The 56356-nt window shown below is 51.5% G+C and overlaps 4 protein-coding genes across 10 annotated transcripts in view; 3 read left to right on the top strand and 1 right to left on the bottom strand.

The window, feature by feature from the left end:
* Window positions 1–1191, bottom strand: part of C7H11orf68 (chromosome 7 C11orf68 homolog) — a 2964-nt gene extending 1773 nt beyond the window's left edge. Inside the window, exons 1-2 of one of the 4 annotated variants that reach the window (XM_010599027.2) lie at window positions 1051–1191; window positions 1–351 (exon numbers count right to left, since the gene is read on the bottom strand). The exon at window positions 1–351 is cut by the window's left edge and continues 1773 nt beyond it. In XM_010599027.2, the coding sequence (XP_010597329.1) occupies window positions 1–351; window positions 1051–1169 (470 nt within the window). In that variant the 5' untranslated portion in view covers window positions 1170–1191. Of the gene's footprint in view, window positions 352–646; window positions 983–1050 lie in introns of those variants that run through there. The other 3 variants (XM_003419418.3, XM_023559577.2, XM_023559578.2) reach the window with 3 other exon arrangements.
* Window positions 1192–1479: 288 nt separating this feature from the next.
* Window positions 1480–3672, top strand: DRAP1 (DR1 associated protein 1). The gene is made up of 7 exons (XM_064287766.1): window positions 1480–1631; window positions 1866–1938; window positions 2029–2122; window positions 2442–2561; window positions 2675–2768; window positions 3020–3108; window positions 3462–3672. The coding sequence occupies exons 1-7, from the start codon at window positions 1590–1592 to the stop codon at window positions 3565–3567; spliced, it is 618 nt and encodes a 205-aa protein (XP_064143836.1). The 5' UTR covers window positions 1480–1589; the 3' UTR covers window positions 3568–3672.
* A 17370-nt stretch (window positions 3673–21042) lies between these two features.
* TSGA10IP (testis specific 10 interacting protein) lies at window positions 21043–40730 on the top strand. Of its 2 annotated transcripts, none has more exons than XM_064287765.1 (8): window positions 21043–28728; window positions 30876–31012; window positions 31110–31843; window positions 31994–32141; window positions 34647–34817; window positions 38426–38524; window positions 38843–39007; window positions 39701–40730. In XM_064287765.1, exons 1-8 carry the CDS (start codon window positions 28582–28584, stop codon window positions 39900–39902), a joined length of 1803 nt encoding a protein of 600 aa, XP_064143835.1. In that variant the 5' UTR covers window positions 21043–28581; the 3' UTR covers window positions 39903–40730. The 2 variants fall into 2 exon arrangements, with proteins under 2 accessions (XP_064143835.1, XP_003419464.3); XM_003419416.4 differs by having other exon boundaries at window positions 38426–38525; window positions 38883–39007.
* A 98-nt stretch (window positions 40731–40828) lies between these two features.
* SART1 (spliceosome associated factor 1, recruiter of U4/U6.U5 tri-snRNP) lies at window positions 40829–56149 on the top strand. 3 transcript variants are annotated; one of them, XM_003419580.4, is made up of 20 exons: window positions 40829–41256; window positions 42908–42965; window positions 43557–43612; window positions 44062–44188; window positions 44313–44418; window positions 44660–44737; window positions 44842–44941; window positions 45026–45168; window positions 45293–45499; window positions 46206–46330; window positions 46411–46550; window positions 46631–46764; window positions 52435–52608; window positions 52704–52814; window positions 53120–53207; window positions 53785–53875; window positions 53983–54118; window positions 54696–54785; window positions 55868–55989; window positions 56072–56149. In XM_003419580.4, exons 1-20 carry the CDS (start codon window positions 40944–40946, stop codon window positions 56088–56090), a joined length of 2418 nt encoding a protein of 805 aa, XP_003419628.1. In that variant the 5' UTR covers window positions 40829–40943; the 3' UTR covers window positions 56091–56149. The 3 variants fall into 3 exon arrangements, with proteins under 3 accessions (XP_003419628.1, XP_023415343.1, XP_023415342.1); XM_023559574.2 differs by having other exon boundaries at window positions 41199–41256; window positions 44019–44188; XM_023559575.2 differs by lacking the exons at window positions 53983–54118; window positions 54696–54785; window positions 55868–55989; window positions 56072–56149 and having other exon boundaries at window positions 53718–53820.
* Window positions 56150–56356: the final 207 nt, after the last annotated feature.

Genomic DNA, 56356 nt, shown 5'->3' with positions numbered 1-56356 from the left:
CGCAGGGTACTGGGTGTGATGGGCCGCCCGCTAGTCTGCAGAGCCTCCCAAGCTGCCTGCAGACCCTGTACATCACCAGAATTGGGGAGGTAGCCCTGCCCATACACTGCGATCCAGCCCACAGGCTCTGAGTTGGGTGAGCCAGGGTCCCCATAGCGGGTAACTTGGGATGGTGGGTATTTGGCCAACCAGGCATCCAGCTCAGTGGCGGGCGTACTGCGGGCATCAAACACCAGCCAGGGGTCCATGTCAGCTGCCATGGCCTCTGCAGCCAAGTGCTCAGCGGTAAAACCATCCTCCCGGCCGCCTGGAGAGTCCTCTTCCTCCGGCTCCTCACCCGACTCCATCCTGCTGTGAGGGAATTGAGTCAGGGCAGGTCTGGGACAATAACTACCAATAGCTGGGCCCTAACAGGTGCCAGGCACTGGCCTAAACTGTGTGGCCTTGGGCGAGACTTAATATCACTGTGCCTCAGTTACTTCATAACGGAGTAACAACCTTCCCTGTCTCACAGAGCTGCCGTGAGAATTAAATGCCTGAGGTGCAGTAAGCGCTAAATAAGTGTTACTGCCATTGTCATTACTCTCATTGACCTAGAGACAAGAAGACTGACGTTCAGAGAGAAGGGAACTGCCCAAGGTCACACCTGTACTGAGTGGCAGAGAAAAATGTGAATCCAGGGGTGGAAGCTCCCGGCCCCATCACGCCTCCTGGCCCTATCAAAGCGCTCTTCGTCTGGTCTCAGCCCGGCAGGGATCCGGAGCTCTGGATTTAATGGAGGGAGGCACATTCACGCAGCACCCAAGGCGCGCCCTGTGGACCAGGCCTCCCGGTGGGCGTCGTCGTGCCCACTTAAAGACGAGGACACTGTGGCCCACGGAGGCAGTGACGGGACCGAGGCCGATGGGGCGGTGCCCGGACTCGAACCTTGGCTGGTTAGAGCCTGCGGGAGGGCCAGCCGCCGGCCCCGCCGCGCCCGCCGCCATTAGCACCCGCAGACCGACCAAGGCCCCCGCCCCAGCCCTACCCCTCCCGCCGCCCCGCCGTCACCTCCGGCCGTCGCTGCGTTCGGCTCCGGCCCAGCCCCGGGCGCGGTTCCGTTCCTGCCGGGGCTCCGCGCCGCCACCACCGCGCCCCGCCCCCGCCACGGCCGCCGCCGCCGCCGCCATCTTAGCGCTCGCCGCTTCAACAACAACTTTATAGACAAGCGCAGCCACGGGGCGGGGCCGCCGGGCAGCTGGGCTGGGCGGGGCCGACAGGAAGGGGCGGGGCCATCGCGGGAACCAGAGGGGGCGGGCCGGCCGGGGGGCGGAGCTAACGTTCGATCTTCAGGCCTTGGGGGCCGGAGGGAGAGGCGGGCCGGACGGCCGGAGAAGACGCGCACCGCCCCGGAGGGTGAAGGGGAGGGCCCTGTGCGCTGCGAGCTTCGTCCTGAGCGGCGGCACTAGGACCCCGTGGGCAGCGGCGGGGGGCGGAGCAGGCGGCGCCAGGACCCGGGGGAAGCGCGACGGGCGGGCGGCGAGCAGGCCCGGGGGCCGGGAGGCTGCGGGCGGCGGCGCTGGGCCCGGCGCGTCGGGAGAGGCCCCAAGATGCCGAGCAAGAAGAAGAAGTACAACGCGCGGTTCCCGCCGGTGAGCACGTGGCCAGGCTGGGGTGGAGCAGGCCCGGCTCCCTGGAGGCCCGGCCCGAGCCCCGCTGGGGAGGGCGGGCACTTCGGGCGTCCGGGGGCCCGGACGCCCCGCCCCCTTCCCTTCCCCCTTCTGTGCCCCCCCCCCCGCGCATTTCTCCCGGAATTCCCTCTCGTACCCCCAGTACCCTTTTTCATGAAGGAAGTGGTGGGGTCCGAACTCTGCCCCTCTCCCCAGGCGCGAATCAAGAAGATCATGCAGACTGACGAGGAGATTGGGAAGGTGGCGGCGGCTGTGCCTGTCATCATCTGTATCCTGCCGGGGGCTGGCCGGTTGGGGGGCGTGGGAGAGGGGGGCAGGTCGGGAATCCCCCTACCGTCTTCTCCTTAACACCGCTCAGCCCGGGCGCTGGAGCTCTTCCTGGAGTCGCTGCTGAAGAAGGCCTGCCAGGTGACCCAGTCCCGCAATGCCAAGACTATGACCACGTCCCACCTGTGAGTGGCCCGCGGGGCTGGGAGGGGTCCTGGCCGAGAAGTTCACGAGTTCTCTCTCTTAAGGGGGCTGGACTCTACCTCCTAGGCGGGGGAGCTCTAAACAAGAGGGTGGTGGGAGACGGCTTGGAGACAGTGGGATTGGACCCGTGAAGCAAGGCCTGGGTGTTCCAGGTTGGGGAAATAACCTGAGCAGAGAGCACAGGTTTGGTGGTGGAGACGGAGAGGGAGCTCTTATAGTTCCCCCTTCCCTGACATCCTGGCCACCTCGCTGGGCCCTACCCGAGTACCCTGTCTGAGTGCTGTTTTCCGTCTCTTCCAGGAAGCAGTGCATTGAACTGGAGCAGCAGTTTGACTTTCTGAAGGACCTGGTGGCCTCCGTGCCTGACATGCAGGGGGACGGGGAAGACAACCACATGGATGGAGACAAGGGTGCCCGCAGGTGGGGGGCCAGGTGTCCAGGCAGGGAAGGCCAAGGCCACAGGGGTAGGGGGTGATTGGGGGTGCTTCAGGAGAGGGGAGACCCCTGGGCACATGGACTGTACTTTCCCAAAGGGGCCGGAAGCCAGGCACCAGCAGCCGGAAGAACGGTGGCATGGGCAGCAAAGGCAAGGACAAGAAGCTGTCAGGGACGGACTCAGAGCAGGAGGTGAGGAGGCCCAGCTCTGTCTGGCCCAGCTGTGATGGAGAGGGTGGCACCTGGAAGCCTCAGCATCAGGCTGAGCTGGCTGGAGGCTGGTGCCCATCCTTATCAGAAACCATATTACACCTTAGTTTCTTTGTTTGTAAATTGGATCTGTTGGGATATGTGTCCTGTCCCACCACTCCCAGAGCTCTGGGGTCCCCAGTGATAGGTCCAGACATCCCTTTTCTTGTCACCCTGACCCATTTCCGTTACAGGATGAGTCTGAGGACACGGACACAGAGGGGGAAGAGGAGACACCACAGCCCCCACCCCAGGCCAGCCATCCCCCTCCCCACTTTCAAAGGTAAGCAGCTTAGCCGAGCCAGGAGGACCAGCCCACTTGCCAAGGCCGGCCTGTCTTTCTTGTCCTCTACGGACACTGGTTCTGTGGATTGTGGCAGATTTGGGGGGAACTGGGAGGAACTGAGTTGTGCTCTCAGAAGGCCCCTTTTCCCCCCAGGTGGGGACAGTGGACAGAGCTTTGACAGGGCTCTTTGACCTTCGTTGGGCCTTTCTCTTCTCTGGGGCATGGCTTCCTGTGGGCACAAAGGGTAATGGGCTCCTTGCCTGCCTCTGTAGAGGGTGAGGTGGGGCTCCACAGGCAGGAATGGGCCCAGAGCGTGGTCTGATCAGCCTTTCTTGCTTTCTGCCTCACAGCCCCCCGACACCCTTCATGCCCTTCACCTCGACTGTGCCTCTGCCCCTAGCACCCCCGGGCCCATCAGGACCAGATGCGGAGGATGAAGACGATTATGACTCCTAGCGCCCCCTGCCCCCCAGGCTACACCCCCTTTTAGTTGGTTTTAGTTGTTCTGGGGGGGGGAGAAAATAAAGCTGTTCTTAAATTTATTAAAAAAATAAAAGGGAACATCGGTGTTTGTTCCAGTCTCTGTCCGGGGCTCTGTGGCCACTTTCCCATTCACCTGCCTTCCCCCCACTGAGCTGGGCCCAGGGGCAGTGGTGGGCTGGGCAGTGGCTGAGTGAAGGGAAGGGAGAGGTCCACTGGAGAGGCCAGAGTCTGAGGTTCTGCCTGGGGCAGGCCTAAAGATGTTGATGAAAGGAAGGCGGGTGGAGCGGCCTGGGGGCTGAGCCAGCAGGTGTTGGGTATGCTGGGGGGCACGGGGCAGGCTCCTGCCCTTTTCTTAGCAACCTCATCTCTTGCGTGGAGCCCACTCCACCCACCTTGGGCTGCTGGGGAGGGCTAGGCGGGATAAGTAATGGGAATGGGCTTTGAAGACCCACTTGCGCCTGGTGTGATAGAGGGTGTGGGAAGGAGCAGCGGCACGGTAGGCATCATCATGAAGGGCTTCGTGCCGGTTTTCGAGCTGGGCAGTGACACAGTTGGTCATTCGACAGGCATTTCTGACCAGGGAGGCTGTGATTATATCTGGTTTTAACAAGTCGACTTCCTTGTGGAGGCATCAAGGAGCAGGGAACCCTGCAGGAGGGTATCAAGGGCCATAGCAGCCTGGGTCAGGTGGGGCAGGGGTCCGAAGGGCAGTGGACAGACAGGGCCTCTGTGAAGACCACTGTCAATGGCCGGACATGGGGCCAAGAGGGAGGGAGTTATCAAGGACAACCCCCAGGTTTCTTTCTTTAGCAACTTCAGTGGGTGTGGGGTCTTTTTCCAGCTGGGGGCCACAGGAGGAAGAGGACGATGTGGCCTCAGGATCACAAGTGTGTCTGTGATTAATTGGAGTGCTTATGTATCTTAAGAGTCTCCCGAGGAACAGAACCAGTGAGCTATGTACGTATGAATATATATGCACGTCGTTAGGTGCCATTGACTTGACTCTGACTCAGTGACCGCATGACAGTAAAACTGCCCTGTAGGGTTTTTTTGGTTATATTTTTTAAAAAACCAAATTGCCAGGTCTTTCTCCCACGGAGTCGCTGGGTGGGTTCAAACCACCAACCTTTCAGTTAGTAGCTGAGTGCTTAACCTTTTTCACCACCAGATCTTATTCTGTATATATACACGGCTTTACTTCAAGGAGTTGGTGCACAGGATTGTGGTGGACTGACAAGTACAAAATTCGTGGGTCAGGTGAAAGGCTGGAGACTAATGCAGGCTTTAATCTCAAGATCTGTAGATCAGACGACAGAGGGCAGAGTGGAGAGTGCATTCTGCCCAAATACCTAAAATACTTAGAGTCTAAAGTCATTGCTGTTGCAAAGGATCTCTTTAAAGAGTTGAAAAGCAAAGATGTTACCTTGAAGACTAAGGTGCGCCTGACCCAAGCCATGGTATTTTCAATCGCATCATCTGCGTGCAAAAGCTAGACAATGAATAAAAAAAAAAAGGAAGACCGAAAAAGAATTGACGCCTTTGAATTGTGTTGGTGAAGAATGTTGTGTATACCATAGACTGCCCAAAGTAGGAACAAACCTATCTTGGAAGAACAACCAGAATGCTCTTCAGAAGCAAGGATGGCGAGACTGCATCTTACATACTTTGGCATGTTGTCAGAAGGAATCAGTCCCTGGAGAGGGCATCATGCTTAGTAAAGTAGAGGTCCGTGGAAAAGAGGAAGACCCTCAACGAGATGGATTGACACAGTGGCTGCAACAATGGACTTAAGTATAACGATTGTGATCATGGCACAGGACCGGGCAGCGTTTCGTTGTGTTGTACATAGGGCCACTATGAGTCGGAACTGACCCAGTGGCACCTAACAACAACAACAACATAGTCTAAAGGCAGAACACACCCTGAGGAAACTCCCTTTTCAACTGATTGCATTAAACTAGATTATGGAAAATGATAACTACGTTAGATTACATTGGAGGAACAGCAGCTAGTCTAGTTTGGCCAAACCACTGGGAACCATAACCTAGCCAAGTTGACACAGAAAATTAACCATCACACCTTGAGACTGCTAAAAGAGGTGCTGTCAAGTGGGCGGTGGACGTGGGAGACAGGTGTGTGAACCATGACAAAGTAGAGAGGAGAGGGACTGGGACAGACACCAAAGGAGACTGAAAAGTGGCCAGATTCCAGGGCCACCAGGAGCCACGGGTGTTGTCACCCAGGTGTGTATGGAAGGAAGAAGAGGTCAGCTGTCAATGCCTTGGATGAGGAAGGTGGCACCTGTGAGGTGTCCTTTGGCTTTAGGGGAAGCATCGCAGGAGCTGCTTCAGTGGGTTGGTGGTGGTTGACTTGTTGATGAGACAGAAGGAGTGGGAGGTGAGAAACTCAGAGGTGAGCGGAAGCAACACTTAAAAGTGAGTTGAGAGAGCAGTGGCTTGGGGTGAAAAAGACGAAGAAGCAGTTTTTGTTTTTTTTTAAGATGGCAGAAACTCAAGCTTTTAGAGGAGGGCTGAAGGGATAGGAGGGGGGATAACTGATGGATTGAGGTGGGTGGGGGCCTGGGAAGACCCCAACCCCACCAGGGTGAGGGCAGAGAGCCTGGATTTTGGTGGGAGGCATGAGTGTTCAGTTTTTATCTGCTGGCATCTGACTTCTCTGTGAAGTAGGCAACGTCGCCCCCAGCTTCAGGGAGGCAAAGAGGGAGAAATGAGTTAAAACCGTACTGCAAGCATAGAGTGGGTGGTGGACTGGCCAGGGGTGCTGAAGACTGGGGGCGTATGTCGCTTCTGTCTGCCTCTCATCCACTCCCCCTCTGGTAATAGCACCGCTATTATGTTTTAGGGAACCATTCCTCTCTACGCCATTCCCAATCTGTGATTTGTGCAGCAGACCCCACTCCTTGGGGTTAAGGGGTGGGAACATGGCACCAGCCTGGCCAATTAGAGCACCACCAGTGCTGTGGCCACAGTGGTTGGTTCAGGAGTGGGGTCAAACCCTGGCTCCACCCCTTACTAACTTCAGCCAGGTTCATTAGCGTCTTGGTGGCTGAGTTTTCTCAGCTGTAAGATGGGACTTGTTACTACCTCCCTTAGTTGTATACATTATACTATATATATTGGAACTCTGGTGGCGCAGCGGTTAAGAGCTAGGCTGCTAACCAAAAGGTTGGCGGTTTGAATCCACCATCCGCTCCTTGGAGCCCCTATGGGGCAGTTCTACTCTGTCCTACAGGGTTGTTAGGAGTTGCATCGACTCGATGGCAACGGGGTATATATTAGTTATACCTACATTAACCAGTTATTACTGAGTCGATTCTGAGTCTTGGTGACTCCATGTGTGTCAAAGTAGAATGAGCTCCATAGGGTTTTCAGTGGCTGATTTTTCGGAAGTAGGTCATCAGGCTTTTCTTCTGAGCCACCCCTGGGTGGACTTGAACTGCCAACCTTTTGGTTAGCAGCTGAGCACATTAACCATTTGCAAAACCCAGGAACTCCATACCTACATTAGTTAGGGCAAAGCTCGCTGATGTAACAGACCCAAAATACATAGGCTCAGATGCAATGGCGGTTTATTTCTTGCTCACCTAAGGTTCATATGAGCTTATCTGATGGGAGGGCAGTGCTTTGCCAAGAGGAACCTCAGGGCCCAGGTCGCTTCCATCTTGTGGCCCCACCTGCCTCAACTTGTGACTTCCAAGGTCGTCATGGAAGGGGAAATCTCAGAGCTCACGGGAGGTCTTTATGGATCGGAACTGGAAGTGGCCAAATTGCCTCTGCTCGCCTTCCATTAGCTAGGACCTGGTCACAAGTTTCTGCACTAAGGGAGGCTGGGAAAGGGTGCCTAGTGGGAAATTGAGCTCAGGGGCCTGCCCACCCCTTCCCTACCCAGTGGAGAGTCTCCATCCGTAGCCACCTGAGAATTCATTCAGCAGATGTTTTGTGAGCACTCAACATCATTCCTCAGCAGAGAAATGAGATACCATGAGTTGCCCACCAAAATGACTGAAATTACACAGACCAACTGCTTGAACCAAGTGCTGGAGAGGAGGGGGTGCAGCTGGAACTCACACACCGCTGGTGGGACAGTAAAGCGGTACAGCCGTTCTAGAAAACTGTTTGGCAGCTTCTTATAAAGTCCCACAGATGTTTGCCCTATGATACAGCGCTTCCACTCCTAGGTATCTACTCAAGAGAAATGAGGGCTGTATGTCCACCAAATGAGTGTACAAGGATGTTCAGAGCCTCAAAGTGGAAACAGCTCAAATATCCATCAATAAAGCATGAATAAGTAATCACAGAATATCGTACAATAGAACACCAATAAAAAAAGAAAGAATCACTGCTATATGCAACCATATGGCTGAGTCTTACTGATGAGCACAAGAAATAGTACACCCTACATGACATAATTAATTTAAATAAAGTTCAGGAACAAGCAAAGCTGAACGATGGTGATGTCATTAGCTCTGTTGAGGTGGGCCTCTGACTCACGGCAACACCAAGTTCAACGGGTCAGACCGCTGTGATGCGTTAGGTTTTTACTGGCTGATTTTCAGAAGTGGATTGTCAAGCCTTCCTTCCCAGTTTAAGTCTGGAAGCTGCTCTGAAACCTGTTTGGCATCAGAGATACACGCAAGCCTCCACTGACGGGTGGGTCATGAGATACACTGGCCAAGAATCGAACCCAGGTTTCCCGCGTGGAGGGCAAGAATTCTACGACTGCCCTCACCAATGGCGATAGAAGTCAGTGCAGCGGGGTAGGCGTTGACCGGTAGCCGGCACAAGTGAGCCTTCCGGAAATGCTCTATAGCTTGAGTTGCGTGATGGTTACGTATAAAAATACATAACCTGTGTGTACTTTTATGTTATCCTGACAAAAATTTAAATATATCGTAATAGTGAATTTAAATATTCACATGTATTTATTTTATCCAATAAATTTAAGTAAATAAAAAATTTAAACATACCGGGAAATTTTAATATACACTGCCTGTCAGACACAGTTCTCGGCAGGTGGCGATTATGTGAGCAGAATGTTCTAGGCGTTTATTTCTGGTGGGGAGAGACAGACTATGAAGAAGACAAGGAGTATGTCAGATGGTGAGAAGCGCTCTAGGGAAAATAAAGCCAAACGGGCAGGGAGGGTGGCTGCGGCTCCTCTACACAGGTGCAGGGAAGGCTCTTTGCTAAGGTGAGATAGCCAGGTCTTTCTCCTGCAGAGCCGCTGGGTAGGTTTAAACTGCCAGCCTTTGAGTTAGCAGCCAAGCACTTAACCGTTCCTCTACCAGGGCTCCTTATGGGCAGCTCTAGTTTAAATATCTTCACTAACGTATAGTATTGTATTGTGTGAATACATCACAATTCTCCTCTCAGTGAACATTTGGGTTGTTTCTTGTTGGTTAACATGAACGGCAATGCCATAAATATTTTTGTCCAGGACTCCTGGTGTGCCTTGGCTGAGGGGTATCCTGTGGCAATGGCAGCCCCCCAGGTCCCTGGAAGCTGCAAGAAGGGGGAGGGGCGGAGACAGGCTCAGGAGAAGCTCCTAGCCACCCCTGCCTGGCACTGTCTGACCTGGAGGCACCAGAGGCTGGGGGAGGTGGCAGAGAGGGACGGAGAGTTGAGGGTGGGAGTGACCGCACCCCAGTATCCACTGGCCTAGAGGCCTGAGCTTTGACGTGCTGTGTGACCTTGTGTAAGTGACTTTACTTCTCTGGGCTTCACAGTCCACATCTGTCAAATGGGCTACAGATGGCTCCCTTCAAGGTGCCCAAAGGTGTTGCAGCCATTCCGCCAGCTTAGAAGAGCGGGAACCAGGTCCTGTCCATGTCCTAGAGCTGAGCACCACCACACCTGAGAAGGTACAGCTCTTGTTCAGTGTGTGTGTGTCATTTCGCCCACCTCCCCACTCTTGGAATGAGGACTGGGCAGCGTGGCACACTGGTCCACACATAGACTGTCCAAGCCCTTGTCTGCCTGCCTGCCAAGGAGCAAACTCGGGCCACTCGCCTGACTTTCAGGGCTTCAGTCTCCTCATCTGTAAAGTGGGGGTGATGAAGACACCTCCCCCAGAGGAGGGCTCAGGGGCCTGAGGAAACCCAACAGTGGACTTGGATATGAGAAGTGTAGACGATGAGCTGCTGTAACACAACGGAGCTCCATCGGGGGCCTGCTCTCTCCTCTTCCTGGGGTGGGGCCTCTGGTGAGAGTGCGTGGTAGCTCCAGGCTTTCCCCTTATGGCTGTTGCTGCTGCTATTATTAGCTGCTGTCTAGTTGATCCCCAACTCACAGCAAACCCCAAGGGGAGCAGAATGAAATGCTATCCGGTCCTGCACCATCTGCATGATTGGTTGAGGAGTGGACCATTATGGTCCATGTGGTTTTCATTTTCAGAAGTAGTTCCCCAGGCCTTTCTTCTTAGTCTGTCTTAGTCTGGAAGCTCTGCTGAAACCTGTTCAGCATTACAGCAATGTGCAAGCCTCCACTGACAGACGAACGGTGGCTGCATTGCGTGCAATGCATGAGGTGCACTGGCTGGGAATTGAACCCAGGTCTCCTGCAAGGAAGGTGAGAATCGGGGCTCCTCATAGCTGGGGAGTGAGGAGGAGGCTGTGTGATTCCCGCCTCCCATCATCAGAGTGAGCTTTCCATGAAGTTAACTTTATTCTGAAATCGTGTCCTCTTGTTTGTGTGTTCAAAATGTCATTGTAAAAAAATGAAATAAAGGCTAAGATTTCTGTACCCACCCAGTAATCAGACAGCTGCAAAGGAAAACACAAGATTTCACATGATGCCCATCAGATTGGCAATAATAGAAAGTCCGATAAAACCCACTGCTGGTGAAGATGTGGGTAAATGAAAGTCTTGGGCTCTTGGTAGGTGTGTAAACCACTGGGGATGCTTAAAAGAGCAATTTGACAGAAAGTGCCCCTACCCCCCAGCAGCTCCACTTCTGGGTCAAACCTCTTCCAAACAGAAAGATGTGTCCTAGGCATGGTCTGACGTGGCAGTGAGTTGGAGGCAGCCTAGGCATCTATCATGGATTGAGTTGTGTCCCCCCAAAATATCTGTCAACTTGGCTAGGTCATGATTCCCTCGTCTGATTGTATGATTGTCTACCGTTTTATCTTCTGATGCGATTCCCCTATGTGTTGTAAATCCTATCACTATGATGTAATAAGGCAGGTTAGCGGCAGTTATACTGATGAGGTCTAAAAGATTACATAGTGTCTTAAGCCAATCCCTTTTGAGATATAAAAGAGAGAAGTGAGCAGAGAGACATGGAGACCTCATACCATCAAGAAAGCAGCACTGGTGACAGACTGATTTGATTTGTAAACTTTCACTTAAAGCACAATAAAAATTATTAAAAAAAAGAAAGAAAGCAGCACTAGAAGCAGAGCACGTCCTTTGGACCTGAGGTTCCTGAGCTGAGATGCTCCCAGACCAAGGGAAGACTGATGACAAGGACCTTCCTCCAGGGCTGACAGACAGAGAAAGCCTTCCCCGGGAGCCAGTACGCTGAATTCAGACTTCTAGCCTACTGCACTGTGAGAGAATAAACTTCTCTTTGTTAAAGCCATCTACTTGTGGTATTTCTGTCATAGCAGCACTAGATGACTAAGACAGCATCCATCCCTGGGGAAGTGGATGGGAAAATAGCAACGTGGATAGAATTTAAAAGCATTACGTTGAACGGAAAAAAGAAACAAATGAGATCTATAGCAGAACACTGTTTATGGAAACTAGAAACACAGATGTACCCAACAATCCTATCTATTTCTGCCACTTAACTCTGTGACTTCGGCAAGTGGCTTAAGCTCAGTGCTTCAGTTTCCTCATTGGTAAAATGGGGATGGTAATAGAGCCTCCTCTGGGAGACATGATGATTAAATGAGATATGACCCATGACGTGTTTAGCAGGTGCCTAGCACACAGCAAGCACTCAATAAATGGTGCCTTTTTGTGAGTCTATCCAGTCAATTGGCCTAACATTGTTTTTACAGTTTCTGTTCTACCTCCTAGTTTGGTGAGTAGTGCCTGGGGTCTTAAAACCTTGCAAGTTGTCACCCAAATACAACAATTGGTCTCTATTCGCCTGGAATAGCAGAGGAAGAAGGAGACCCAGGAACTGGATGGCAGGTTTAATTGCCTCCAGGAACTAATATTACTATAAGACCAGAAGAACTGGATGGTGGCTAGCTACCATTACTGAACGTTTTGATCAAGGACCCAACAGCTGGATTCTGATCAAAAGGAGGAAAAGCATCACCAGGGGCCTGTAATCCATCTTCTCTTTCACCTCATCCCCAACCCCATTCCTGCTCCCCATGGACCCCCAATCTTATCTATAACACACACCCTTCCGATCTGTTTTCCAGACACTCATTTCCATACACGTCAGTAAACAAGAAGCACCATTTATTTTATTTTTTAAAATATTTTATTTATTTTGGTGGCAATTTACACAACCAAACGTACATCCATTTATAATTTCTACATGAACAGTTCAATAATATTGGTTACACATTTCACATTGTGTCACCATTCTTGCTATCTCTACCCATATTGTTTTGTCACCGTTCATTTAGGCTCTCTGCCCCTTAAAGTTCTAACCAATGCTTTGGTTTTGGCATGGAACAGAACTTCAAATTCATATGGAAACCAGAAGTACTGGATCCATTGAGACTAGGGGAACTCTTGAATCTAATGCCCAGAAATAATCTTTAAACCTTGAGCCAAAAGTATCCCACGAAGCCATCATTCAACTAAACAACAGTTTAGCCCAATAATGTTTGCCTTGAGGATTGAGCTCTTATGAATTATCTATATGAGTTTAAACTGATAACAGTTCTTCCAAAGCATAGATGAGAACTGGAGGGGGCAGAGAGCCTAAATGAATGGTGATGAGACAATATGGGTAGAGGGAGTGACAACAGTGACACAATGTGAAGTATGTAACCAACAGTATTGAACTGTTCATGTAGAAATTATGAATGGATGTACGTTTGGTTGTGTATATTGCCACCAAAAATAGATAAAATATTAAAAAATAAATAAATGGTGCCTCTTGTTACTGACATGTATGGAAGTGAGTGCCTGGAAAGCAGATTAGAAGGACGTGTGTTCTAGATAAGACTGGGGGTCTGTGAAGAGCAGGTATGGGTTGGGGATGAGCTGAAAGGGATGGTCAATTACAGGGCCCTGGTGATGCATGGGTTGCCCCAAACCAAGAAACATGAGCACTTGGTGTTAAAAACATACATGTACTGGTAAATTGTCTTCCAGAATGGACTAAACCAGTTTATCCTCCTCCTTAGTGTCCCATTTTTATTGTTACAGCTGGTGTCGAATCAACTTCAGATAAAACGCTGCCGGTTCCTGCATCATCCTCACAAGCACTGGCAAGTCTGAGTCCAGTGCTGCAGCTATTGTGCCAGTCCATCTCACTGAGGGTCTCCCACACCCTCGTTGGGCCTCACTTAATCAAATATTATGTTCTCCTTCAGGAGTCGATCCTCCTGATGACACGTCCAAAGCAAATGAGTCAGACAATTTTCTGTTGTGCTCTATAGAGTTTTCCTTGGCTCATTTTTGGAAATATATTGCCAGGCCTTTCTTCCTAGTCTGTCTTAGTCTGGAAGCTCCACTGAACCCTGTCCACCATGAGTGACCCTGCTGGCATTTGAAATACCGGTGGCATAGCTTCCAGCATCACAGTAACGTGTAAGCTACCGCAGTATGACAAACAGAGACGGGTGATGGAATGTCCCATTAGGACAGGGTAAACAGTGACTCTGAAGTGTTCATGGGGCTCATATGTGTTTTCCTCATTCATTCACTCAACAAGTATTTACTAAACACCTACTACTTGCCAGGCCCTATTCCAGGCCCTGGGCAGGAATGAACAAAAGAAAACAAAGCCCTGCTCACGAGGAGCTTCCATTATGATTGGGGGAGGGACTGATAGACTGTAAACAAATCCACAAATACATAATGTCAGGCAGTGATTAAACCAAAAAAACAAACCATTGCCCAATTGAGCAGAACTGCCCCGTAGGGCTTCCAAGACTGTAATCTTTACAGAAGCAGACCGTGCCACATCTTTCTTCAATGGAGTGTCTGGTGGGTTCAAACCGCCAACCTCTCAGTTAGCAGGCTGACACTTAACCACTGCACCACGTGTTGATAAGAGGGACGAATATGAGTGTGTCTGACTGTTCTAGGGACATCAAGGAGGCCAAGCATGAGGGTGCATGAGGCGTAAGTGTTTGAGGCACACCCCTCTTCCTTGTTCTTCCCGTGTTGGGCGGCTCCAGCCGCAAGTTCTCTCCCACCCCCTGTCCAGATACCTAGGGTTGGTTTCACTTTCCTCTTCCATTGTTCTTAGATTTTTGCTTCTGCCTTGTGGGGGTGCCCTCCCCTTGCCTTTGTCTGGAATTATATCCGGCATTGCAGGGAAAATCAGTTTTGAGGTGGGGAGGTATTGACAATGGGGGTGCTGGTCCCTCCATTCCTCCTCAGAAGGCCCCACTTCATTGTTTGTCTGATCCAATTCTCTCATGGGATCACCTCCTTATCACACCCAAGGGAGCATACCACCCTGGCTAAGAGTTTGGGCCCTGGAGTGATATTCCTTGTATTTTAAGTCTAGCACCACCTCTTATTAGCCTTGTGACTTTGAGCAGGTAACGCAATCTTTCCGTGTCTCAGTTTCCTTATCTATAAAATGGGTATCATAATTTTCCCTATCTCATAGGGTCATTGTAAGGATTAAATGGTATTTACAAAGATTTGCTGGCCATCTATTGCATGCTGGGAGTCCGTGGGTGGTACAAATGGGTTAATATGCTCAGCTGCTAACTAAAGGTTAGAGGTTTGAGTCCACTCAGAGGCACCTCAGTAGAAAGGCCTGGTGATCTGCTTCCGAAAAATCAGCCACTGAAAACCCTATGTAGCACGGTTCTACTCCAACACACATGGGGTCACCATGAGTCTGAGTTGGCTCGATGGTAACCGGTTATTGTGCACCAGGGTGTCTTCAGGCTTGAAGAAACCAAGTCCTGGGCCCCACATATCTGACCTTTTGGTGAAGGCAGGTGTCTCACCTCTGGCCATGAATTACAACCGCTGGGGGAGCTTTAAAAATGACTGACGTTTGGGACCTATCTCCAGAGATTCTGATCTAACTGACTGGGAAAGGCCTAGGCATTGGCAAGTTTTAAAAGTTCCCCTGATGGTTCTAATGTGCAGCCAGGGCTGAGAACTATTACCCTTTGCCACTGAGTCTATTCCAACTCATAGCGACCCTAGAGGACAGAGTAGAACTGCCCCACAGGGTTTCTAAGGCTGAAATCTTTACGGAAGCAGACTGCCACATCTTTCTTCCGTGGAGTGGCTGGTAGGTTAGAACCACCGACATTTTGGTAAGCAGCCGAGCACATAACCACTGTCCCACCTGGGCTCCTTGAGAACCATTAGGCTAATATAATTGATATTAAAAAAAAAAAAAAAAACAACTTGGAACAGTGCCTTGTTTCTAAACCTTCAGTAAAATTAGCTGTTCCGTCTCCAGAATTATTCGAACAGACCCCTCACTGGCCTCCCTGACTCCCGGATCTCCGTTGTGTATTCAGTGATGACTTTGTGACTGTTTCCATCCCCTTGAGTTTGAATCTTATTCGCCCTCATGATAGAAAACTCCTCATCTTCTCCCAAAGTAGTTATTTAACTGCATCTACTGCCAAACTGCAGTTACCCCTACAGTGTGATAATTAACTCTTGTACGTCACTCATGACACCCCAGTTCTGACCCAACACCTTTGGGATTTCCCTGGTTTTCATATTAAAACTCAATCCAAATACACCTCCTCCAGGAAGTCATCCTAGATGCCTGGATGAAAATGGGCTCTCTTTCCTTTGGTCTTGGATTAGTGTTTGCACGGTGTATCTTTTTTCCATCCTTCTAACTTTAACTTATCTATGTTTTTACATTTAGAGTAGATTTCTTATAAACAGAATATAGTTGGGTCTTGTTTTTTTATACAACCTGACAATCTCTTCTTTTTTAATTAAAGTGTTTAGACCAGCTATACTTAATGCAACCATTGAAAGAGTTGGAGTTAAATCTATCATCTTACTATTTTTCTACTTGTCCCATCTGTTCTTTGTCCTTTCCTGCCTTATCTTGGATTTTTTTTTTTTTTTAATGATTCTGTTTTTATCTCCACTACTGGTTTATTAACTATATCTCTTTGATTTGTATTTTAGTTGTTTCTCTAGGTTTTACAATACACATCTTTAACTTATGATAGCCTACCTTTTGCAGGTATCAAATCATATCATATAATGTATAGTATAAGAACCTTACAACTAAATACTTCCATTTCCCTTCTCTTATCTTTTCTGCTTTGTTGTCACCTATTTCGTTTCTACATATGTTATAAACCTCACAATACTTGGCTATTCTTTTTGCTTTAAATAGTCCATTATCTTTTTCTTAAATAACAGTTTTATTGAGATATAATTCACATGCCATAAAATTCACTCTTTTAAAATTCAGTTGTTTTTAGTACATTCACAGAGTTGTGCAACTGTCCCAGCACTATCTAGTTTTTATCACTCCAAAAAGAAACCCTGTATCCATTAGCAGTCACTCCTCATTCTCCCTTCCCCGCCCCAAGCCCCTGGGAACTGCTAATCTACTTTCCATCTCCAAGGAGTTGCCTATTCTGGAAATTTCATATAAATGGAATCATACAATATGGTGATCTTTTGTGTTTGGCTTCATTCACTTAGCATAATGTTTTCAAGATTCGTTCATGTTATGGCATTTATCAATGCTTCATTCCTTTTTATGTCCAGATAACATTCCATTGTACGGTTGTAGCACATTTGGTTTATCTATTCATCAGTTGATGGGCACTTGGGTTGTTTGCACATTTTCGCTATTGTGAATAGAACTGTGATGAACATTGATGTACAAGTAGATTCACTCATATTGGACTCTTTCTGGCAATCAGTTAAGTTACTTGGGGGTTAGTTTTGATTTTTTCCAGGTTTGTTTCAAGCTTTTTTGTGGTGGATCTAGAGTAGACTTTATTAAGGGCTGACTTAGGCCTATTTCTGAGGCATGGCCCTTCTAGGCTCTCTTCTGAGTTTTCCATGTAGTCAATGAAATTTCTCTAATCGGCCTGGAGAGAACTCAAAGATTTCTTGCCCTGCGTGAGCTCTGGGAATTATTTGTCTTACAGCTCTGCAGTAATTGTTCTTTTCTTGAAACTTATTCTTGTCCAGCCTTGTGGTGTCTCAGTCTATGCATGTACAGACAGTTCTCCTCCTAAAGCACGAGATGACCCCTACGCAGGGTTCTGGGTTTTTTTCTCTATGTAGGTTTCTCCTCTTAAATATTCTACCGCACAAATTCTAGCTGACTTTGCCTCCCCAAACTCTGATCACTCGTCTCTGTAACTCAGTGAGTTTGCCAGACCCTATTTGGGTTCCTCTCCCTGCAGTGCAATAGGGAAATTACCTCCAGGCAGAAAGCCTAGATGACGATCGAGTTTAGCCCACATGTTTTGTAATCCTTTTTCTCAGGGATTACAGTCCTGTGCTACCTGTTGTCTAACATCTGAAGATAGTTGTTTCCTATATTTTGTCCAGTTTTTGGCTGTTTATGACATGATATGGATTGAATTGAGTCCCCCCTAAAATATATGTTGAAAAAATTTACCCTTTTGTACCTGTAAATGAAAACACTGTGGGGCACAGTTCTACTCTGATACACGTGGGGTGGCCATGAGTCAGAATCCACTCCATAGTAACTGGTCGTTTTACCTGTAAATATGACTTTGTTTGGAAATAGGGAGTTTTCTTTTGTTATGTTAATTAGGCCATGCTGGTGTAGGGTTGATCCTAAACCTAATCACTGAGTTATAAAAAGACCAGAACAGACATAGACACATAGACGGAAGACAGACACCAGGGAATGACAAAGATCTCATGGAGCCATGACAAGGAAGGACCTCCCTCTAGAGCCATACTCTGAATTCGAACTTCTAGCCTCCCAAACCGTAAGAAAATAAATTTCTGTTCTTTAAAGCCACCCACATATGGTATTTGTGTTATGACAGCTCTAGGTAACTAAGATGTGACAGGAGGGTAACTCCAGGCTTCCTCATGGACGGGATCAGAAGTCCCTTTCTCTCCTTGGGATTCCTAAAATCTTTTGTCTGTCCCTCTTCCAGGTTCTTCCCATGCAATGGTTTGGATGATACTTGTGCTTGCATGTCTGACTTCTCCCATTGGACTGTGACTGTCTCAAGGGCCTGTCTGATTCATGCCTGTGTCCCCAGGGTGTCTCATAGGGCCAGACACATGGTAGGCATGTGTTGTGTGTTTTGGTTTGCCCTGTCCCACTTCCTTTAGGCCACCTCAAGACACAACCCCACTTTTAGGTAACTGCTCCTCACCTACTCCAACCAGGCAGGACTACCAAGGCTGCCCACGAAGGTCCCCTCCCTTCCAGGGCCCCTGTGATTGACCTAGGGATGGTCATGAGACTTGAGGCAGGACACATCAGTCTTTCCTTGGGATTTTTCTATCTGAAGAGTGTGAGAAGAACCTTTTTTTCACTCTGGTGGCAAAACTCCAAGGACAGCAACCTGCAGCCAGCATTCCCTTCTGAGAAAAAAAACACCAACAAAGAGAAATGGAATTGAGATGAGGGAGAGAGAGAAAGAGAGAAACAGAGGCAAGGGGACTCGAGTCCCTCAATTCAAGCAAAACTGAGGTTAGGCACACCCCTGCCCTTTTTATGATTTGGTAAAATAAGCCAAGAATTTTAATTTACTTTTGCGGGGGCGGGCCTTAATTTATTTCCATCAATTGCAAAGCCAAGGGATTTGACTAGAACAAGGCATCTCTGTCTATTTGCTGAATGAGTGGAGTTAATTTGCATACCTACCTCATTCCCAGTGTACCTGAAGTGACTTCCAACCAAAACAACAACAACAAATAGAAATGGAGAATCAAGAATGTGAAAACATACCTTAAAAAAAGGAAATGAAGATCAGAAAAAAGAACACAAATACGCAGCCCATAAAGGACTGTGAGATGCTCTATTAATTGAATATCAAATTTGTCTCTGAGCTACCTGGCAGCCAAAGCAAAAAGGGAGATGTAGTAACTTAGCTTCTTTTTCCCCAACTCAAAGAGGGCACAGCCTACAAGCTCCTCAGAGGAAACAATTTTTTCCCCTGGACTTTAGCTGAAAGGAAACATTTCAGATGGGACTCGGTAAGAAGGTACTAAGTGTTGCGGTAGAAGCGAAATCACTTTCCAAAAGCCAAAGCCCGTGATGAACCTCCTATGTCAGGTCCTTGGAGTACGAGCTTAGGGAACAAGTAACCAAAACCAAACGAAACCCATTGCTGTCAAGTTGATTCTGACTCATAGCGACCCTATAGGACAGAATAGAACTGTCCCATAGGGTTTCCAAAGCTGTAATCTTTATGGAAGCAGACTGCCACATCTTTATTCTGCAGAGTGGCTGGTGGGTTTGAACCACCAACCTGTCAGTTAGTAATCAAGTGCTTAACCACTCTGCCACCAGGGCTCCTAGGGAACCAGTAAGGCTGCCAGATTCAGCTGTCAACTCTCAGTTGACCTCGCCTTGACCTCACAGCAGCTCTTGTCATGACTGGTCATCCTTCCTCTTTGAAACACTTTCTTCACTTGGCTGGAAGCCCTCGCTTTCTCTGCTTTCTTCTTCCCAACTGGCCATTCTTGTCTGGCCTCCCTAACCCCTTGTAACCTCTAGACAGTAACAGGCGCAGGTCCAGACTCCAGACCTCTCCTCTTCTGAAACTATCCTCTCTGCCACCCCCAGCCCAAGTCTTCCTGTCTTGCTCCTGGACAACAGGCCATTTCTACCCTGGTCCCTCCTGCCTGATCTCCACTCAGCAGCCAGTTGTTGTTAGTTGCCGTTAAGTCTGCTCCAACGCCTTATACGTAACCCTCCCCACCCCCCAAAAAAAGAAACATTGCTGTTGAGTCGATTCCAACTCATAGCGACCCTATAGGGCAGAGTAGAACGGCCCCAATAGGGTTTCCAAGGAGCAGCTGGTGGATTCAAACTGCTGACGAACAGAGCTCTTAACCACTGTGTCACCAGGCCTCCCCCCCCGCCCCCCGCTTATACATGGGGATTGTCTAAAAGCATTCGTCAGACCACATAACTCCCAGTCCAGAGTCGTCTTCTGTGACAGCTACTTTGACCAAGCAGGATTCTTGGGGTAGAATGAAAAGATTACTTTTGTCTCCCAGTATCCCTCTAAACTTTATGAAGTGAAGGAATGTCTCTCTGCCCCCAAAGTCATGATTTTTTGTGTCATGCTTGCTCCCTCACAGTGCTATGATCACCTAATGTCACTGTCATGGATTGAATTGTGTCCGCCCAAAATGTGTGTATCAGTTTGGCTGGGCTGTGATTCCCAGTATTGTGTGATTGCCCACCATTTTGTCATCTGATGTGATTTTCCTGTGGGTTGTAAATCCTATCACCATGATGTTAAATGAGATGGATTAGCAGCAGTTATATTGATGAGACAGGCAAGATTAGATTTTGTCTTAAGCCAGTGTCTTTGAGATATAAGAGAAGCGAGCAGAGATAGGCAGATCTCATACCACCAAGAAAGAAGCACCAGGAGCAGAGTATATCCTTTGGAGCTGGGGTTCCTGCTGGGAGACACTCCTAGTCCAGGGGAAGATTGATAACAGCGGATAGAGAAGAGAAAACCTTCCCGTGGAGCTGATGCCCTGAATTTGGACTTGTAGCCTACTAGGCTGTGAGAGAATAAACTTCTCTTTGTTAAAGCCATCCACTTGTGGTATTTCTGTTACAGCAGCACTAGATGACCAAGACAGTCACTAAGCACATCTCTGCTGAAATGCCCACCTGCGAGGGGTGACTAGGTCTCACACTGGATTGGAATGAAGCATTCTCCACACCCCAGCTAGCGCAGACCCTGCTGCTGGAGCCCAGGGAGGGAGGAAGGGAAGTGGGCGCACAAAGTCTTTACTTGCCTGGTGTGGAGTAAGATGGCCTCTCACATTCTGGGTGGCAGCTGTTTAAAGCTGGCTACTCTGTGGGGCTTTTATGGGTTCCTGGAAGCCCTTCCGTAGGCCACTCCCTTGACTGAGACTCTGGGAAGCAGGCAGGGCCTCTCTTTTGGCTGGCACACACAGACACACTGTCAGGTACCCGTGCCAGGTAACAGATGCCCTCTGGGCAGGACTTCTTCCTACCTAGTTGTTAGCCACCAAAGAGTTGGCCCCCCTGACAACGGGACGAAATGCTACTCGGTGCACCATCCCCGTACCTGGTCGCGGGTCTGACCGTTGTGATCCCTAGGGTTTTCATTGGCTGATTTTTGGAAGTACGTTTTAGTCTGGAAGCTTTGTTGAAACCTGTTCAGCATCATAGCAATATGCAAGCCTCCACTGACAGACAACTGCTGACAGACAGGTGGTGGCTGCACATGAGGTGCGTCGGCCAGGAATCGTACCTGGGTCTTCTGGATGGAAAGCAAGAATTCTACCACCGAACCACCAATGCCCCCTTCTCTCTACGTTAGTGCCAGTCCCAGTTGCTGTCAAGTTGATTCCAACTCACGGCGAGTACAACTGCATTCCATGGGGTTTTCAATGGCGGATTTTTTGGAAGTGGAAATGCCTTTCTTCCGAGGTGCCTCTGGGTGGGCTCAAGCCTTCAACCCTTCAATTAGCAGCCTACCATGTTAACTATTTGCCCAACCCAGGGGATCCTTTCCTACGCTGTTACTGTTAGTTGCCTTCCAGTCAATTCTGACTCAATAGCGACCCCATGTGCTACAGAGCAGAACTGCCCCATAGGGTTTCTTAGCTGAGACCTTTATGGATGCAGATGGCCAAGTCTTTCGCCCCTGAAGTCCCGGGATGGGTTTGAACTGTCAAGCTCTCGATTAGCAGCCTAGTATGTTAACTGTTTACACCACCCAGGTACTCTTCCTACATTACCACTTGCCAGTAATTCTAGAGGTCTCATGCACTGCTAACAAGCCCTCGTGGCACAGTGGTTAAATGCTTCAGCGCTAACCGAAAGGTCGATGGTTCGAACTGACCAGCTCTGCTCTGAGGGAGAAAGGTGTGACAGTCTGTTTCCGTAAAGATTACAGCCTTAGAAACCCTGTGGGGCAGTTCTACTCTGTCCTATAGGGTGGGCAGTCTTGAGCGCTCCAGGCAGCTTCCTCGAAGCACTTCTCACTAGATTTGGGGTTAACAGGTAGACTCCCAGCCCCACCCTCTGAGGGGAGTGTTGGGACTTAGCACTACATCAGCTCTTCCCAAATGAATCACATTGCAAACCTTCCCTTTCGGAACCCACCCTCAACCTCTTTATACTCTTGAAGTAGAGAAGGGATTTCAAAAGTGGCAAATGGGTTCTGTAAAATTTTGGCATCTTGCCCAGCATCAACTCACTTTGGAATTTCCTATCTGTGTCAACTTGGCTAGGCTGTGGTGCCCCATTGTTTGGTCAAACACTAGTTTAGATGCAGCTAGGAAATATTTGCATGTGATTAACATTTAAATCAGGTGGCTATAATAAAGCAGATTTCTCTCCATAATGTGGGTGGACCTCATCCAATTAGTTGAAGGTCCTAAGACCCAGAGGTTTCCTGAGGGAGGATTCTGCCTCCAGGCTATAAATAGACATTCTGCCAGAATTCCTCTCTCCTCCACCACCTGACCTACCAATCTGGGACACAAGGCTGCTGGAATTTCCAGTCCATCACCTGACCTACACATTTTGGATTTGCCAGTCCCCACAATCACGCAAGCCAATTCCTCAAAATAAGTCAGTCTTTCTCTACAGACAGATATAGATTTGCCATTTTAACCATTTTTAAATGAATTATTTTAACCATTTTTCCATAAAATCATTGCCATCAAGTCCATTCTGACTCACAGTGACTCTGCAGAACAGACCAGAACTGCCCTATGGTGAAATGAGTTCCTTTATATAGCCTTTTGCTTTGGTTCTTTGGAAAAACAGCTTGAGAGGGTTTTCCCCAAACCCTGAGGAGTTACTTTTGCCCTAGTTTTCTACTCCAGAGGATTTGTTATGTTTGTCTAGGTTGGTTGACATTTCCTGGGCAAGCTGTGAACAACTTGATTTGATACTTTTTGTCTGGTCCTGGGCTACAGCCTGCCCTGTGATGGCTGTGTACCTTGCAGGGATTGGTCAGTAGACTACACAAACGAGAGGAGTTGTACCCCAGCCTCACGTACTATGCAAATGAAGTGTCTGTGGCCTACTGAGAAGCGATTGGTCAGTTTGTGGCTCCTGGTGGGCGTGCCATGCCTTGAAATTGACAACGAATTTGTGTATTTAAGCAGCCAGCCCTACAGAGGTAGGAGATAGAAAGAAGAGGAAGAAGAGCAGCAGGAAAAAGCAGAAGGGGGGCAAGAAATTTTCATAAAAGATTTGTAACATAGGTCAAGAGCTATAACATCAAAGACAATGAGAGGCCCAGAAGGTGCCCAGTGGCAGAGTCGGTGGTGAGAGATGGCAGGGCGGGGAGGAAGCCTGCAAGGCTAAGAGCTGAGAGAGCTTCCCTGTACCAAAGCAGGGAGAATTTGCCTACGTGCTTCCTAATCCTCATCCTGAGTGGTAGCCTGTTGATCCTGATCCTGCATTGTACCCTGTTCCTTAACCCATTGCAGTTGAGTTGATTCCAACTCACAGCCACCCTATAGGACAGAGTAGAACTGCCCACAGGGCTTCCAAGGTGGATCCAAACTGCGAACTTTTTGGTTAGCAGCTGATCTCTTAGCCACTATGCCACCAGGGCTCCCCTGTTCCTTAATAAGCTACTTAAGTGGAAGTATGGTCTCTGAGTTCTATGTGGCCATTCCAATGGATATTGAACCCAGAAGAGAAGCAAAGAGTGCTGTGGAAAGGAAAGCTGGTGTCAGAATTGTTAAAAAGGTTTGAGGGTGGAGGTATGTCTGATCTCCACCTGATGGGAATTAGCTTTGTGCCGATCCTGGTCATTATCTCCTCTGACGTTAAACAGGTTAGGACAACGTTATTATTACTATTATTTCCTAGAATTTTACAAGCCCCACAGGATTTCCAAGGCTATAGTCTTTATGGAAACAGACTGCCACTTCTCCTGTGGAGCAGCTGATGTTTTGGTTAGAAACTGAGGGCTTAACCACTGTACCACCAGGGGTCCTTTAACCATTTATATATATATATATTTTTGAACTTTAAGTTTTTGTTTTGTTTTTTAGTTGTACTTGAGGTGAAAGTTTACAGCTTAGTTAATTTCTCATACAAAAATTTATACACATATTGTTATGCGACATTAGTTCCAATCCCTATAACGTGACAACACACTCCCCCTTTCCACCCTGGGTTTCTTATGTCCATTCAACCACTTCCTGTCCCTTCCTGCCTTCTCATCTTGCCACCGGACAGGAGCCACCCATTTGATCTTGTGTATCTGCTTAAACTAAAAAGCACACTCTTCACGAGTATTGTTTTATAGTCCAGTACATTCTGGAAACTCTGGTGGCGCAGTGGTTAAGAGTTATGGCTGCTATGAGTCGGAATTGACTCAATGGCAACAGGTTTGGTTTTTTTTTCTTTTTGGTTAGTCCAGTCTAATCTTTGTCTGAAGAGCGGGCATCAAGAATGGTTTTAGTTCTGGGTTAACAGAGCGTCCAGAGGCCATAGCTTTGGGGGTTCCTCCAGTCTCAGTCAGACCATTAAGTCTGGTCTTTTTATGTGAACTTGAGTTCTGCTTCACACTTTTCTCCTGCTCCGTCAGGGATTCTCTGTTGTGTTCTCTGTCAAGGCTGTCACTGATGTCCTTTAACCATTTTTAAATGAGATTTTTTTTTTTAATTTTTATTGTGCTTGAAGTGAAAGTTTACAAATCAAGTCAGTCTCTCATACAAAATCTTATATACACTTTGCTATGTACTCCTAGTTGCTCACTCCCTAATGAGACAGCACACTCCTTCTCTCCACCCGGTGCTTCCATGTCCATTCAGCCAGCTCCTGTGCCCCTATCCGTTCTCATCTCCCCTCCAGACAGGAGCTGCCCACATAGTCTCATGTGTCTGCTTGATCCAAGAAGCTCACTCCTCACCAGTAACATTTTCTATCTTATAGTCCAGTCCAATCCCTGTCTGAAGAGTTGGCTTTGGGAATGGTTCCTGTCTTAGGCTAACAGAAAGTCTGGGGACCATGACCTCTGGGGTCCTTCTAGTCTAAACGAGCATTTTTAAGTATACATTTCAGTGACATTAATTATATTCACAATGTGTGTAGCCATCACCACTATCGATTCCCCAAACTTTTTTATCACTCACAACAGCAACTCAGTATCCATCAAACAATAACTCTCCATTCCTTTTTCCCCCAGCCCTTGGTAATCACTAATCTACTTTTTTAGGTATTTCATATGTTTTGGATTGAATTGTGTCCCCCAAAAATGTGTCAACTTGGCTAGGCCATGATTCCCACTGTTGTGTGATTGTTCACCACTTTGTCATCTGATGTGATTTTCCTGTGTTGTAGATCCTACCTCAATGATGTTAATGAAGTGAGATTAGCAGCAGTTGGATTAATGATGCAGGACTCAATCTACTAGATTAGGTTTTGTCTAAAGCCAATCTCTTTTGAGATGTAAAAGAGAGAAGTGAGCAGAAAGACACGGGGACCTCATACCATCAAGAAACAAGAGCCAGGAAAATTGTGCATCCTTTGGACCTGGGGTCCCTGTACTGAGAAGCTCCTTAAATGGGGAAGATGGGTGACAAGGACCTTTCCCCAGAGCCGTCAGAGAGGGAAAGCCTTCCCCTGGAGCTGGCACCCTGGATTCGGACTTCTAGCCTCCTGGACTATGAGAGAATAAATTTCTCTTTCTTGAATTCCTCCATTTGTGGTATTTCTGTTACAGCAGCACTAGATAACTAAGACATCATATAAGTGGGATCACACAATATTTGTCCTTTTGTGGCTGATTTATTTCGTTCAACATAATGCTTTCAAGGTTCATCCACGTTGTAGCATGAATCGGAATCTCTTTCTTTACGGCTGCATAATATTCCATTCCAACACTTGTCTGTCAGTTTGTTGTACTGTTGTGTGTTGCTGTGTTGTTGTGATGCTGAAAGGTGGTATATGTCAAATACCAGCAGGGTCACCCATGGTAAACAGGTTTCAGACTAGAAAGAACCTGGTGATCTACTTCTTAAAAAATTGGCCAATGAAAATTTTACAAATAGCTGCAGAACATTATCTGACTTAGTGCCAGAAGATGAGCCCCTCAGGTTGGAAGGCACTCAAAATACAACTGGGGAAGAGCTGCCTCCTCAAAGTGAGCTGACTATAATGACATGGATGGAATAAAGCTTTGGGGACCTTCGTTTGCTGATGTGCTACAGCTCAAAATGAGAAGAAACAGCTGAAAACATCTATTAATAATCAGAACATGGAATGTATGAAGTTTGAGTCTAGGAAAATTGGAAGTTGTCAAAAATGAAATGGAACACTTGAAGGTAGATATCCTAGGCATCAGTGAGCTGAAACGGACTAGTGTCAGCTATTTTGAATGATCATGTGGTCTATTATGCCTGGAGAGACAAATTGAAAAGGAATGGCATCACATTCATTATCAAAAAGAACATTTCAAGATCTATCCTGAAGGAAAACGCTGTCAGTGATAGGAAAATACCCATATGCCTACAAGGAAGACACATTTTGATATTTTTGTCTAATAAGGTTTCTATGATTTTGTAGCAATACTTTTTTTAAAATAATTTTTATTGTGCTTTAAACGAAAGTTTACAAATCAAGACAGTCTCTCACATATAAACTTATATACATCTTATTACATACTCCCACTTACTCTACCCCTAATGAGTCAGCCCGCTCCCTCCTTCTAGTCTCTCCTTTCGTGACACCGTTTTGCCAGTTTCTAACCCCCTCTACCCTCCCATCTCCCCTCCAGACGGGAGATGCCAACATAGTCTGAAGTGTCCACCTGATGCAAGGAGCTCCCTCCTCATCAGCATCTCTCTCCAACCCATTGTCCAGTCCCTTCCATGTCTGAAGAGTTGGCTTGGGGAATGGTTCCTGTCCTGGGCCAACAAAAGGTTTGGGGACCATGACCGCCGGGATTCTTCTAGTCTTAGTCAGACCATTAAGTCTGGTCTTTTTATGAGAATTTGGGGTCCGCATCCCACTGTTCTCCTGTTGTAGCAATACTTTTTGACTTACTCTTGTATATACATTTAAAAAAAGAACAATTGCTGCCAAGTCAAGTCCGACTCATGGCAACCCCATACTTGTCAGAGTAGAACTGTGTTCCACAGGGTTTTCAGAAGTAGATCATCAGGCCTTCCTTCTGAGACACCTCTGGGTTGACTCAAACCTCCAATCTTTCAGTTAGCAGCTTAGCGTATTAACCATTTGCATCACTCAGGGACTCCCATGAGAATCTAGGCCAGAGAAACCAGACCTACTGACTGTCAAGGAAGGGACCCAGAGGTTTGGACTGTCCGGGAAATCACCTGGGTTGGGGTCCACAAGGGGCAGCAGCTCCATCTCTGAAAACGTACTTTCTTCCTGAGTTTCCCTGGGTAGCATTCAGTAGACGAGGTGGGTGGATGGGGATGGCAGCCCACTAGAAAGAACAGTGTTTGCATATTTTGGGTGGCAAATGATGTCCCCTGGAGCATTATTTAAATGTTAAATCAGATGCACTCATTGCCAAAGTGTTACTAGGACCCAGCCTGAGAACAGAAAGGGCCCACAGGACCAAAGGGCAGAGAAAACACACATCCTAGGCATCTGCCGGGGTATACTTCCACAACCTGTCTCCAATACACCAACGATCATGAAGATGTCCTAAGACCGGGCAGTGTTTTGTTCTGTTAGACAATATGGTTGCCGTGAGTCAGAGCAGACTCGACAACAACTAACAACAACAAAAACAACAACGACCCTAGGAGGTAGACTCGATTGTAACCGGTTCATTACCCATGAGGACTCGAAGGCACAGAGAGTAAGCGACAAGGCTCTCAATGGAGCCAGTTATAAGCTGGATTTGAACCCAAGTCCTTCCTCGGTGCTCTTAATCATTATACCCTGCTGCCTCACAATAGAGATGAGTTACTGTTAGTAGTAATAATAACTAATGTTTAATGAGAACACTGCCTTCCCTATTTCACTTAATCCTCCCAATAATGATGTGGGATCATGATTCCAGTTTTGCAGAGGGGAGACGTGACCTGCCCAAAGCCACAGAACTAGTGGGAGGCCGAGCCGGGGGCCCAGCATCCCTAGGGCCTCAGCTTGGTACCACATCCTGTACTGCTGACCTTAATGGTCATCGCCAGGTGTCCCGCAGGGATTTAATGCTCCCATGGTTTTTTTGTGACATGCAGACATTTGTGATAAGATTTAAATGCTGTAATTCCCCCGAGAACCCCATCTGGGCTCTGATTCGCCTGCTGCCTCTCTCTTGGGTGAGGTGTCTAGTTTCCTGCCTTTCCTGCCCCTGTGGTCAGGGGCTAGGAGGGCAGCCATGAGACAGGCTGAGGGACAGGGCCCACTCCAGGATCAACCTGGGCATCTTCATAGGACATCAGGACCCCTATGGCCCCACTTGCAGGTAAGTGGGGAAACACAGGCAGAATGAGGGAACGGGACTCACCAGGCCTGGACCATTCCTCAGCATCCTGCTGAACTCTCCAGCCCTGGAAGGAAGTCAGCCTCACGCACCCTGGCTGACCACTTCCTGGCCTGCCTTTTGCTATAGCCCTTGAGACTGGTTAAGGATTGGTTGCCATAGAGATGGCAGGGGGTGGGGGTAGGGGCAGTTCCACTGCTGGCAGGTAAGGGTGGGGGATGGGGGAGGACACCAATATGCTAAACACCCAGGAACAGTTGGTCAAGACCACAGCAGGGAGGCCAGGGCAGGACACAGGGCCTCAAGCTCCAGGGAAGGCCATAGGGCTGCTCGAGCTTCTGTCAGGCGCCCCCTCAGCAGAGCAGGTAAGGCAGGCCCAGTGGGGAACTTCCAACCGCCTGTAGGCAGGCTGGCTATCTGGGGGTCAGGGGAGACCCATGAGCAGCCACAATGCTGGAGCTTCAGTCCAAGTGACAGTCAGGGAGGCTGGAGGAGCAGGGGCCACAGGGAGGCCTAAGGATGTGGGGTGAAGATGCGGGTTGATTCCTAGGCTTCTGTCATTTAGGGAGCACTGCAGGAGGAGCAAGGAGCCCTAGTGGCACGGTGCTTACGCGCTTGGCTGCTACTTGAGAGGTCGGCGGTTTGAACCCATCAAGCTACTCTGCAGGAGAAAGATGCAGCAATCTGCTCCCGTAAAGACTACAGCCTAGGAGACTCTATGGGGTGGTTCTACAGGTGGTCCTATAGGGTGAGTCGGAATTGACTCAAAGGCAATGGGTTTTTAAGGAGCAGGAGAAGCAGCCCTGGGGGAGGCAAGGCGTTCCTTCCTCCTTGGCTATCTCGAGCCCAGGGCCCTGCGGGGCATTCCAGAAGAGCTGTCCTGGGCAGCCTAGAGCAATGGCGACAAATACAGGCTCTGGAGGCAGATGTTGAGTTGTTACTGCCCCACTCTGACCCTCAGTTTTCTTATCTCCATAATGGGAATCGTAGTATCTACCTCAGAGGATCCCTGGGAAGGTTGAGTTAATCTTTGAAAGTCCTGAGCTCATCAGAGCTGCTCCATAAATGGTGTCTGTGGCCATTTTAGTATTAAGAATTGAGGTTAGTAACTGGTTTTAAAGGAGGCTTGGTGCTGCAGTGATTGAGCGTGAGAGAGTGATGTGGCAGTCTGCCTCCGTTACGGTTCCAAGGCTGCAATTTTGTTTGTTTGCTTTTAACAGGCATAAGTTTTTATTTCTCTAGAATAAATGCACAGGAGTACAGTTTCTGGGTCATACAGTAGTTCCGTATATACTTTTTTTTTTTTTAAGAAACTGCTAACCTATTTTTCAGAGTGGCTGTACCATTTTACACTCATGTATGAGAGATGTACTTTCTCCACATCTTATTGGATTTTGGTATTACCACTGTTTCTTTCTTTTTTTAATTTTTTATTGTGCTTTAAGTAAAAGTTTACAAACAAGTCAGTCTCTCATACAAAAATTTGTATACACCTTGCTATATACTTCTGGTTGCTTACCCCCTGAGACAGCATACTCCTTCTCTCCACCTTGTATTTCTGTGTCCATTTAACCAGCTTTGTTCCTCTCTGCCTTCTTATCTCCCCTCCAGACGGGAGCTGCCCACTTAGTCTCATATGTCTACTTGATCCAAGAAGCTCACTCCTCACCAATATCATTTTCTTGTAGTCAAGTCCAGTCCCTGTCTGAGGGTTGGCTTTGGGAATCTTTCCTGTCTTGGGCTAACGGAAGGTCTGGAGACCATGACCTGCAGGGTCCTTCTAGTCTCAGTCAGACCACTAAGTCTGGTCTTTTTATGAGAATTTGAGGTCTACATCCCACTGCTCTCCTGCCCCTTCAGGGGTTCTCTGTTGTGTTCCCTGTCAGGCCAGTGATCAGTTGTAACTGGGCATCATGTAGTTCTTCTGGTCTCAGGCTGATGTAGTCTCTGATTTATGTGGCCCTTTTTGTCTCTTGGGCTCATAATTACCTTGTGTCTTTAGTATCCAAAGCTGCAATTTTTATGGGAGCAGACTGCCACATCTTTCTCCCTCGGAGTGGCTGGTGGTTTGAACTACTGACCTTTGGGTTAGCAGCTGAATGCTAAATCACTGCACCACAGCCTAAGAAATCCTGTAGGGCAGTTCTACCCTGTCCTACGGGGTCGCTGTGGGTGGGAATCGACTCAACAGCATATAACAACAACAACAAACCAAACCCATTGCCGTCAAGTCTATCCCATTGCATAGTGACCCTGTAAGACAGAGTAGAACTGCCCCATACGGGTTCTAAGGAGCACCTGGTAGATTTGAACTGCTGACCTTTTGGTTAGCAACTGCAGCTCTTAACCACTACACCACCAGGGTTTCCAGGTAACAATAGCAATCGGTTTTAGTAGTAACCAGGACCCAGAGGGGCCCAGCCAGAGTGGGCAGGAGAAAGGCATCTCTGGGAAGGTTCGAGGTGATCCAGGGGGTGCTCAGAGCTGGGCCTCCTCTCCTGTCCTCGCCCAGGGGAGCCTCGGGAGTGGGGAGAGTGTGCTACTTCAGGGCCAGCGGCGGAGGTCTCGCAGTGCAGGACAGACGGCAAAGAAGGACCGGGCACCCTTGAGCAGGAAGAAGAAAGGACATGGCTTCGCAGAGGCTGAGGAGTAAGTGGCTTGTGGGGTGCAGCCGAGTGGGATGTGGGATGTCAGGCCCCCCTGGGGGCCAGCCCCCAGGCCCTGACCCCACTCTCTCCCTCCTCAGTCTCTTCCCCCCTCCTCCTCGGAAGCCCTCCTTCCCCTTCCAGTGGGCCTGGGAGAACTTCACCTTGGATGGCCGGGTACTGCTTCAGCCTAGCTTCCCCTTGGCCTCTGGCCACCAAGACCAGAGGGCCCGGGGCCTGCCCTTGCCTCCAGCGGTCTCCCAGTCGCAGCTCCAGCCCAAAACCAGGCGCAAGTCCACCACCAACCTCCCAGGGCCCCAAGGCTTCTGCTGGAAGACAGAGGCGCAAAACGTGGAGAGGAGACGGCTGCCAGAGGCCTGGGGTGGGAAAGGGGAGCACCAGGGGCCGGAGCAGTCCAGCGAGTGTGGCCCCTGGCTGCCCGGGGAGAGGTGGGGAACCAAATCTGAGGAGGCTGCTGGGCCTGAAAGCCCGGGCACTGAGGAGGCCAAGCAGGGTCTGAGCCCTGGGGAACTACCGAAGCTCCCCAGGAGGGAGCCAGTCTGGGAGCAGGAGGATGCAGGGGAGGCCAAGGAAGGGGAGCACAGGGCTCTCCACAGAAGGAGGGGCCAGTCTCGAAGTAAGGGGCGGAATTCTGGCGAGGAGAACTTGCACAAGGGTGAACCACAGGGCCGCAGCCAGGGGAGCAGCTCCAGCGCCAGCGACCTCCGAGGGGCACAGAGGAGAAAGCCAAGGGCCGAGGAGCTGGAGGGGCCGTGGGACCTGGAGAAGCTGCAGAGGCAGTTACAGCAGGACTTGGAGGAACAGGGCCTCTGTGGTGAGTGAGGGGCTCCCCACCCAGGTTTCCCAGGAAGCCACACAGTGGGGAGAGCAGCCAGGGAGCCAGGACTGTGTTCCAGGTGCCAGGGGGACTGCCCAGTGGCCTGGGGAAGGAGGGTGGTCTCTGACTTGGTCCTACTGTGGACAGGTCCCCAAAAGCAGCCTTGGAAGGTTTTGCGGGCTGCTGTCCAGGCCTCTGGCCGGAGTGGCAAAACTCACACCTTGGGAGATGTCGAGACTTCCCTGTCCTCCAACTTCCCTAACCGCACCTTCCACAAACGACAGGAAGCCACCAGGTAAGGTGGGAGAGGAAGGAGGGTGGGGTAGAGAAGAGCTGGTTCTCCAAGAGACACTTAGCCATTCATCCTTTCACTCATTCCTTTATCCATTTACCAATCTTCCTGACCATCCAATCATTGATTGATTCATCCATCCATTCACTCACTCACTGGCCACTCATCCTTCCATCCATCCGTCCATCCACCCACCCACCCATACTTCCTTCCTTTTGTCCATCCATTCACATACTGATAACATTCATTCAACCATTCATCCATCCATCCATGCGGCCCATCATCCATTCATCTCTCCATCTACTGATATGTCCATTCCACCATTTGTTCGGAAACCCTGGTTGCATAGTGGTTAAGAGCTACAGCTGTTAACCAAAGGTGCTCCTTGGAAACCACACAGGGCAGTTTACTTCGTCCTATAGGGTCGCTATGAGTCAGAATCAACTCAAGGACAACAGGTTTGTTTTTTTTTATTTACCATTCATTCATCCATTTTTCTGTCTGCCTGCCCATTGACACAAACCACTTTTCACTCATTACTCATCTTTTCTTCTATCCATCCATTAATCTATTAACTAAGTGACACAATATATACTATCTACTTGTGGGTCTTTACAATATAGAGATAAAAAAAGACTTGGCCCCAGCCCTGAGAAACTCAAAGCCTGGAAAGGGAGGCACATGAGCAAAACAGCAAGGATGGCAGTAGGTAGATAACTGCTACCCTTGGGGCTTAAGCAATAGGCAATGGGAGCAGAGGGGAAAGAGTGGAGGAGCCATGCTGGAAGCTGTGAGGGGCCTGTTGGCGTTGTCTAGGTAAGGGATGATAAGGGCCTCAGCCAGGTGGCCATGGGGATGGAGAGAGGGGGATCCATTTAAGAGATATTTGGAAGTTGGTTGGATGGGCTTTGATGACCCGTTAGAAGTGGTAGGTGAGGAGTGGGGAGGATACATTCAGCACTCTAATAACCCATTGCCATTGAGTCAATTCCAACTAATAGTGACCCCTTAGGACAGAGAAGAACTGCCCCATAAGAGTGTCCAAGGCTGTAGTCATTACAGAAGCAGACTGCCACATCTTTCTCCCATGGAGTGGCTGGTGGGTTTGAACTGCTGACCTTTTATTTAGCAGCCAAGTGCTTAACCATGGTGCCACCAGGGCTCCTGCAGCATTCTGACAGCACTCCTCAATTCTTACTCTGTCACCCTCTGCTTGAAATCCTTCCCTGCTTCCCAGTTCCCTTGGAACAAAGCCCAGATTCCTTGGTGGGGAGGGTTCCTGTCTCCTGCGCCAGCTGGTCAGAGTGTCTGGAATGTCCCACGCTGTCCCTCCTCTCCTGGGATTTTCATTTTCCTTCACTCACCCAGCATCTTTCAACTCCCATGCCCCCAACCCATTCCAGGAAGGTCTCCTCTGTCACAGGAAGCTTGCCTCTGTCACAGCACTTGCCACATCCCATTGCATCAGGGTGCTGACTGCCCCCTCAGGCACAGGCTGAGGACTCCCTGAGGGCAGATGCCAGATCTTATTGCTCATCCTTTCTGGTGCCCCACATACCACCCTGCATATAGTTGGTACCCAATAAATACACACCAAGTGAATGAACACATCTACACTTCTCTTTGTCTACCTGACCATGATTCAAATACGTGTGAATTCACCAAATATATGTTAGTTACTGTTATGGTGCTGGCGATAGATTGATGGTGAACAGGATACACAAGGAACCCTGATCTCATGGAGCTTACAGTCTACTTTGGAAGAAGGATCATTAATAAAAAATGAATAAAATGTAGAACTAGAGATGGAACATACCTGGGAGGCTACTTCAGATGGGATGGTCAGGTAAAGCCTCTTTAGGAAAGTAACATTTGAGCAAAGATATGATTGACAAGAAGGAACTAGCCATGAGATCTAGAGGAAGAATGTTCCAGGTCAATCTAGCTGCTGCCTCTTCAACCATCCACACCATTCAGCCATATGTTCATCTATCCATTGGTTCCTTTGCCATTTTGTTTCACTTTCCCATTCATCCATCTCTCTATTCACATGTCCATCCATCCAACTTTCTGTCCAAACAATAGGCATTAACTGAGCTCCTGCCAGATATGGAGGTCATAGAGAAGAGCAAGACTGCCCCTACTCCCTCAAGGAGAGTGCTTTGTGAGGGGAAGTTAGCAATACAAGTTGGGTCACAGGCTGTGTGTGCTGAATACCACATGGGCTCAGCAAGCCTGGGCTGAGGAAGTCCCCAGTTGGAGCTCACAGCTGGCAGGGGTGAGCAAGAGCCTTCCAGGAAGAGAAGGGAAAGGCCAAGCCCCCAGATGCAGACCTCCATCACATGAGGCTGTCATGACAAACTCTATCCCCAAGACTTTGGCTCTCTGGGCTCCCACAATTCCTCTCTGGAGGTCCCCATACTCCCCTACCCGGCCCCTGACCCTCCTTGAGACTCTCATTCCCCTGAGGACTTCTCCCATCCCTCTTTCTCCCCTTCTCCACCCAAGAAGCCTGCTGCAGTCCTGGGAGCGGCAGCAGCAGGAGGAGCAGCAGAGGGCTGAGCTGCGCCGGGCCCGGGAGCAACGGGTACAGCAGCAGGTGGCGCGCTGCCTGGCAGCCTACGCACCCAGAGGGAGCCGCGGGCCAACAGCCACCCAGCGCAAGCTGGAGGAGCTGAGGTAGGAGGCTCAGGGCTCAGAGAAGCTGGAGGGTAGCCAGCAGGGAGGCTAAGAAAGGATCCAATTGCAGGATGTAAGAGACCCAGCCCTCGCTTCCCTCAGGGCTGAGCCTCCACGGCCATCTTTCCACTTCAACCCATTTTACAGATGAAGACATTGAGGCACGGGAGAAGGGGCTGGTCCAAGGTCACCCAGTTAGTAATAACAAGCCCAACAGCTGTTGAGTACTCAAGGTTAAAATGGCCAACGTTACGCATTATCACACTCTCACATTTTGTTCTTCTGACTTCAAATGCCAGACGCGCTTAACATAACAATTTGAGCGTTGCAGGAAGAGTTCATAGAGGATTGAACAGCCCCTGACCTGTCTCCTGGAGACAATCGCTGTTCATGGCCAAGTGAATGGTTACCTGTGTTTTTCCCTCTTCTGTATTTTGACCATTTTTTAAAAACAAACTTGGAATTCAGGCAAATCTTTTTTAAAATCATAACAGGCCCACGAGGTAGGTATTATCACCACCCGTATAATTCTGTGGGGGCAGTGATGGTTCAGTGGTGGAATTCTCATCTTCCATGCGGGAGACTGGGTTTGATTCCCAACGCGTGTCATGTGCAGCCACCACCGATCTGTCATGGAGGCTTGCACGTCGCTATGATGCCGAACAGGTTTCAGCAGAGCTTCCAGACTAAGACAAACTAAGAATAAAGTCCAGGTGGTCTACTTCTTGAAATCAGCCATTGAACACCCTAGGGATCACAACAGTCTAATCTGCCACTAATCACGGGGATGGCGCGGGACCAAGCAGCGTTTCGTGCTGTTGTGCGTGGGGCCACGAGTTGGGAGGCTGATGTGACAGCAGCTAACAACAATTCTATAGATGAGGAAACCGAGGCTCAAAGGGCTGATATCATATGCCAAAGATCACAAGTAGGCAGCAAAGCTGGGATTCCAACCCAGCCAGCCCCTTGGCCACCTCACTACTCTGCCTGTGAGTGTTCAAACAGCCCATCTTTAGGTAAGGTGCCCCAGGATTGTCCCCCCAAAGCCCGACCTAATGAATCAGATGATAAAAACTAATATAGTCACCGATGGCATTGATATGGAGCACCTACTGGGTGCAGCTGGTGCCAGCGCAGCCCCTTCCGCCCCTCGCTCCTTCGGTCCTGGGACAAGTGCTGCTGAGACAGAAGCAGGTTCCTGCCCTGCCACCATTGAGGACTCCGTTGGCCTCTGAGCATCTGCTCTTTGTGGCTCAGTCTCACTGCCACTATGTTACAGATGAGGAAACCAAGGCTCCCAGAGGCCAAGTGGGTTTTAGGGGAATCCTTGGCCAGTGATTAGGGAGATGTCTCCTCCTTGCCAGGCCTCAAGTTCAGGGTTGGTTTTTTTTTTTTAATAAGGCAGGGAGCCTAAGGTTCAGAAATCCAAGGGCAGATGCCAGGAGAAGAGGGTTTCACCATGCCCCATTTATTTTCTACTCAAAAGCGGGTTAAGGCATGAGCAGATAGTTCCCACCTGGTCTCTCAGCACTGCCTGCCGGTCAACTCTGAGCAGCACCGGAGGCCCACCCTGCTGAGGAGGGACAGGCAGGAGAGAGCTTTGGCCACAGCGAGGCCCCACGGACTAGGCCTGCCGCCCTCACCCCGTGATAGGGAGGTGATGTGTCCTCCTTTCGTTCCTGACATGGGCAGGGTTGGCCTCCCCCTGGCAATGCTTGCTTTCTCATTTGGGGCTCTGAGAGGTGAGCTGCTTCTTATTCCTAATAGAAATGGCACAAAGTACCAAGCAGGAAAAATGCACATGACATCACAGGCAAGACAGAGATGGGTAGCCAGCTCATGCTCCCCACCCCGTAACTGCTATACATACTCTCTTGTATGGGAAACCCCCCCCTTTTTTTTTTTAGTGAAAGTTTACACATCGTCAGTCTCTCATACAAAACCTTCTATACTTGCTTTAGACTCCTAGTTGCTCTTCCCCTAATGAGACAGCACACTCCTTCCCTCCACCCTGTGTTTCCGTGTCCGTTCAGCCAGCTTCTGTCCCCCTCTGCCTTCTCATTTCCCCTCCGGACAGGAGCTGCCCACATAGTCTCATGCGTCTCCTGGATCCAAGAAACCCACTCCTCACCAGCATCACTTTCTGTCTTGTAGTCCAGTCCAATCCCTGTCTGAAGCAGCCCTCTGCTGCTCCTCCTGCTGCTGCCGCTCCCAGGACTGCAGCAGGCTTCTTGGGTGGAGAGGGGGAGGAAGAGGGATGGGAGAAGTCCTCAGGGGAATGAGAGTCTCAAGAAGGGTCAGGGGCTGGGTAGGGGAGTATGGGGACCTCCAGGGAGGAAATGTGGAAGCCCAGAGAGCCAAAGTCTTGGGGATAGGGTTTGTCATGACAGGGTTTGTTCCTGTCTTGGGCTAACAGAAAGTCTGGGGACCATGACCTCCAGGATCCCTCTGGTCTCGGTCAGACCATTAAGTCTGGTCTTTTCACTACAATTTGGGGTCTGCACCCCACTGCTCTCCTGCTCCTTCAGGGATTCTCTGTTGTGCTCCCTGTCATGGTAGTCATCAATTGTCACTGGGTACCACCTAGTTCTTCTGAAAACCCCATTTTTGCAGTAACTTATGTTCTTGGTTCCTGGGTGGTGCAAACGGCTCGCTCTGAACTACTCACTGAAAGATCAGCTGTTCCAACCCACCCAGAAGGCTGCAGAAGAAAGGCCTGGTGATCCGTTTCCATAAAGATTACAGCCAAGAAAACCCAAGAGAGCTCACTTCTCATTAGGAACTCTGGTGGCGCAATGGCTAAGCACTCAGCTGCTAACAAAAAGGGTGGAGGTTCAAACCCACCCAGTGGCTCTGTGGGAGAAAAGTCCTGGCAATCTGCTCCCATTAAGATTACAGCCTAGGAAGACAGGAAACCCTACGTAGCACATGGCCACCCTGTGTGTTACAGAGTAGAACTGCCCATAGGGTTTTCTAGGCTGTAATCTTTGTAGAAGCAGATTGCCAGGCTTTTTTTCTACACTGCTGCTGGGTTGCTTCAAATTGTCAACCTTTTGGTTAGCACGCAAGTACAAAGTTTGTGCCACTCAGGAACCAAACCCCACAAGAAGGAAGAAAACTGAGCCAAAAGCCCAAAGAAGGGCCGTGGCTGGGCCAAAGTCACACAGCCAACAACCACAGCTTCCTCCCTGGAGCTGCAACAGGAGAGGGTGTAGGCATGTGGGACTGCGGGATGAGAGAGGCTGAACAAACAGATGTCCAGGGGTCAGAACCCTGTCCTGACCCCTCTGCCTTGGGGGTGGATGGGAGGCCACGTGGGCCCTGGCTGTACAGCCTGCAAGTCCCCCACTTCCCAGCTGGTCAACCTTGGACAAGTCCCTCAACCCTCCTGAGCCTCAGCCTTCTCATTGGTGAAATGGGGCGAATAATTCCTGCCCTGATGACCTCACCAGGAACCCAGGGATGGGGATGAAGCGGCTTTATAAAGGTGGGGGAGGGGGAAGCAGAGCCCTTAGTGAGGACAGCAGACTCAGAAGGGGGTGGGTTGTGTCCACGGGACCACAGGGCCTGGGGGCAGATTAGCTGCCCTGAGGCTTGTCTCCGTGCAGGTGCCAGGAGCGACAGCGCTTTGCTGAGTACCAGGCAGAGCTGCGGGGCATCCAGCATAGGGTGCAGGCCCGGCCCTACCTGTTCCAGCAGGCCATGCAGGTAAGGGCCTACCTATTCCAGCAGGCCATGCAGGTGAGGGCCTACCTGTTCCAGCAGGCCATGCGGGTGAGGGCCTACCTGTTCCAGCAGGCCATGCGGGTGAGGGCCTACCTGTTCCAGTAGGCCATGCAGGTGAGGGCCTACCTGTTCCAGCAGGCCATGCAGGTGAGGCCAGCAACTGGGCAAGCAAATGACCTCCCCTGAGGACAGAGCATCTCCCAGCTGAATGAGGAGGGAAGCGAGATGGGGAGTGGGCCCTCTCAGAGCCTGGAAGCTCTGAGACCTCCTGCGATCAGAGCTCCATCGTGAGCTCGGTGGCCCCGGTGCAGGACAGGAACCCATCTTCCTTTTCTTCAGGCCAATGCCCGGCTCACTGTGACCCGGCGCTTCTCCCAGGTGCTGTCAGCACTGGGTCTGGATGAGGAACAGCTGCTGGCAGAGGTGGGAAAAGAAGACACAGAGGGCACCTCCAGGAAATCCAGGTGAGGCTGGCTGGCTGGCTAAGGAGCTGGCTCTGCCAAGTTGGGGGAGAGGGGGCCCAACAGGAGTGCTCAGAGCCCTACAGAATCCCACCCCTACGTCCAGCCCCACCTGGCCTAGGGCTGGACATCTGGCGAAAGGCTGGGGGAACCCCAAGGACAGCCATATTGATCAGCCCTGAATCTAAGCTTCAGTCCGTGCTGCCCTGTGCCATCCTTCTCAGTCTCCCTCCTGGAGGACTCAGCCTAGCCCCAGGGATCAGCAAGGCCTTCCCAGGCCTCCCGTCCTCCACATCACCTGAGGAAGGCAGGGCCTGGATTATTCTGCCCACTTCTTAATAAAGACAGGGCCTTGCCGAAGGACACAGGCAAGCAGCAGAGACAGTCTGGGGCTCCATGGCCATCTGCGGTGTAACACGCCAAGCTCCCATCACAGGGCTGGTGCCCCACCAGTGATCTCAAGTATACCATCCCTTACTCCTTACAATAACCCAGTACAGAAGGAGTCATAAGGCCCGCTTTACAATAAGGAAACTGAGGCGCAAGAAGGGAAGTCACACAGCACTCCAGTTGAGGAGCTGGGATTTGAACTCACATCGTCAGAGACAAGTCTTTCCCCTCCTAGAGCCCAGATCTCCTTGGGCATGGGAGTGGGGTGGGGATGGGGAGATGCGGCCTCTGTGTGTGGTCTTTAAGGAGTCATAGGTCAATAGGGGTGAGAATGGAGCAAACTTCTCAGAGCCTCCCAAGGACAGAACCCAGACTCACCAGAGCCATCCTGATAGACCATCCACTCCCAGCCCAGACCCAGCATCTAGTCCTTGAGATAAAAATTAAAGGATTTATGGAAAATGCAATGTGGGATTTTGGGGGGAGGGCAGCTGGGGGCTGGAAATAGGAGGTGGCAAGTGGGTAGGCAGCAAGCTTAGCCTCTCCCCATCTGGTTGTCTCTGCTTTTGGGGGTGGGGCAGCTTGAAGGGGAACAGTTCGGACTCCCCCACCCTCAGTCTCTAATGCATACTAACACATGCTGCATCCTAGGAATTCAAGGGTGAACGGGACGGACAAGGCCCTGGCCTTTGAGGACTCCCAGCCCAGTGGTGGTCATCACCGTGAAAGGGAAGCATACAACACACCATGACCTGTATGAGATGCGCCACAAGGGGAGCCACCAGAACCCAGAAGCCAGCAAGGCAACTGTTTGGATGGAAAGTGTCAGAAGGGATTGTGTGTACTAGGCCTAAATGTCCCAGCCCCTCTTCTCAAGTTAAAAAAAAATATATATATGCTTATACACACAACACACAGATATGTCAAATTTTGCGCTCAATTTCAGGGACTTTAGACACAGGCTCATTTGGAGCGCCTTAGCCGTTCACAGACTCCACTGAAAAAATCCAACTCAGGGGACGCCAGGAGGCTGCGTTTGGGGTCAATGCCGACTGTGGGAGCTGGGAGGTTGGGCTGTGGAGCTGGGGGCTCTGGAGGAGGACACGCAGCATCGCCCGACACCTGAGGGAGCACACTAGGAGGACCTCTATCAAGTGGCAATGAGCGCCCCGTGGGGTGTGCAAGTGAAGGGGGCCAAGGAAAGGTTTCCAGTTCTAGGGATGTTGGATTAGAACGCCTCTAAATCCCCGCAGCTCCGGGAGTCTACGGTTCCGGATCTCCAAACCAGGTCCGGGAACCTGGAGGGGCGCATGCGCACTCGGGCCACCGGCGCCAAGGCCACCACCCCGCCCGAAGCGGCCGCGACTGCGCAGGCAAACTTCACTTCCGGCCTTCCCATGAGCCTTTGGGGTAGCCTCCAAGGCGAACGAGGGAAACAGTCGCTCTCGGTTTCCGGCAACAGAACAGCGGCAGCCGGGCGACCCGGAAGTGTTCCCATCTTGCGTCGTCGAGACTCGGCGGTGGCCGGGCTCGGGGTGGACGTGCCACCATGGGGTCGTCAAAGAAGCACCGGGGCGAAAAGGAGGCGGCTGGGACAACAGCGGCGACCAGCACCGGGGGCGCCACGGAGCAGCCGTCTCGGCATCGGGAACACAAGAAACATAAACACCGGAGCGGTGGCGGTGGCAGCAGCGGCGGCGAACGAAGGAAGCGGAGCCGGGAACGCGGGGGCGAGCGCGGGAGCGGACGGCGCGGGGCCGAGGCTGAGGCCCGCGGGAGCGCGCATGGGCGGGAGCGCAGCCAGGCCGAGCCCTCCGAGCGGCGCGTGAAGCGGGAGAAGCGTGACGACGGATACGAGGCCGGTGAGGGGCGGGGCCTCCGGAGGGGCGGGGCCAGGGTTCTGGGGTGGGGACGGGGTCCCGGTGCGTGCAGGCCCAGCAGGCACCCTCAGACTCTCATCACTAGCGCTTGATAAAGAGCCTTCCTGCAGTTGTTAGAATTAAACCCTGTTTCTCTTTATACATCTCCACGAGACAGAGATTATCTGTTTTTTTTAGGTTCCTGTCATATCACAGACCCTTAGTGTGTTGAGTGAATGAATGAATGAAGTGGGAACAACATGTGCAGAGGCAGGAGCAAAGCTGGTATTTGGCGGATTGTGTAGCGTTCATGGTAGAGACGGGAGGCTGTAAGATAGGCACTGAGTGGTTGGAATAAGAAGTGTCCGTAGACCAAGTTAAGAAATGTGAACTCCGTCCTGAGGGCAGTTAGAAGCCACGTATATGAGATGGGGAGTGAGATGATCGGATTCACGGTTTGTAATTATCATTGTCCTGGAAGCTGGGTAGGCAGGACTCGGGGCAGTGAGGTCAGGAGTGCTGTAGACACTTGGGGGCTGATGGAGGCCTGCACCCAGGCAGCAGCAGTGGTATAGAGACATGTGAACAGAATGAAGAGGTGTTTTGAAGGAGGAATCAGCAGACCTTAGCGCTAGGATGTGGGTGGTGAAGGAGTAGTGGGTGACTCCTTGGTTTTGATTTAAGCACCTCGGTGAGTGATGCTGCCGTTTGTTGAAATGGGACAGGTCATGGGAGAAGCAGGTTTGTGGAGGAAGATCATTAATTTTGTGTTAGAGACTGTTGAGTTTGATGTCCAGGGTCTTGCCCAGAGAGGGCAGCTTGGGAATCATTAGTGTTTAAACCAAAAAAACCCAAACCCATTGCTGTTGAGTTGATTCTGACTCATAGTGACCCTATAGGACAGAGCAGAACTGCCCCATAGGGCTTCCAAGGAATGGCTGGTGGATTCGAACTGCCAGCCTTTTGGTTAGCAAGCCTAGTTCAGCCACTGTGCCACCAGGGTTTCCCATGGGTATTTAGGCGGCAGGTAAAGCCCCCTGAGAGGGAGCATGGGGTGAGAAGCCAAAATAGGAAAGAGAACCTGAGAAATGCCAATATTTTAGAAGTGGGTGAAGGACGAGGGTCCAAAAAAAGAAGGTAGAGCAGCCAAAGAGGCAAGAGGAAAACCAGAAGAGTCTTGTGTCATGGGATCTCGGAACGAGAGTGTTTTTAGAAGGGAGCAATCAACAGTGTCGCACGTGTAGCACAAGAGAACAAGCAAAACCAGAGCTGAAAAGAATCCATTGGGTTTAGCAATCAGGAGGCTGGTGACCTTGGAGAAAGCCCAGAGGGGCTGGGATCCAGGGCCCAGGTGGAGAGGGGAATCTTTGGGGTAAAAGGGGAGAAGGCAGGTTGGTGGGGTGGGGATACAGGGAGATGAGCACGTGGTAGCAGCTGGTTGGGGAGCTCCATCTGATGGTGTCTAGCTTCTCTGTGGTATCTGAGGTTTGCTGTTCGTGAGGCTGGGGTGAAGGCCCAGGTCTTTGCTGTTTCCTGGGGTCTCTGCAGGGCCAGGTGCTGGTGAGGGACCCTCTTCTCTGCCCTCAGTTGGAGCCAGGGTGCTGGCTTCCTGGCCCTTTGCTCAGCTCCTGAGCCATGCTTCTTGTTTTTCCAGCTGCCAGCTCTAAAACCAGCTCAGGAGATGCCTCGTCACTCAGCATCGAGGAGACCAAGTAAGTCTAGGAATTTCTGCTTCTTCCTTCTGAGACAAGTGGCTTCTAGGGCAGCCACTTAGGGGGGCTTTCATGTATTGAAGTGTTTTGATGAAAGCTGGACTGGCCAGATGAATCATCTTGGCAAACCATTTGGTGACAGAAGAGAAAACTGAAACCCAAGAGGAAGGGTGGCATTCCACCGGTTGGGGCAGGCCAGGCCCAGTGGCCATGCTCCCTGCTCTTGAGGCCAGCGCCTTTTCCAGTGCCCAGGCTGCCTGAGGCAGATCCTGTGTTTGGGAGACAGAGGAAAAACCAAACGGTTGCCATCGAGTCAGTTTTAACTCATAGAGTAGAACTGCCCTATATGGTTGCCAAGGCTGTAATCTTTATGGAACCAGACTGCCACATTTTTCTTCCGCAGAGCGGCTGGTGGGTTCGAGCTGCTGACGTTTTGGTTAGCAGCCAGGCACTTAACCACCGTACCACCAGGGCTCCTTCGGGAGCCTTAGGACCACTCATTCCCATCCCGTTTCCATCTTCTGTCTGTCCAGAAATGCATCTGATGCGCCATTTCCTGGCAGTCCCTAACACTGTGTTTCTTGTTCTCAGTAAACTCCGGGCAAAGTTGGGGCTGAAGCCCTTAGAAGTCAATGCGGTCAAGAAGGGTGAGTGTGGGGCTGAGGATGGGGCGGGGGAGGCTATGTGAAGGGGTCTTTGAAGAGAGGAGGATTAAAGCTTAGACTCCTCGCTGTTTGGCGGGCATGTGGTGTGCATGTGCAGGGGGGCCCCACTGGTCATTATGAACCATGGGTCAGTGCATCATCACTCTGTGGTGAAGTGGTGTGACGTGGGCTGTGAGACGCACAGTTGGCACAGACTGCTCAGGGCCAAGCAGATGTGTGTTTGTTTAAAGCCTCTTTTGAGGAGATTTGGAAGGTGTGGAGGATCCCACCATGCTGTGGGAATGACATGGCAGTAGGGAGGAGAAGGATTCTTCCCGCCCTCCTGGCCCCTTCTGGCCCCCTGAGCTGGAAGGGGGCAAGGTGAGCGGTTCCTTCCTCTCCCCACCAGACCTGGGGGCAGACATGGCCTCACGTCTGGGCCCCCCTTCCAGAGGCGGGCACCAAGGAGGAGCCCCTGGCAGCTGATGTCATCAACCCCATGATCTTGCGACAGCGAGAGGAGCTGCGGGAGAAGTTGGCAGCTGCCAAGGAAAAGCGCCTGCTGAACCAGAAGCTGGGGTGAGGGGGCCCCTCCAGGGCGGTGATGGAGGGCCTGGGGAGGCAGCCAAGGAGAGCTGAAGCTGTGAAGCGGGGCCGGGGGACAGGAGCTGGGGTCCTCAGGGCCCCTGTTTTCCCTTTTCAGGAAGATCAAGACCCTGGGGGAGGACGATCCATGGCTGGACGACACTGCGGCCTGGATCGAGAGGAGCCGGCAGCTTCAGAAGGAGAAGGACTTGGCAGAGAAGAGGGTGAGGCTCCTGGGGAGCTCCAGGTGGTGGCCAAGTGCCTGTGGAGCCTGGCTGGGTGGTGGGGCGGGAGGCTGACCCTTGGTGGCGGGGTGGGAGGCTGACCCTTGGTGAAGTTGGCCTCAGCGTTAGGGGGTCTGTGTGTTCCTCTGGATTCCCTCGCCCATGAAGCCGCACTTCTCGTGCTCTCCTTTTGACAGAATCTGGTTGTGTACCTGGTAAGTCACACCCCTCTGTTCCACAGGCCAAGCTGCTGGAGGAGATGGACCAGGAGTTTGGTGTCAGCACTCTGGTAGAGGAGGAGTTCGGGCAGAGGCGGCAGGTGAGGCTGTAGCACAGCAGGGGCCCTGCCGTCCTGGTGCTGGGATCCCAGGTCTGGGTCGGCCAGGGCTCCTGACTCAGCTGGCCCTTCCTCCACCCATCTAGGACCTGTACAGTGCCCGGGACCTGCAGGGCCTCACCGTGGAGCACGCCATTGACTCCTTCCGTGAGGGGGAGACTGTGATCCTCACCCTCAAGGACAAAGGTGAGTCGAGCGGGGTGCTCTGGTTGGGGGCACAGGTATGGCTGGGTCGAGGGCAAGTGTGAGTGGCCTCTGCCCTGCCCGCAGGCGTGCTGCAGGAGGAGGAGGACGTGCTGGTGAACGTGAACATGGTGGACAAGGAGCGGGCTGAGAAGAACGTGGAGTTGCGGAAGAAGAAGCCTGACTACCTGCCCTACGTGGAGGACGAGAGTGTGGAGGACTTGGCACAGGCACGGCCAGGAAGCGTGGGCACCAGGGCAGAGCGTGTCAGGGTGTAGGGGGTGAGGAGCAGATAGTGGCTCAGCGGCTCTCAGCAGCCAGGCTGGGTCCCAACCCAAACTGCTTGCTTTACAGCAAAAACCCCGGTCTATCCTATCCAAGTACGACGAGGAGCTTGAGGGAGAGCGGCCGCAGTCCTTCCGCCTGGACCAGGGCGGCGCAGCCGACGGCACCCGGGAACGAGAGCTAGAAGAGATCCGGGCTCGGCTGCGGCTGCAGGCTCAGTCCCTGAGCACGGCAGGGCCTCGGCTCGCCTCCGAGTACCTCACACCCGAGGAGATGGTGAGCCTGGGGCTCCCACCTGTGCTGAGGAGTAGGCAGGGATGCCTCCCCCACCCCTCAGGGGTCACGTCCAGCCAGGATGCGCTAAGGAGGGCGGCTGAGTATGGGAACAGTGCCTGGCACCCGTGAATGAGCAGTAAATGGCAGCTCTGGGGAGGTGGTGGGCATGGAGCAGGAACTGCTGAGCCAGTGGGCCTCTATTTGTGTTTGGGCTCTGCCACGTAGGTAGCTTGGTGCCTCGGGTGAGGCATTTAACTGTGAGCCTCACTTGCTATCTGAAATGGGAATGACAGGAGCCATGTCTCCAGAGTTGTCGTGAGGATCAGGTTAAAGTGATCATTTTACACCCTTACGTAGAGTTTGTATCTGGAGTGACTGTGAAGTTACAAGTAGATGGCTCTGTAGTTTATAGCAGACAGCTTGGCGAAGTGGCTAAGAGTAGGGACTCTGGGACCAAGGTTCATTATATTTATCTCTCTTGCTTAGGAGCTGGGTGACCTTGAGCAAGGCACTAACCTCCCTGTGCCTCAGTTTCTGCATCTCACAACTGGGGATAATAGTACCCACCTCACATGTCCTTCGTGTACACAAAGCCCTTCAGCATGATGGCCCGCACAGAGCAGTGCTGAGCAAGTGTTCACTCTCGGGAGCTTGCGGCTGGCCCGCCATTCCTTTTCACCCTCCTCATGTTCCACTTTTCCACCAGGTGACCTTTAAAAAAACCAAGCGGAGGGTGAAGAAAATCCGCAAGAAGGAGAAGGAGGTGGTGATGCGGGCTGACGACTTGCTGCCTCTTGGGGACCAGACTCAAGATGGGGACTTTGGTTCCAGGTAGGCTTGGTCACAGATGGGCTGTGAGGGCCGGGCCAGCCCAGGGGCCCATGCTCACTGGGGAGGCCTCTTCCCCCCAGACTGCGGGGCCGGGGTCGGCGCCGGGTGCCCGAGGCTGACGAGGAGGCCCTGGAGGAGGAGGAGAAGGAGAAGGAGGCTGTGCCGCAGCCCCTGCAGTCAGATGACACCCGTGTGGAGAACATGGACATCAGTGACGAAGGTGAGGGGGGCACAGAGGGCAGGCACGAGAGCCGGGGCTCCCAGGAGGTGGCCTGAGTGGCATTGCCTGTGTTTCTGCAGAGGAGGGCGGAGCCCCTCGAGCTGGCTCCCCAGAGGTGCTGGAGGAGGACGAGGCGGAGCTGGAGCTGCAGAAGCAGCTGGAGAAGGGGCGCCGGCTGCGGCAGCTCCAGCAGTTGCGCGACAGTGGCGAGAAGGTGAGTGAGAGCATGAGCTGGGCACAGGCTCTGGTCTGGGCGGGGTGGGGCCTGTGGTCACAGTTGTCTGTGGTGGCCTGTCCTCATGAGTGTGTCTCCATGTGTCATTGTAGGTGGTTCTCACGTTCCGTCGGAGTTCTGTTCTTGTTTAATACCGCATTATCAGCAGATTTCTGGACTCCTACAGTGTTTGCATTGTTGGGTGTTTTTGTGGTTGGATCCTTCCCTTTCTCTTCTTTCTCCAAGTGCACCGTTCGCGCGGCATTCCAGGGCTGGGAGTCACTGGCATGTGGGACAGAGAAGAGCCCTGCCCTGTGCTCAGGGAGCTGACTTTCTCGGTCAGGGGAGGGAAGAGTTGAGTGAACTCGTGAGCGAGTGAGCAGAGTGATCTCTGATTGATGAGAGCTGGGCAGATGGTACAAGATAAGAGAGTAATATGGGGGCTGGTACCCCAGATTGGGTATTCAGGGAAAACATTTCAAGGGTGGCTCTGAGCTGAGACTTGAGTAACACAAAGGAGCCAGCCTTGCAGAGATTTGAGGGTGGAGGTAGGGTGGGGTGGGGAGTGGAGAGGAGAGTGGGCGTTCAGTCAGGGAGACCACAGATGTTCTCAGGGGAATGACCCTAGAAGTGCTTCTGAGGCCCAGGAAGGCTGGAGCAGTGAGTGGGAGGATGGGGCTGTGAGCTGAGGTGGAGCCATTAGCAGGACCATCACAGGGCACTTATGTGTGCCAGGCACGCCCAGACACTTAGTGTGCATCGATTCATTTAGTCTTCATGGCCAACACCCTACGAGGAAGATCCCGTTATCTCCATTTTACAGATAAGGAAACTGAGGCACAGAGGCATTAGGCAAGCTGTCCATGGTTACATGGCTAGTAAGTGGCAGAGCTGGGATGGAACAGCTTGACTGAGTCCACGCTGTATACGCCCCAGGTGCACTCCCACCTAGGGGGAGCAGGGCTGGAGAAGAGATGAGTCTGAGCAGTGAGCCCTGGGGTACCACCCACAGAGGGTAGGGTGGGGAGGCATTAGAGTCAGGGCTTCTGCGAAGGAGACAAGCAGCAGGCCTGGGGGAGGAGGAAACACAGGAGCTGGGCCCCATAGCCGCCAGGAAAGGGTTTCTAGGAGAGAGTCTCTCAAGTCCTTTGTTCATTTTTAAGCTGGGTTTTATGTTTATGCTTTTGTGGTAAAAAAAGATTAAGGCATAGAAAGCATAAACCGCGAAGGAAATAACAAAGTTGACTACCTAGAGATTAAGAACTTAAGTTAAAAAAAAAAAAAAAAGATAATCACAAAGAATACGAAAAGACAAACCAAAGGGAGATTTTAAAAAACCAAACCTGTTGCCATTGAGTCAGTTCCGACTGATAGCGACCCTATAGGACAGAAGAGAACTGCCCCATAGGGTTTCCGAGGAGCACCTGGTGGATTTGAACTGCTGACCTTTTGGTGAGCAGCCGTAGCTCTTAACCACTACATCGCCAGGCTTTCAGAGAGAGGATACTTACCCACCTGTATAGCTAACAGCGGGTTGGTATTAAGAACACGGAAAGAACCTGTCCAAACCAATGAGAATAAACAGTCTAACGGAAGGGTAAGCCGAAGACCCGAGTAGGCAGCTCCCAGAAGATGAACGGCCAGTAAAATGTGTGCTGCTGTTCAGCCTCACTGGGATCGAGGCAAGGGGAGTTCAAACCACAGCGAGGGGTTGTGCCACACCCGCACCGTGGCAAGACGTGAAAGTCTGGCAGTGTGAAGTTGTGAGTGAGGTTGTAGACCAACTGGAATTCTTACGCACACTCTTCGGAGGAGTACCCGGAAGTCTGAACCAGTAGTGAGGACACTGGCTTACCTAGTAAAGTTGAAGGGTAGTGGGTCCTTTAACTCGGTAGTGCCCACTGTGAGTGCGTACCCCGGGGAAACATCTGCATACGTGCACTGAGAAACAAGCATCAGACTGTTTGTTATTGTTGTTAGCTGCCATCAAGTCAGCTCCTGACTCATGGTGACCCTGTGCACAACAGGATCAGACTGCTGTGATTGTAAGGTTTCCACTGGCTGATTTTCAGAAGTAGATCACCAGGCCTTTCTTCCTAGTCTGTCTTAGTCTGGAAGCTCTGCTGGAACCTGTTCGTCATCACAGCAACACGTAGGCTTCCACTGACAGACAGGTGGGGACTGCACGTGAGGTGCATTGGCTGGGATCAAACCTGGGTCTCCTGCGTGGAAGGCAAGAACTCTACCACCGAGCCGCACTGCCTTTAGATTGCTTACAGCAGCGTTCTTTGTGATGACAGAGCGAGGCCATTCTTAGTAAAGAAAGCAGCTAGATGGAGGTACAGTCGTGTCATGAAACATGACTCAGCAGTGAAAACAAATGAACTGCAGCCACTGACATCAAGAGTAATCTCAAAAATATGTTTTCTTTAAAAAACAAATCAGGGCAGAGTCATACAATATGATTCAGATGGTATAATGTTTAAAAAATGCACAGCACAACCGTCCATTGTCCACGGTTAGGTCTTTTTGTGGTGAAATGATGAAGAGGCCAGGGAGTCGTGACCACAGATATGGGGGACACAGCACGTGGGCCTGAGCACGTATTTGTGGTGCCGTTGCTCAGCGGGATGATGGGTGCATGGATGTGTCTTGGTTATTTTTTCAAACAATGCACGTGTTAGAACCGTTTTGTGTTTGTGATGCAGTTCATTAAAAACCAAGTGTCAGTAATATGACTAAATGGAAGGCGAGGCAGTGGAAAGTGGACATGGCCTCCAGGCTTGCTGGAAAGGGGGCGGCGGGGGCGGGGGGGGATGCAGGTTAAGGGAGGTTTTTTTGTTTTTTTTTTTAATGCACTTTATTTTTTAGAGTAGTTTTGGGTTTACAGAAAAATTGCCCAGGCATGCAGAGAATTCCATAAGCTTCCTCTCCCTCTTGCATATAGTTTCTCCTCTTATCCACATCTTGCGTTAGTGTGGTGTGTTTGTTACAACCGCTGAACCAATATCAATGTGTTGTTATTAGCTAAAGTCTATCGGTTACGTGAGGGTTCACTCTGCATGTTGTACAGTTCTGTGGGTTTCAACAAATGCATAATATCACGTACCCACCCTGATGGTGTCACGCAGAGTAGTTTCATTGCACTTACAACACCCTGTGCTTCACCTGGTCATCCGTGTCTTTAGTTGTCTGTCTCCCCAGTTAGAAGCTCTGGAGGGTGGAACTGATTGTGAGAGCACCACGTTCCCAGTTGCAAGCACTGTACCTGGCACGAATAGGTGCTCGGTAAATACCAGTGGAATGCGTGGATAGAGACTGTCTTCAGTGTGTTTTGAATAGAGGATGACGAGTGGAGGGGCATTGCTGATGGTACTACAGAGAGTAAAGCTGGATAGTGGCAGCTAACAGCTATTGAGTGCTTGCTATGTGTCAGGCACTGTGCTAAGGTCTTGAAATAGGTCACCAGGGAGGGTTTTTTCTTTTTTCAATTGTTGAGAATACACAGCAAAACATACACCAATTCAGTCGTTTCTAGTGTGCAGTTCAGCGACACTGATTATATTCTTCGAGTTGTACAATCATTCTCACTTTCTTTCTGAGTTGTTCCCTCCCTCATTAACATAAACTCACTGCCACCAATGTTCCTATCTAATCTTTCAAATTACTGTTGTCACTTTGATCCTATATAGATAGTTCTTGAAAGAGCATAATGCTCAAGGCAGGTATATTTTACTAGTTAAGCTAAATATTGTTTTTTTGTTTGTTTTTGAGGAGATTTTTTTCCTAAAATTTATTTAGTTTTTTGTTGTTGAGATAATACACAGCAAAACGTGCACCAGTTCAACAGTTTCTACCTGTACAATTCAGTCACGTTGATTACATTCTGCAAGTTGTGCAGCCATTCTCATCCTCCTTCCTGAGTTCTTCCTCCGCCATTAACATCAACTCACCGTCCGTAAGGTTCTTATCTAAGCTTTCAAGTTGCTGTTGTCAGTTTGATCCCGTGTAGATAGTCCTTAAAAGAGCATAATGGCCTTTTACTAGTGTGATGATTTAGCTCTTACCAGTTAAGCTAAACCACTGTTCGGTTTTAAGATGACTTCAGGGGATATTTTTGGTTTAAGGTTTAAAAATGATCTCAGGGCAATAGTTTCAGGGGTTCATCCACCCTTCATGGATCCAGAAAGTGTAGAGTCCAAAAGAACTTGAAATGTTGTTCTGCATTTTCCCCCCTTTGGTCAGGATTCTTCTATAAATCCTTGATGAAAATGTTCAGCAATGATAGCTGGGTACCAACCAGTTCTGGTCTCCTGGCAAAGGAGGCAGCTGACCAGGGAGGGTTTTTAAAGAGGGGGGATACTGGGTCATACTTGCACGCTGACAGGAACCATGCAGCAGGGAGCAGAGTAGTGGGGCAGTTGAGAGAAGGACATGTCAGGAGCAGAATTCTCAAGTTTTGTAGGGGGCTGAGGAGCTCTGCCAGATGGAGCGTGGCCTTAGGTGGGAGCAGGGCCAGCATCTGCTGCTACAGGAAGGAGTTAGAGGGTGTGGTGTGAGTGAGTCTGTGTGTGGGGGTGGGTTTAGAAGCTCACAGTGTGGTCAAGTTTTTTGGGGATTATTAATGCAGGAAGCTCATGGTGTGGGCACATCTGTGGGGGAGTTAGTGCTGGAAGCTCATAGTGTGGGCACGTCTGTGGGGGGAGTTAGTGCTGGAAGCTCGTGGTGTGGGCACATCTGTGGGGGGAGTTAGTGCAGGAAGCTCGTGGTGTGGGCATGTCTGGGGGGGAGTTAGTGCTGGAAGCTCATAGTGGGGGCATGTCTGTGGGGGGAGTTAGTGCTGGAAGCTCATAGTGTGGGCACGTCTGTGGGGGGAGTTAGTGCTGGAAGCTCATAGTGTGGGCACGTCTGTGGGGGGAGTTAGTGCAGGAAGCTCGTGGTGTGGGAACGTCAGTGGGGGGAGTTAGTGCTGGAAGCTCATAGTGTGGGAATGTCCGTGGGGGGAGTTAGTGCAGGAAGCTCATAGTGTGGGAATGTCTGTGGGGGGAGTTAGTGCTGGAAGCTCATAGTGTGGGCACGTCTGGGGGGGGAGTGTGGGGGGAGTTAGTGCTGGAAGCTCATAGTGTGGGCACGTCTGTGGGGGGAGTTAGTGCTGGAAGCTCAATAGTGTGGGCCTGTCTGTACGTAGGAAGCTCCTTTCTCAAGGCTTCAGCTTTTCTCAGTGAAATAAAAGTTTCGGGGAGATGGGCTGTGGAGGGTCAGAGGTGACTGCCCTGTGGCCTCAGGAATGGGGTTCTGGAAGAAGTGATGTTTAAATGAGTCCTGACACTGGGGTTTGTCGGGTGATGGAGGAGCCACAAGAGTGGCCTGGTGCATCGAGGTCCTGCAGGAAGGCGTGGGGCTGAGGGCAGCGGGTAGTGAGGGGGTCAGCAGGGCCTGGTCACAGACGGCCATGTAGGATTTTGGATACTTAGGCAGTGGGGAGCCACTGACAGATTTGGAGCAGAGGAGTGTCTTGGTGAGAACAGACTGGAGCGGTAGAGAGGAGACTGCTGTAGACAGTGCGTCTGGCTTGTCTAACTGCCACCAGGAAGGACCCATGGATTCCTGAGCCTCAGTGGCATCACTCCAGAGACTTCTGGGCTTGCCCACAGCTGCTCCTTCCCCCAGGTGGTGGAGATCGTGAAGAAGCTGGAGTCTCGACAGCGGGGCTGGGAGGAGGATGAGGATCCCGAGCGGAAGGGGGCCATCGTGTTCAATGCCACGTCAGAGTTCTGCCGAACGCTGGGGGAGATCCCCACCTATGGGCTGGCTGGCAACCGAGAGGAGCAGGAGGAGCTCATGGTGAGTCCTCGGCAGTGAGCCTCAGCTACCCTGCCCCCCTCACCTCTCAGGTGGGGTCGCGCTGTGGGCCGGACTGACCCATCTTCTGTCCCCAGGACTTTGAGCAGGACGAGGAGCGCTCAGCCAATGGTGGCTCCGAGTCCGATGGCGAGGAGAACCTCGGCTGGAGCACCGTCAACCTGGATGAGGAGAAGCAGCAGCAGGATGTGAGGAGGAGGAGCAGGGCAGGGGTGGTAGAGAAGCAGAGGCTTCCAGCCACATGGGGTTCCAGCCCCAGCTTGCCCCTTCCTAGCTCTGGGGCCTTGGGCAAGTTACTAAGTGTCTCAGAGCCTCAGTTTCCTCACCTGTAAAATGGGTCTGTATACCTCAGAGGGTCATTGTGAGAATTAAATGAGGCCTGTAGCCCAGGGTGGCTGTGTGAACAGGGCCTGTCCTTCGTAGTGGGGTGAGGGGGTGACTGAGAAGAGCCGTGTGGGCCACTCACCACCTCCCTCCCCTCTGCATCCCCCAGTTTTCCACCTCCTCCACCACCATCCTGGATGAGGAGCCCATCGTGAACAGAGGGCTGGCGGCCGCCCTGCTCTTGTGTCAGAACAAAGGTGAGGGCTTGAGGCAGCTGTGCTTCCTGCCCTGGTGGGGTCTGGGGTGCCATGTGAGGAAAGGCTGGGTGAGCGCTGACAGACATGGGTACGGCCGTCTGCTCCCTGTGTCACTTCCTTCTCTCCATCCTGATGCCACGAGCCCACTCCCTGAGACCCCACAGGCCACTCCTCCCCGTGCACCCTGGCATGCGGTAGCTGTGTTTCCTGCTCAGCCTCACCCAGGTTTGAAGGCTTTGCTTACACATCACCCCTGCAAAGTACCTTCATCCTTCGGGGCACAGGAGCCAGGTACAGTTGAAAGAGTCCAGGCTTTGGCACAGAGAGACCCTAGTCCTAGCCTCCCAGCTCTGCTGTTTAGCCATGGCCTAAGTGGACAGAGCTCTCTGAGTCTGAGTTTTTTTGTAAAGTGGGCCTGATGCACAGTATGGTAGGCGGGGTCCCCAGCACCCACTGTGTGGCTGGTCCTGGGGAGGGTCAGGGGTGCCAGGCCTGCTCTGTCTCCTCCAGCCTGCCCTGGAGCTGTGCCTGTCTAAGGGAGTGGGCATCCTGGACTCTGACAACCTCCTGTCCCCAGGGCTGCTGGAGACCACGGTGCAGAAGGTGGCCCGGGTGAAGGCGCCCAACAAGTCTCTGCCCTCAGCGGTGTACTGCATTGAGGACAAGATGTAAGTGTCCTGGGGCTTGCCTGGGTCCATGGCACTGCTGCCAGTGAGGGCTGCTGGCACTCATGCGGACTGGGCGGTGGCTGGCACTGAGCGCATGTCTTGGGCAGGGCCATTGATGACAAGTATAGCCGGAGAGAGGAGTACCGCGGCTTCACCCAGGACTTCAAGGAGAAGGATGGATATAAGCCCGATGTCAAGATTGAGTACGTGGACGAGACGGGCCGGAAGCTCACACCCAAGGAGGTGAGCAGGGCCCGTTCCAGACAGGGCCTGGCCAAGGGCCCCCACACAGTCTACCCCCTCAGTCCCTCTGGGCACATCAAGCCCCTTAAGGGCTTTCCCCACTGAGGGCCACCATTCTAGCAGGTAGGGTCCAGGCTCTTCTCTGGACTTCTGTGCCCCGTGGACCCCAGCTCTAGGCTGCAGCCCTTCCAGGCTGGGCCTGACCTTCTATACTGCCGCCTCCCTGTCTCCGCCCCCCCGCACCCTGTGCTCTCCCCAAACACTGCCAGCCCTTCACACCCCCGGCCGGTTTGCCTCCCTGCAGCCCTAGCACAGTGTCATGGCCATGCTCCAGAGCTGAGTGCCCCCACCGCAGCACACCCATCTCCTGATGAGTCTCCCCGACTCTGCTTGGGACCCCCAGAGGGTGCTAGGCTCAGCATCCTTTCCCACCCCCTTCCAGCACAGGGTTGGGTAAATACACAATTTCCCTCCCTGTTCTTAAGCTCCTCTTGGGTGCCAGTGGCCCTGGGCTCACCTGGGGTTCTTGCAGTACCTGGCTCAGTGTGTCTCAGGCGCTCGTGCCCTGTGTCCCCAGGCATTCCGGCAGTTGTCCCACCGCTTCCATGGAAAGGGCTCCGGCAAGATGAAGACGGAGCGGCGCATGAAGAAGCTGGATGAGGAGGCGGTGGGTGGCCTGATGGGGAGTGGGGGGTGGCATGCTGGGCTGTTGCTGCCCCCGCGGACTGCCCGTGCTGACTGCCCACACTGACTGCCTGTGGTGACTGCACTCACTCACTGCCCTCAGTGACTGCCCTCCCTGACTGTCCATGCTGACTGCCCCCCTCCCTGACTGTCCACGCTGACTGCCCTCCCCGACTGCCCGTGCTGACTGCCCACGCTGACTGCCCCCCTCCCTGACTGTCCACGCTGACTGCCCTCCCCGACTGCCCGTGCTGACTGCCCACGCTGACTGCCCCCCTCCCTGACTGTCCACGCTGACTGCCCTCCCTGACTGCCCACGCTGACTGTCCATGCTGACTGCCCCCCTCCCTGACTGTCCATGCTGACTGCCCTCCCCGACTGCCCGTGCTGACTGCCCTCGCTGACTGCACTCACTGCCCTCCCTGACTGCCCGTGCTGACTGCCCACGCTGACTGTCCACGCTGACTGCCCCCCTCCCTGACTGCCCACGCTGACTGCCCTCCCCGACTGCCCGTGCTGACTGCCCTCGCTGACTGCACTCACTGCCCTCCCTGACTGCCCGTGCTGACTGCCCACGCTGACTGTCCACGCTGACTGCCCCCCTCCCTGACTGCCCACGCTGACTGCCCTCCCCGACTGCCTGTGCTGACTGCCCACGCTGACTGCACTCACTGCCCTCCCTGGCTGCCCTCCCTGACTGCCCATGCTGACTGCCCTCCCTGACTGCCCATGCTGACTGCCCTCCCTGACTGCCCATGCTGACTGCCCTCCCTGGCTGCCCTCCCTGACTGCCCATGCTGACTGCCCTCCCCGACTGCCCGTGCTGACTGCCCATGCTGACCGCCCGTGCTGACTGCATTCACTCACCGCCCTTGCTGACTGCCCTCCCTGACTGCCCACGCTGACTGCATGCACTCACTGCCCTTGCTGACTGTCTGCGCTGATTCCTTTCACTCACCGCCCTCGCTGACTCCCCACGCTGAGTCCCCACGCTGACTGCCCTCGCTGACTGCCCGTGCTGACTGCACTCACTCACTGCCCTCGCTGACTGCCCTGCCCCCACAGCTCCTGAAGAAGATGAGTTCCAGCGACACGCCCCTGGGCACCGTGGCTCTGCTCCAGGAGAAGCAGAAGGCCCAGAAAACGCCATACATCGTGCTCAGCGGCAGCGGCAAGAGCATGAATGCGTGAGTAGGGGGAGACCTGGTGGACTGGGTGGCCGCACTCGGGGTGCCCACTCACAGCCTTACCCCTCTTTTCTCTCTGCAGGAACACCATCACCAAGTGAAGCTGGCCTCCCTCCCCTCCCCAACTTTAATATTAAATAAAGTACCTGCCTTATTTTTCCCCCCTGGTCATGGTGCAGATCCCAGGGGTGGGCTGAGAGGAGGGGCAGCCAGTGTAACTCGGTGCCCCCGGCCGCTGGGTCAGGCCACTCTGCGCCATCAGCTGTGTGATTTCAGGCAGTCATCAGCCCGCTCTGAGCCGCAGTTTCACCTTTGGGAAATCTCTCCAGTCTCTTCCTGTAGAATGTTTTGTGAAGAGTAAATGGGC

The sequence above is a fragment of the Loxodonta africana genome, chromosome 7, assembly GCF_030014295.1.
Source record: "Loxodonta africana isolate mLoxAfr1 chromosome 7, mLoxAfr1.hap2, whole genome shotgun sequence".
NCBI classification, from domain to species: Eukaryota; Metazoa; Chordata; class Mammalia; order Proboscidea; family Elephantidae; genus Loxodonta; species Loxodonta africana.
This window is presented reverse-complemented; position numbering and strand designations above follow the sequence as displayed.

Bases quoted from the DNA above. Each gene is read 5' to 3' on its own strand.
- DRAP1 (XM_064287766.1), top strand. From the start codon at position 1,590: ATGCCGAGCAAGAAGAAGAAGTACAACGCGCGGTTCCCGCCG. The intron at 2,123-2,441 runs GTGAGTGGCCCG...CGTCTCTTCCAG, and splicing joins ACTATGACCACGTCCCACCT to GAAGCAGTGCATTGAACTGG. The intron at 2,769-3,019 runs GTGAGGAGGCCC...TTTCCGTTACAG, and splicing joins GGACGGACTCAGAGCAGGAG to GATGAGTCTGAGGACACGGA.
- TSGA10IP (XM_064287765.1), top strand. From the start codon at position 28,582: ATGGGGGAGGACACCAATATGCTAAACACCCAGGAACAGTTGGTCAAG. The intron at 28,729-30,875 runs GTAAGGCAGGCC...GTCCTCGCCCAG, and splicing joins GCGCCCCCTCAGCAGAGCAG to GGGAGCCTCGGGAGTGGGGA. The intron at 31,013-31,109 runs GTAAGTGGCTTG...CTCCCTCCTCAG, and splicing joins GGCTTCGCAGAGGCTGAGGA to TCTCTTCCCCCCTCCTCCTC.
- SART1 (XM_003419580.4), top strand. From the start codon at position 40,944: ATGGGGTCGTCAAAGAAGCACCGGGGCGAAAAGGAGGCGGCTGGGACA. The intron at 44,189-44,312 runs GTGAGGGGGCCC...TTCCCTTTTCAG, and splicing joins CTGCTGAACCAGAAGCTGGG to GAAGATCAAGACCCTGGGGG. The intron at 54,119-54,695 runs GTGAGCAGGGCC...CTGTGTCCCCAG, and splicing joins GGAAGCTCACACCCAAGGAG to GCATTCCGGCAGTTGTCCCA.